This window comes from Zingiber officinale, chromosome 5A, assembly GCF_018446385.1.
Source record: "Zingiber officinale cultivar Zhangliang chromosome 5A, Zo_v1.1, whole genome shotgun sequence".
NCBI classification, from domain to species: domain Eukaryota; kingdom Viridiplantae; phylum Streptophyta; class Magnoliopsida; order Zingiberales; family Zingiberaceae; genus Zingiber; species Zingiber officinale.
In genome coordinates this window covers 91706532-91778620 of record NC_055994.1, presented here as the reverse complement: position 1 = coordinate 91778620, position 72089 = coordinate 91706532, and the positions used below count along the sequence as shown (strand labels likewise).

General features: G+C 38.8%; 2 protein-coding genes and 1 long non-coding RNA gene across 3 annotated transcripts; all 3 read left to right on the top strand.

Moving 5' to 3' along the window:
- Window positions 1-24288: 24288 nt before the first annotated feature.
- LOC121979794 (transcription factor JUNGBRUNNEN 1-like) lies at window positions 24289-25571 on the top strand. Its single transcript, XM_042531789.1, has 3 exons — window positions 24289-24614; window positions 24731-25005; window positions 25101-25571. Exons 1-3 carry the CDS (start codon window positions 24359-24361, stop codon window positions 25569-25571), a joined length of 1002 nt encoding a protein of 333 aa, XP_042387723.1. The 5' UTR covers window positions 24289-24358.
- A 7807-nt stretch (window positions 25572-33378) lies between these two features.
- LOC121979793 (protein disulfide-isomerase like 2-1-like) lies at window positions 33379-44091 on the top strand. The gene is made up of 4 exons (XM_042531788.1): window positions 33379-33549; window positions 41218-41348; window positions 43851-44007; window positions 44056-44091. Exons 1-4 carry the CDS (start codon window positions 33379-33381, stop codon window positions 44089-44091), a joined length of 495 nt encoding a protein of 164 aa, XP_042387722.1.
- Window positions 44092-53005: 8914 nt separating this feature from the next.
- On the top strand, window positions 53006-53970 carry LOC121983013. The gene is made up of 3 exons (XR_006112361.1): window positions 53006-53543; window positions 53734-53836; window positions 53943-53970. It is a non-coding gene; the product is annotated as an uncharacterized LOC121983013 (long non-coding RNA).
- Window positions 53971-72089: the final 18119 nt, after the last annotated feature.

Genomic DNA, 72089 nt, shown 5'->3' with positions numbered 1-72089 from the left:
CATAGGCGATCACCTTACCTTCTTGCATCAGTACTGCTCCTAGTTCCAATTTAAAGGCATCGCTGTAGATAACAAAGCTGTCTGTGTTTTCTGGCAGAGTCAGAATGGGAGCACTGGTCAATCTTCTTTTGAGCTCCATGAAACTGTTCTCACAATCCTTTGTCCACTGAAATTTTCTGTTCTTCCTGGTGGGAGCTGTCAATGGGGAGGCTATCCTGGAGAAATCCTCTACAAATTTTCTGTAATAGTCTGTTAGTCCAAGAAAACTTTTGATTTCACTGGCGTTCTTAGGTCTTTTCCAGTTACTCACAGCTTCTATCTTACTGGGGTCTACCATGATACCATCTTTAGAGATAATGTGACCCAGAAAGGATACCTAATCGAGCCAGAATTCACATTTCGTGAACTTGGCGTATAGCTGGTTCTGCTGAAGGGTCTGCAGTACTATCTTTAGGTGTTCTGCGTGTTCTTCCTGAGTTCTGGAATAGATAAGAATGTCATCGATGAACATGATGACAAACTTATCTAAGTATTCTCTGAATACTCTGTTCATGAGGTCTATGAAGGTAGCTGGAGCATTTGTTACACCAAAGGGCATGACTACGAACCCATAATGTCCGTACCTGGTCCTGAAAGCGGTCTTGGGTATATCACCTTCTTTAACTCTCACTTGGTGATATCCCGACCTGAGGTCTATTTTTGAGAACACTACTGCTCCCTTTAGCTGATCAAATAGGTCATCTATCCTAGGAAGAGGATACCTGTTCTTAATCGTGACTTGGTTTAGTGCTCGATAATCTATACACAGGTGCATGCTTCCGTCCTTCTTCTTCACGAACAATACAGGCGCTCCCCATGGTGAGTGACTAGAGCATATGAAGCCCTTGTCAAGCAACTCCTGTAGTTGCTCCTGAAGTTCCTTCAGTTCTACCGGAGCCATGCGGTAGGGTGCTTTGGAGATGGGATTCGTACTGGGGACGAGTTCTATCTCAAATTCAATCTCTTTGTCTGGTGCTAGACCTGGTAACTCCTCAGGGAAGACTGCTGGGTAGTCACATACAACTCGGACCTCTTCTAGCTTTTGGTCCTTGTCCTGACTGGTATTGACTACATGTGCTAAGAACCCCGTACATCCTGAACCCAATAGTTTATGTGCTTTCAAAGCTGAGAGAAACTTCTTGGGCTTTCTCTTTGGTTCTCCGATGTACCCAAACTGCACTCCTACTTCAGGTTGGAATACAACTCTCTGTTTATGGCATTCTATGGAGGCACCGTACTTGATCAGAAAGTTCATTCCCAAGATGACGTCGTAGTCAGTCATATCTAACACTATCAGATCACCAAAAAGCTCTCTATCTGCTATAATGACTGGCACTGCTCGGAGCCAGTGCGTGGATGCCATGATATCTCCTGAAGGTAGTGTTGTCAAAAATTGACCACTGAGTACCTCTGAAGACATTGCTAGCTTTTCTACGAATGCCCTGGATATATAAGTATGGGTTGCCCCAGTATCAAATAAGACAATTGTACTTTGCTGTAAGATACTAATTTGACATGTAACAACTGTCGAGGCATTCGCTACGTCCTTTCTGGTGACTGAGTAGATCCTCGCGTTTGTCGTGGCTGAGGGGGCTTCTAGTCTGCCCTGACTGATGTGTGGTCCATCTATAACAGCCTGCATATGATGTAATTGTGCTGGGTTACCTCCGTACTGAATCGGTTGTGGTGTAGGAACACTGGTCTTGTGTTAGAGTGTATACTAAAAGCCTAGCTTTTGGTATAAACATTTATCTAGAAATAAGAATCACATTGGTCAAATGTCTACATTTATGATAAATGTAGTTGCTCAATTAATTTATATTGTAGATAACATGGTGTGTGGTGTCACATACAGAAGATCATGTTATCAGTTCCTTATAAATTATAAACAGTAGCTCACGACCAAGATGGAAAGGAACAAACCATTGGAAGGTCATAGTGTAATTAGGTATTAGTTTATCTTAACTATATAATTACACTAGTACACTTAGAGTGTATTGAGTAGGACCATTTGAGGTCGTTCCTTTTATACTGACTTTATAAAGGAACAAAGACCTCAGTTATTATGGAAGTGTGTGCTCTTAATCCTAATATAATAACAAGCACATATATTTGATATTTATTTCTTTAATTTATCAATGGGTGAGATTTAGTTCGATAAATCAATAAGCCTGATAAGTTGGGAAATGATATCACTTATAGTGTGTGTTGTTGATTATAGAAGGAAACTGTGTCCTAGTGATCTAGGTTGAGAATGTCCCCAAGAGGAGCTCATAAGAATTGTCATGTTAAACCCCGGGTGGACTTAGTCCGACATGGCGATGAAGTTGAGTGATACTACTCTTGGAGCTAGATATTAATTAAGCGAGTTGTCGAACTTACTTAATTAGTGGACATTTGTTATCTTAAACAGGAGACTAACACACTCATAATAAGAAGGAGTCAAATGTAATTTGAGATTGGTGCGGTAGTTCAATAATAGTTTTTTAGTGGAATGAATTATTATTGATGAAATTAAGTTGTGTGTTCGGGGCGAACACGGGATGCTTAATTTCATCGAGAGACCAAAACCAATTCCTCCTCTCGGTCCCTATCGTAGCCTCTAGTATATAGAGATTTATACCCACAAAGATACCCACCTTCTTACCCATCCAATGGGGCGGCCAAGCTAACTTGGAACCCAAGCTAGGGGCCAAGACCAAGTGGATGAGCCATATAGGTGGCCGGCCAAAGCTTGGGTCCCAAGCTTAGGGTGACCACTAGAATATTAAAAAGAATTTTATTAAAATTATTTCTTATGTGGATATCATGATTTTAAAGAGAGTTTAAAATTAAAATTTCCTTTATAGTTTTCTACAAAAGATTAAGAGAAGAGATTAATCTCTTCCTTATTTGTAGTTTAAAATGATGGTTTTAATTTTTGGTAAAACTTTCCTTATTTGTAAATCATCTACATGTTTAAAGAGAGTTTAAAATTTGAAATCTTTCCTTATTTGTTGATTAAAGGAGGATTTTAAATTTTAAGAAAACTTTCCTTTTAACCATGTTCATGATTTAAAGAAAGTTTAAAATTAATAATTCTCTTTTATTAGTTTCTACAAAGATTGAGAAAAGATTTGATATCTTTCCTTATTTGTAGATTAAAAGAGATTTTAATTTTTAGAGATAACTTTCTTTTTATCCACATGTTTAAAAGAAAGATTTTAATTTATTAAATTTCCTTTTTATAAACCAATCATGAAGGGATTAAATTATTGGAGAAATTTTATAAATTTCTGGAGACAAATTAGGAAGTTTTAATTAATTAAAACTCTCCTTGTTTGTAGCTTTTATGTGGCCAGCCAAATAAAATTGAGAAAGAAAATTATTTTAATTAAATAATTTTTCCTTTTCAATGGAAAAAGAATTAAGGAAATTTTTATTAAATTTTCCTTATTTGCCAAGATCAAGGATTATAATAGAGGGGGTAGAGGAGACTTCAAGGCTAACGACTCTATTCTATTTTTCTCCCTCTTTTCCTTGGTGGTGTGGCCGGCCCTATTTCTCTCTTCTCCTCTTGTTGGCCAAAACTTATCTCTTGGTGGAGCTTTTGTTAGTGGCCGGATCAAGGAAGGAGAAGAAGGAGAGAAAGCAAGCCTCGTTTCTAGCATCCCTTGGAGCATGGTGGTGGTGGCCGAACCTCTTCATGCTAGAAGATGTTTTGATGGCCGAAACTTGCAAGGAAGAAGAAGGTGATTGGTGGTTTCTCATCTCGGAAGAACGTTGTCCACACAATGCCCGAGGTTAGAATAGGAATACGGTAGAAGATCAAGAGGTCTTTCTAGAAGGTATAACTAGTAATTTTTCCTTTCCGCATCATGCCAGTTATTTATGAAAATAATACCAAATACAAGAGACTTACGATTCTAGTATTTCGAATATGTTTTTCGATGATGTGTTCTTTTGTTTTATTTTTTCTTGTGATTTGATTGTTCTTTTCGGTTAACCTAAAGTTATTTTAGGAAATTAAATATTAGCTTTCCATAAAAGATTCTGTCTAATCGGTGGTGGTTGCTCCCATATCCAAGAAGGCCATGTGCCTCGCCATGTCAGTACTGGGAACCAATTATGGAAATTAATATTTAATGGAATTAATAACTTAAGGTGATTTGGGTCGAACGTGTTAAGTTCCGCAGGAGATCCAAGTCAAAACCTAAAAGAACAAATAGATTAAGTTTTGGATCAAACGTGTTAAGTTCCGCAGGCGATCCAAAATTTAATTTAAAAGAACACATGGTAGCTAGGAAAAGGTTCAGACCTTTGTACAAAATTTTTGTACAGTGGAACCTCTAAGTTTTCTGAGTAGCAACCAACATCTTGTTTGGGCATTGTTTAGCCATATGCCCCTCCTGGCCACATTCAAAGCATCCTCGTGTGCCCTTGCGACAAACCCCTGGGTGGAATTTCCCACAAGTGGAACACTTGGGATAACTAGGCTATTTACTAGCTGGTCCTTCTTTTGGGTAACTCCCTGGCTTTTGTTTGTTACTGGAGTTCCCTTTCCAGTTAGAGCTATGGCCCTGGTGTTTCTGAGTACCTGAGTCTCCTTGGCCCTTAGGCTCTGAAATGGCTTGCTTCTGCTGTTTGATGATGTTCTGGTAATGCTCGGTGGTCAGAGCACTACTTACCAGTTCTTCTGTGGTTTGCAGCCTATGAACGCCGCTGGCCACATTCATTGCTATTTCCGGCCTTAGCATTTTGAGCATCAACCAGACTCATTCTCTTTCAGTGCTGACTAGTTCAGGGCATAGACGAGCCAGTCTGTTGAATTTCTTCACGGCCTCCTCAACTGAAAGGTTGCCCTGACGAAATTCAATGAATTCGTCATAGTGGCGGTTCATGACCCGCATGTGAAAGAACTCCTCAAAGAATTCTTTCTCAAAGTCGGCCCATGTCATCTAGTTCACTGGGCGCTTCACTTTAATTCTCTCCCACCACATACGTGCGTCTCCTGTCAGGCAGAAGGAGGCGCATTTCACCTTTTCATACTCTGGCCAGTCCAGAAGCTCCATCGTACTCTCCAGTGTTTTGAACCAGGCTTGGGCATCCCATGGTTCGCTGGTGCCTGAGAAATTCTCTGGCTTGATTTTCTGCCACTGGATCAGGTAAGCTTCTCTCCTTGCCCCTGGTGTTGGGGCTACTGGTGCTGCAGGTTGGACTGGTGGAACCTCTATCACTACTGGGGTTGCTAAGTTAGGTTCTGGAGTAACAGTGGGAGTGTTCTGCTAATTAGCCCTTAGGGTGGCTATCTCCTGTTGATGTTTAGCTAGTTGCTTCTGTAACTGAGCCACTACCTCTGCAAGGTCTGGGGGAGGCACTAAGCTGCCTGCCTCATGCTGGGGCACAGTAGCTGGTGTCTTTTTAGCTGGGCGTCCTCGTACCATTTTCTTGAGAAGTAGAGGACATACATAACTAATACAATCATAGGTACATAACTACTATTATCATGTTAGATGCTATCATACATAAACATGCTTTAGTTATCTATAACATGAAAGCAAAAACATAATAAAGTGAGAGATGTTTTTACTTAGAAGTTGTAGGTTCAATGCTGATGTGTGTATGGAGGAAGTATGGAACTTGTTCTGATACCACTCTATAACGCCCCGCCTTCTACTGACTAGGCTGTGAGGCCGGGGGTTACATTATGCTAAACTAAACTCTTTTTGTGCAGAAAACTGAACTAATTTAAAACTTCATGCCATTTCCTATAAAATCTGAAATTTATAATCAGAATACACTTCTGAAGTTATACATAAGCTATGAAGCGAACCTAAACTCTCTATTCGGTAAAAGACTGAAAGCAGACACTTCTAGCTGAAATCAGACTCTCCAATCGATCGGCTGATCGATTGAAGTTGTTGATCGATCCACTGATCGATTCAACGTGCTACTGTGCACGGAGGTCCCATCTGGATCGATCGGCTGATCGATCCAATCTGGCCAATCGATCCAGAGATTGATTCAGAAGCTCTCTGTTCGCGGGAGCAAATTCCCCGATCGATCGGCTGATCGATCCATGGTCGATCGATCAGCTGATCGATTCATCAGCTTTCTGTACGCGGTAGATCACTTTCCAATCGATCGACTGATCAATTGAGGCTCCTCAATCGATCAGCTGATCGATTCTATAGTGTTCTGTACGCGGGGACTTCTTCCAATCGATCGGCTGATCGGTTGAGGACTGCTCAATCGATCGCCTGATCGATTGGGTTTCTGATTTCTGTAGAAATCAAACCCGACTTGTACAAAACCTCTAGAAATTCAACTACACACACACACCACTAATACTAGGCATGCCATTACTCATGGATAGCTATCTAATATCCAGACAACGAGTAATCTAAGCATAACTTTCATCATTCAAGACACCCAAATAACTAAAAGTGCGGAAAAGTAACACTATAAGAAATACTAAGTTCTTAAATTTGTTAGTTTCCCCAAAGAGCTTCATTCCAAGTTCCTTCTCACACACACATCTTCATCGCATTGCCTCCAGCCTCTGCTATTCCATCTTCCCTTTACCTTTATCTGCAGCATAAGGGAAAAAGGAAAACAATAAGCTTGGGAGCTTAGTAAGAAACCATCTACCTCACAAAACATGCATTCGAAGAAATCATGCTTTCAAAAGATGCTATTCGAAATGCATGCTAATGGTCATGCTGAAAATGCTAAAACATGGCATATAGACATACAAGTCATGGCAATCAAATACTGAACATAAAACTATTTATTGCGTCAATAAGGAAACTAACTGATACATAAGCTAAACTAAAATCTATGTTTGGTTCATGTTGAAGCTGCACTACATTCACATAACCAATTTGTGAAGTTTTGAAAACTATTTTCATAAGTAGATAAAAATACTAAACATGCTGCTGATGGGCCCGACAACTGTACTTGCTGTGCGTGTATCCCTATCTAGACCCGAGGTAGCAAGTCCCGAATCTAGTAGGGTTACTAGGTTATCTAAACCTAGGGACGACTATGGGAGCCCAACCCATGGACAACTGAAGTCCAGTACAGTGCCACTGATAAAGTAAAATACTGATTCATGGCTAATATATCTTATCTTGTTCTTACTAGGTTATCTGAACCTAGAGCTAGATTATCTGAACCTAGAGGCGACTATGAGAGCCCACCCATTGGACCGTAGTCCCATATAACTAAAGCAAGACCATGTATGTTATTAAAATACATCTATGGCATTTAACTGTACTAATAAAAATGCCTACTGTGGTATATGACTATACTAGTCATTCTATCGAGCACCTGGTGTGTTCTAATTCTGCATATGGCTACACTAAGATCATAAAAGTGAATTAGGACCATAAAAGCATGCGAATAGCTACTTATGCTACAGGTGAGGGGTTACTTACTTCCTGCGCTAACTTTCCTTACAATCCGATCGCTAGATTTTCGGAGAAGAAGATTGTTTCGACGATCTTCCTATGTCTATGCGTTCTTCTCGCGGAGAGGAGTGTCCTCGTATCGGAGTGGTCGCCGGAAGGTGCTCCTACGACCCTAGGGTGGAACCCTAGGTTTTCCTTGGGCTTGGCGTCGAGAGGGTGAGGAGAAAGAGGGGGCGGCGTGTGAGGGTGAGGGAAAAGAGTTTCTGATCCAAAATAATAACTCTCCACTAATTTCCCTATTTATATTAAGTGGTTAATGCGGACCAACTAAATCTTAAATATAATTTCTCTCCTCTTCTTTCAGCACACCCCTGTTGGGGCCCTTGGTTATTAGAGTCATCCCATAAGTCATAGAGTCCATAGGTCGCGGGTTCGATTCCCGCTTAGGTTGTTTTACGTCCTTATTTATTTTTGCTACTTCTGCTACTCCAAAAATTCCATAAAAATATCCTAAAATTTTAGAAAAATAATAAAATATTTCTAAAATTAATTTGAGGATTTTCAGGTCTTACAATTATGTAATTTATCTACTTGAGAGGAACTTACAGTGTTATTTGGACCTTTAGAAACAGATACAGATTGATGGCTTCTCTTAGACTCAGCTTTCGATTTGCTCTCGATTTCAGACTTGACTACTTGTTCTTGGGTCGGAAGTGTGAGGAAGCTTGCATGCTCATGATCTTCATCGGAGTCTTTTGATAAAGATCCCATGTTGCTTGTAGCGCCTTCTTCTTCCGTTACTTCTTTGCTTCCTTTGATTTGGATAGTTCACCTTGATATGTCCTTTATTATTATAATCATAGAAGGTGACTTCAAACTTGTCCTTTGTGTTTGAGTTCATATTCGACTGGTTTATCTTTGATTGAATCACCTTCTTAATCTCTCGTTTTATGAAACCCTTCTTCTTCTTGTATAGTTTCCATACTAGATTCATGAGCTCGACAGTGATTTTAATGTCGTCTTCTGAGCTGATTCATCTTCAGACTTAGCTTCAGTCCATCACTTGGTTTTTGGTTCCCATGTTCTGCTTGTTCCTGCAACTAAAGCAATACCTTTCTTGACCGACAGCGCATTAGTCTATTCGTGAAGTTCAAATCTGGAAAACAACTCATCTAATCTAATTAGCGAAAGATCCTTAGAAACTTTGAAAGTATCTACCATGGATGTACACAAAGTGTTCCTTGGAAAGGCATTTAGCGCGTCCTGATGACGTCGCGGTTCTCCACTTTTTGTCAAATCGCATTGAGGTCGTTGAGAAGGTCTTGGATGCGTGCGTGTAATTGGCTCACCGTCTCATCCTCCTGTATTTTTATATTATATAATTTGTTTAAAATTAGGTCTCTTTTACTTACCTTAGTATCGGAGGTTCCTTTGTGCAGTTCGATTAGCATCTCTCATAAGTCTTTGATGCTTGAGAATGGGTCGACTCAATTCAGTTCTTCTTTAGTTAGTCTGCATTGCAAAGTCTAAGTAGCTTTAGCATCGGCCTTGATTTTCTTCATTATGTGTTGGTCCCAATTTCGACTTGTAGCGAGAAGCCCGTTTGGATGATGATCCACATTTTGACTTGTGTCTTCAAGTGGTACTCCATCCAGCCTTTCCAGTAATCGAAGTCCTCGCCGGAGAAAAGAGGTGGATGTGAAGTACCTAGCCTTCTTGATGGGCCACTAAAAATTTTTGCACACAAAAGAAAAATGACAAAATATCCCAAGACTTGATCTTGGATTAGTAGTGCGCGATAAAAGAAAACTAAAGAACTTGAGTAGTGTTGCATCAACTTCGATAAATAATAAACTGGATCAAGAAAATTTATCAAAAGGAGTCATAGTACTGATTTTGATTAACTCCGAAAAACTAAAAAAAAAAAACCATGAAAAAGTGCTTGAACGGTGGTTCCACCGATTCAAAGCGACCCCGCTCTGATACCAATTAGGATCAAAAGTACTAGAGGAGAGGGTGAATAGCGCTCGTGGCTTTCACATTCATTTAAAACATGATCAAGTAAAAAGCAATAGAATAAAGATAGAATACAAAGAAAACACAACGCTAACACGGACAAGTTTTATTTGGTTCAGAGCCTGTGGCGACTCCTACTCCAAGACCCACATATGAGAGTGCTTTTGTTGGACAATCACTAATCAAAAAAAGAATACAAATACAAATTTCAATTGATTATAAGTAATTTGAACAATGAAATATGTTAGTGCAGCGGAGACCGACAAGAGGGGGGTGAATTGCTGAAAACAAAAATAAACTATACCCTCCTCGGATTTCAACTCAGAATTTAAATCAGCAACTAAATTAATGAAACAGAAAAAGAAACACGAATGGAAAAGACTCAGAGATTTAACCTGGTTACAACCAAGGAGGTTGTTAATCCAGGACAGTAGAAAAGCGTAGTAAGAAAAATCTCCTTCTCTGAAGGCGGAGAAGCCTTTTACACTTTTGAAGCTCACTAGTTGCTTAGGAATTGCTAACAGATTGATTGCTTGAGTTCTATTTCAATTCCTAGCTCCAGGGGCCTTTAAATAGCCTCTGAAAATTCTATCCCGAGGGTCCAAGGCGCCTCCAACAAGGTTCAAGGCGCCCCTCGTTAGTGGATAGAACTCTATCCGCTGCAAACGGTCATTTGACTGAGGCGCCTTCAACAGGGGTTGAAGGCGCCATGATGGAGGCGCCCAAGCTGCTGAGGCGCCCAAGTCGGGCACCTACTTTTCACCGGTTTCTTCGCCCGCTTTTTGGGTGATTCGCGCCAACCGAGCAGGGCTCACCCAACTCAATTCCCTTCTCCTCGGCGCCTTCCGTCACCGGCTTAACGCCCTCGAGCAGTGAACGCTCTTCACGCCCACCGAGTACTCTTCCAGCTCTCTCGCCTTGACGCACCGAGCCCGCGGCTCCCTTCCTGCCGTCCCTTCTCGCTAGCCGCTTCCGCCGACTTCAGTGCTCCTAAGCTCCTGCATACTCAAACACAGGGTTCAAACACAGCAGGACCTAACCAACTTGGTTGATCACATCAAAACTACCACGGGGTCCAACAATCTCCCCCTTTTTGATGTGCATCAACCCAAGTTCAAGTTAGGGTTAAAAATAGACATAAACAGTAATTTTAAAGAAAAAATTACTAAACTAACAACTTAAGAATAACTTTTGCAATTAGTAAAATTGCAATAAAAAATAGAAAAAGAATTATAAATTATAAATTTTTTTAACTCCCCCTAAACTTGTACTTTTCTCTCCCCCTTTGATCACAGCAAAAATGGGGTTAAGAAACAAATGACTTAAGTTAAGTGAAATGTATAGAAAAAAAAAATTCTAAGTTAAAAATGAATTAAAAAAAATTTCTAAGTCAAATTTTTGAATTTTCAGAAAAAAAATTTTCTAAGTTAATAAAAAATTTCTAAGTCAAATAAAAAAAAAATTTAAATTTTCACAATCTGACGTTTTAGAATTTTTAAAAAAGATTTAAAGACTTTTAAAGCATTATTTGATTCTTGTTTAATGCTTTTTCAAAAAAGTTAATTAAACATTTTCTTCCAATATTTTAGCTTCCAGGTCGTGGCGAGGCACTAGGCCTTCTTGGTTATTAGAGCAACAACCACTTCCTTAGACAAAGCTTCCATAAAGAATTTCAATGTTTAATTCTCTCACTTTAAGCTTTTAATTTTTGAAAAATTAATTAAGCACAGATTTTGGAACCCAATAGAGGTTCCTTCCTACAGGATTATTCAAAAATCTAGGGGGTACATAGTTTCTTGGTATTTTTCTAAGTTGACCTTGATGCTTCCTTATATACCAATTTAATTTACCATAAGTTCTAATTTTTGACTTTGGAAATTTCTTTAAGCATGCATCATTTTTCAATTTTTCAATTTCTAATTTTAAATTTTCATTTTCTGATTTTAGATGATCATACATTTCTAATGGGCATGCTCTTGCTAAGTTCAACTTTAGTTCAGCATTCTCTTTTTCTAATTGATCTAACTCTTTAGAAAGAGACTTGATAAATTTGAAAGATTGAGTTGGGGTTAGATTGCGTACCTTACTTACCTGGTCTGGTGACGCTCCCCCTCTTCTGATGTTCCTCCCCCTTCATCGATGCTCATCTCTGAGCTGGACGTTTCTTTTTTCTGATGGTTGGCCATCAGTGCTAGTCCCGAGAATTCTTCGACTTCCGATTCGGAGGATGACGAATCTGACCAAGTAGCCTTCAGATTCTTGTGCTTGGAGGGTTCTGATTTCTTGTATTTTGGCTTTTCCTTTTCTTTCTCCTTTCTCTTCAATTTTGGGCAGTCCTCCTTGATGTGACCTTCTTCGTTGCAGTTGTAGCAACGAACTGTCCTCTTCTTTCGGTGATCCCTCTGTGATTTAAATTTATTAGAATTGAAAAATTTATTGAAGCGTCTTACCAGTAGTGCCGCTTCGGATTCGTCGACTGAGGCTTCGGAGTCAGAACTGTTCATCTTTGCCTTTAAGGCAATGTTCTGACTTGTCTTCTTTGCTCCGTTGGGTTCTGAAACTCGAGACTCGTGAAGTTCGAAAGTGGAAAATAATTGTTCTAACGTACTTACCTCTAGGTCCTTAGAGATGTAATACGCATCTACTAAGGAAGCCCACTCTGGAGTTCTGGGGAAGGCGTTGAGCGCGTACCGGATTGAGTCCCGGTTGATTACCTCTTCTCCAAGGTTTGTTAGTTGCGTTATCAGCTCCTTGATTCTCGCTTGGAGTTGGCTACCTTCTCGCCTTGGTTCATCCGGAGGTTCGTTAACTGGTTCCGGAGGATGTCGCGCTTCGCTAGCTTCGCTTCGGAAGTACCTTCGTGAAGTTCCAGGAATTTCTCCCAGAGATCTTTCGCTGAGTCGTAGCTTCCGATCCGATTTACCTCCTGCGGTGGCAGCACGCTAAGCAGGTGGAACTCCGCCTTTCCGTTGGCGACGAAATTGGCTTGCTCCTTCTTGCTCCATGTGTTTTCTTCTTTATCTTTCGGCGCTGCAAAACCATATTTCATTGTAATAAGAATATCAAAATCCATTTTAAAAAATACTTCCATTTTGCGCTTCCAAGTGACGAAGTCTCCGTCGAACTTCGGGGGATCGATGTTCGCTCCGGCCATCGTCTTGATCGTAGTGCTTCAGTTGGCGGTTAGTCCTTCTGAGGCGATCAGGCTCTGATACCACTTGTTAGTGCAGCGGAGACCGGCAAGAGGGGGGTGAATTGCTGAAAACAAAAACAAACTATACCCTCCTCAGATTTCAACTCAGAATTTAAATCAGCAACTAAATTAATGAAACAGAAAAAGAAACACGAATGGAAAAGACTCAAAGATTTAACCTGGTTACAACCAAGGAGGTTGTTAATCCAGGACAGTAGAAAAGTGTAGTAAGAAAAATCTCCTTCTCTGAAGGCGGAGAAGCCTTTTACACTTTTGAAGCTCACTAGTTGCTTAGGAATTGCTAACAGATTGATTGCTTGAGTTCTATTTCAATTCCTAGCTCCAGGGGCCTTTAAATAGCCTCTGAAAATTTTATCCCGAGGGTCCAAGGCGCCTTCAACAAGGTTCAAGGCGCCTCCACAACTCGGTCAGCGGATAGAACTCTATCCGAAGCTAAACGGTCATTTTGACCTGTTGAAGGCGCCTTCAACAGGGTTGAAGGCGCCTTCATGATGGAGGCGCCTCCAAGCTGGCAGCCTACTTTTCACCTGGTTTCTTCAGCTTCCGACGCTTCGTTCTATTGGGCTCACCCGAACCCAATTCCCGGCCTTCTCCTCGAGCAGCCTTCCGTCCCGGCTTAACGTCCCTCGAACACCGTGCACGCTCTTCACGCCCACCGGAGTACTCTTCCGCAGCTCTCTCGTCCTTCGGATGCACCGAGCCCGTCTGCTCCCTTCCCGTGCCGTCCTTCTCGCTAGCTGCGTCTTCCGCTCGACTTCCTGTGCTCCTAAGCTCCTGCATACTCAGACACAGGGTTCAAACACAGCAGGACCTAATCAACTTGGTTGATCACATCAAAACTACCACGGGGTCCAACAAAATATACCGACGACTTCGGAGAAAGAGATCTTTAGCGTGGTTGTCATTGGAGCAGCTTTCAGGTGTCATAAAGGCCATTTTAGAGCATTGTGCAGGAGCAACAATTATTTAAAATGATGTGTTAAAGGTGATGCTGGTCTAACCCTCCTTTTATAGCCCACTTCGGGCACCTGGAACCTCCCCCGGGCACTCCCACAGGGCTGACATGGCGTACTCTTATCGAAACTCGATCCAAAAAAACTCATCCATCTCTGAGTGCCCAAACCACCCCTGGGCGCCTGGATTGTGATGTAGGGCGACCAACTAGAGTGTGCTAGCTCACTGCCTGAGGGTTCTTGGTCGATCCGATCCCAGGCTCTCAGACCACTCTTGGGCGCTCAGAATTCAGGCGCCCATACCACTTTTTTCTAGCCTTTGTTTTCCTACAAAAAAGAGTTAGTCTAGGCAAAAGTATAAAGTAGAATAATTTTGATAGCCTTGGGAATGTTTGATCCTGACTTTGCGTTTATTGAAACTCTAGGTAGGACCAACACCTACTGTTCCCTCTTCGGAGAATGTATCCTCACCTACTCCTCTCAGGACAGATTACCTTTTACCAGACCGATCCTCCAGACTGTCTGGATTTTTGCTCAGCATCTGAGACATCAGGACTTCCCACTGCACGTCGAAATCCCGACCCGTCCAGTCTTCTACCTGATGTCCGCGACCCACAGGATTTTCACCTAGTGTCCTCAACCTTAGGATTTCACCTTGTTAGTATTAGCCTTAGTACCAATTATAATATGATTGTAAAAGATTCCTTTTGTATCATATTTTATTATTAATAAAAAGGTAAAGTTGGTTATTATATTTATTTCAATTTCGTGTCGAATGAATAAGTATAATAATGTCGTAGAGTAGAAGGTTCTAATCTACAACATATCAATTGGTTAAATTGATAGTGAGATATTATAGATATATATATAATACTACTCTTAACTATTCCGAGTCAAGTATTAATATGCAAAGACAATATTAATATGTTGAGACTAACATATAGGTCAACAAATGGCTTAATCTCATAAGTTATGGATATGTGATATCAGATTGACACATGGGCATATATTATATAATATATACTGAATGACCCGCCATGAGAATGTTTCATGGATTGTTATATGAGTGTCATAAACATTCTCATGTGATTATTGGTATGAATAGTCCTTAGACTTGAAGTCACTACGGTTCCCTACATAAGGCGTTGTGTACTTTAGTATCGGCAAACGTCATCTGTAATAGGGTGAAATATAAAGTCGATCACTAGGTATGAAACAACTTATGCGTTCAGATATGAGTGATGTAGATAGGATCTATCCCTTCCATATGATGGAAGTGATATATGTGGGTCCCTTGATTAGTAAGACACAAGAATGCATGGTCATGCTCAAATGAGTCAATATGTGATATTGAGCCTATTTGTTTTAGTGTGTCTACTTAAAGATCAAAAAACACAAAGATTGATAAGAGAATGATACGATCTATGTCTCATTGATCAATCTAGATATCAAGGATAGAAAAATCAAGTCATACAAGATAATAGCCATGGAAAGGTTAAGTCGGATCTCGACATTCTGGTCACTTGGGTAGCAATGATGTTTTGCTAGATGTCACTCATTGTTTATGTATCTAAAATATTGATTTAGATATATTGTCAATGTTATGAGAACCTATTGGGTCACACACAAAGAATAAGTTGATTTGGAGATGGATTCATATGATGGATCATTGGTTAAATCTAATCCAAATTAGACTCATTGAGTTAGACTCAATTAGATCCAATTATTGGATTGAGTCTAATTAGAATTAGATTCATGGAGTCAATTTGGATTGGTGTTCATGGAGTTAATTTATATTGATGAGGTCCAATGAATTTGACTCATTGGGTGAACTCAAATTCACCAAGGAAGAGGAAAGATCAATTTTGAATTGATCATGTAAAAGAAGATGAAAATGCTTTTCATAGAAGATGAAAAGTCTCTTCATAAAAGATGACTAAAAGTCATTTATAAAGGAAGAGAAAAAAGCAAAAGGGACTTTTGGTATTCCATTAGGGGTACAAAAGGTAAATTTCGGCCAATGAAGAAGTGGTGTTCATTTGGTCTTCTTCTCATCTTCCTCTCTTCTTCTTTCCTCCACCAAACCACGTTGCTTGGTTGCTAGCAAAACCTTAGGTGGTTTTATTCTACAATCCTTGAGTTCATGAAACGGACGAGAAGCTTGCTCATATGGATACTGTTAGAGGTGTGAACGTGTAATCATGTTGAAATCCTAGCTATCGGGAGATCGAGTGTACACATCAAAGGTATAACTCCCTACATTGTGTATTAACTTAGTATATGGTTTCATTTCGCATGGATCTTCTAAAAGGAACTTATTTTTCTGCTGTGCTTTCTGTGTGTTTAGTGCAACAATTCCTTACACGCCTAACGTCCTCGACCGGCCAAGACTTTACCCAGTCCCTTGGACCAAGACTTCATTACCTAACCGCAGCTAGGATTTTTCTTTGCCTAATATTACTTAAGACTTTTCCTGCATGCTTAGTTCAACTTGTTAGAACAACAATAACCCTTAACTTAGAACCTATTGCCATTATCAAAATTCAAGTTAGATCATATGGTGCTTCTTGCACCAACATAACAATCCTTCAAGAATGTTTTATTGAGATCCTTCAGCTAACAAGAGCTTGCCCTTTTTTAAGGTTCTTTAAAAGTTAGCTCAGTTTGAGTGGGATGACAAATGTGAACAAGCCTTTATTGAGCTCAAGGTATACCTGACTAGTCTGCCGTTACTCTAGGCCTATAGTGGGAGAGACACACTGGTTCTACTTGGCCACGGCTGAAGGAGAAGTCAGCTCTATTTTACTTTGGTAGGAGGGTAGCAACCAACACCATATTTATTTACCCGTTCATCTACTAAAGGGTGCGAAGACTAGATATTCCACTTTGGAGAAGTTGGCATTGGCTCTGGTCATGATAGCACACAAACTATGACCATATTTCTTATCTCATCCCATCATTGTGTTTACCAATAGCACCTTGGCTCAGATACTGACTAACACCGAAACCTCAAGACAACTCATTAAATGAACAAAAGAACTCAGCAAGTACAATATTCAATACCGATCATGAATGACTATCAAGGCATAGTCACTAGTGGACTTCTTGACCAAGACTACAGGTCTATAGTTGAAGGAAACTTGGAGGATCTTCGTAGATGGGTCAACTACCAAGTAAGGTAGTGGGGTGGGAGTATTACTAATTCACCCCATGAAGAGGTGTTGTAGATAGTCATACAGTTGAACTTCCAAGCCTCCAATAATGAGGTTGAGTATGAGGCATTGTTGGCTTGTTTCTAAGTTTCCAAATAAGTCAGGGCCTTTCAAGTTATTATTCAGTTTGACTCCTAGCTAGCCACGCAATAGCTTGAAGGAATGTTCAAGACCAAATATGATTGACTCTGAGGTTATACTAAGGCTTTTGGAAAACTAAAAGATGGATTTCATGAAGTGGTCGTCCTAAAAATATCCCGAGCTAAAAATCAGAAGGCACATGACCTCGCTAAAATGGCGAGTCCCTGGGCCATAGGGACCTTGAATGTCCCAATTACCCAGCTAAATTACTAAAGGCATCCACCACGTCCTACCCCTTTAATGAATAGGAAATAGATATCGTAGGTCCTTTCCCAATGGGACCTAGCCCAAAAAGATTAATCTGAGTGGTGTTTGATTATTTCTCTAAGTTGGTGGAAGATGAACCCTTAGCGCGTATTGTGGAAGAAGTGGTACTTAAGTTTTTGTGGAAGACCATTATTTGTCAATACGATCTCCCTTGTAGGTTGGTATCCGATAATGGTCAACAGTTTCAGGGGCGCTAGCTCAGGAAATGGTGCGAAGACTTTGGCACTCAGCAGACTTTCACCTCGGGTACTTACCCTCAAAGTAATGAGCAGGCAGAGGTTGCTAATCGAGAAATCATTTGAGGTCTCAATATCAAGATCAACTATGTTGGCGGCAATTGGGTAGACAAACTACTAAACATTCAATGGGCTTACAAAACTACTCCTCATGAAAGTATGAGGATGACTCCTTTTCACTTGGTTTATTGAGGAGAAGCACTAGTTCTGATCGAAGTTAGTGTGGAATTAGCTCAGATCTGATAAACAACTATTGGAGCTTGATCTGATCACTAAAACTTGAGAAAGGATACCAGTTTGCCTAGTGCTTGCAGACAACGGATGTGCAAGACCTACAACAAGAGACTCATCCTACGCACTTTCCAAGTCTGTGACTTTGTTTGGAAAAAGGTCAAATCTGTACGTGATGTGGGGAAGCTAGAACCTCAGCGGGGAGGACCATATCAAGTCATGCACAAGCTAAGCTTGGGAGTTTACTACTTGGAAGATTAGATCAGTAAAGAGCTCGGTTGACCATGGTCGGCTGTGCATTTGCGACCTTACCGTACTTAGGGACCTCGGGTACCTTTTATTTTCTATTTTATTGCAAATATTTTCTATTTTGTATCTATCTTCACCCCTTCAATAGTAAATGACTTTTTCCTTTCTAAAACATCGAGTCCAAGCGTGCTCCCACGCGATCGAGTTCAAGTGTGTTCCCACGTGATCGAGTTCAAGTGTGCTCCCACATGATTGAGTCAAAACCTACTCCCACACGATTGAGACCAAGTGTGTTCCTTCGCGACCGAGTTCAAGTGTGCTTCGACATGACTGAGTCCAAGCACCCACGCGAATGAGTTCAAGTGTGCTCCCGCATGACTGAGTCCAAGCATGCTACCATGCAATCAAGTTTAATCTGTAAGTACCCTAGGTTGATTTTGATGTGATCAACCGAATAAAGCTAGACTCTACAGTTTTGATTTCTTATGTCTAAGTGTGCAGGAACTTAGGAACACAAGATGTTGAGCGGAAGATGCAGCGGAGAGGAGGATAAAATGAGAAGCGAGTCGATAGAATCGGTGCATCCGAAAGACAAGGAGCTACAGAAGAGTGCATCGGTAGATTAGAAGGGCGCACGGTGCTTCCGAGGGACGAGAAGTCAAGGAAGAAGATTGCTCGAGGAGAAGGCCGGAGTTGGATTCAGGTGAGATCAACTCTAGAAAGCCAAAGTATCACCCAAGCGACCCGACGAGAAAACTGTCAACTTTAGAGTTGACCGTGTCCAAGCACTCAGACTAGGTCCAGGCACCCAGACCAGGTCCAAGCGCCTTAACCAGGTCCAGGTGCCTAGACTGGTCCACCATGTCAGTGAGCCGTTGCAGCGAAGAGGATCAATACAGAGTTCACGTCATTTGACTCTAAGCACCCAGACCGGTCCAAGCGCCTGGGAAGTGAAGATCTGTTGAAAAGAAGTTGTTACAGAGTGAATCGAGGTGACCAAGCTCAAGCACCTAGACCGGGTCTAGGCTCTCAGGAGGTGCCACATTAGCCAACGACTAACTTCAACTAGTGAGCTAGAAATAGAGATCTGATGCTCGAAGTTTAGAACAACACTTGTACTTTTCATTTCATTATTTGATTTTAAAAGCTTGTGTATTCAACTATTGTAAGGGGTTACTCCGCCTCTAACCATTGTCAAAGAAGGAACTACTTAGTGTACATTTCACAATTGAAGTTGTAATCAAGTAAATAATCGTGTCCCTACTTTTATTTTATGCTATTCTTTTGTTTAATTATCCAGTGTTGTGTCCTTGCTAAGTTTAATAGCAAGAGAAGGTTCTAACTCTTATTGCAAGGCTATTCATTCCCCCCCCCTCTAGCCGGACTACCGGGACTTTCACAATTGAAGACGGTAGGGCCTTACACCAGGTTCAAGCGTGCTCCCATGCAATCGAGGACACTCGAGATATACCCTAAGTCGTCTAAAGATACTCGGGTCATAGATCGAGTCCATGCATGTCACCATGAAATTGAAGATAAGGGTATCAGACACCAAATACCCTCATAAGCTTGGAGCCCTCTGAATGACCACGCACACAATTTAAGAGAACATTCAAAATAAGGGTTTTCTCTTTCATTTCATTTCAAAACTTGGCCACATGCACCATTGAAGGATTACAATAAACAAAGCATAATCAAACTATGCTAGTCGGCTAGCTCCTTCTCGAGGATGTTGTTGTAGACCTTTCGCAGGCCTATAGTATTCTCAGATAAATTAGCAGGCAAGTCTCCGGCCTCACGAAGCTATTTGACTGCACCATCAATCCCATACCAAATCATCTTGAGGGTACAACTACCTAACAGATCAAAGAATTTCTTCGACTGCAGGAACTCTTCCTTCTTGGCAGCTCAACATTTTTCTTCTCCAACCAGATAGCCTTCGAACTCGACCTCCTTATTCTCCAGTTGACCTCTTTGGGTCTCCAACATGATCTTTAAGACTTTCGTCTTAGCTTTCTGGGCCTCGAATTCAGCCCTCTCGGCTTCCAGCTCGGCCCTCATCGTCTCCTGCAATGCCTTCCGAGTATCTGACTTGGCCTTTATCGCCTCTAAGATAGTCACGGCCTTCATCTGTCATTTCTTCTCTGATGAGGCCTGCGATTTTAGTTTTTCTAGACGGACTTCAACCTTGCCCGACTACCCTCGGAGGGATGTCACCTTAGCTTTAGCTAAGTCTAGCTCCTGCTACATCAGACGTTGTTGTGCTGCTTGGGTGGCGATTTCAGCTTTCAATCACTCAACCTCAACCCTCGCCGACTCCCAATCCTAGATGGGACGGGGCCGGTTGACTTTCCAATTTTGCCAACTGAGCTTAACAGTGGGATTGAAGGAGATAAGGAGTTGGGTGGATAGTTCCATCATCCCAGCCCATTACAGCAACTGAAAACAGCAATATGTTTATTTTCAAAGGGCAAAGAGTAATGCATCAATTAATGAGCATTCATACGAAGAAACACTTATGATATTGAAACTTATATATGTTTTATTGAGCCTGTTATTTAATTTTAAAATTGGTTTATTCAGTAATAATAAATGTCAGTCATAATAATTGGAAGGAAATTGATTTATTTATTAATGAAGCTAAAGTTAATAGAGTAGTTTTATATTAAAAAAATTAAGATCTCGAGCGGATAGTTTATGGTATAAAAAGTTCATAAAAACATATTCTAATTTTCTATTCGATAAAAAAATTTAGATTTATTATGTTATTTATAGTTAAATAATATATCAGTGAAAAAAAATATAATAGAAAAATATGGAATAAAAAATAAATCCACTCGGCCTATATACAGCTCAACGTCATCATCATTCCTCGATCATGTGCAGGATGTCTACGTATAAAGAAGAAAAGTCATGAAAAAACTTTTGATTTTTTTTTTTTATTTCTGCATGCTTCTTAATTGTCCATATTAAATTATGGAATGAGGACAGGTTTTGGTTTATGGTGCCCATCAAGTTCCAATGAATCAATTAATCTAGAAAATGAGAGCCGAAGTTAGTTAAAGGAATTAAGGACCAGGGATCATCTAGTCTACATCTCTCTAGATCAATCTTGAATCTCTATTTATTTATTGATGGGTGAACTGTATCCTTAGATAGAGTTTATCTCACCTATCAATAAATTTACAGAGCCTCCTCTGCTTAGAAGATTCTAATTCAGAGGATTTGACCATAGAATTAGGACTTCTTCAATACAAAATTTATACTAGATTTATAAAATTAAAAAATTTAATAAAAAGATCTAAATCATTATTGAGGTGAGGTTTAAAGTCTATACTTTAAAAGCAATAGTAAAAATTCAAATATACTTTTTTTCTCAAAATTGATATAATATGTACCAAATTGTGCAACTCTTACTATAAATTAGATCACAAAAAAGTTGTACAACTTTTCGATTTACCTAGTCACATATGGCCATGGGGCATGGGGTGGTAGATTCCATTTTTACTTTAATAGATTAAAAAAAATCTCATTTAAAACTTTCATTATTGAAGGTATTTTAATAAATTTTTATATTATTGATGTGGTATATTGGAATCATAAATAACAAATCTAAGATTGAAGATGTGATGGAACAGGTGGCTAGGGTTTTCTAGCCTCAATTTGTGCATGTGGATTCAGTAATAAAGAATAGTTAAGGTTCGAATGGATGGAAATATTTAAAGCATGATGTAAATTATCTCTTCATGTTAACCAAATTCCATACTTGCCTCAGTAATAGATCGAAATTTATTTCTTTCTCTTAGAAAAATGCATCCCTAAAAGGGTAAATTAAACCTCTCTTGATTAAATATGATTAGTTTAATCGAGTTTTTTAATATTGTGAGTAGAGTTGTAAATGAATCGAACGCTCGTAAATAAATTTAATATTCGACTTTATAAAAACTTATTTATATCTGTTCAATACACATAAGATTAATTAAATGAATATGTTTGAACAATTCGTTAAACTAAATGAACAAACTTAAATATATATATATATATTTAGCTTGTTCATATTCATGAATAATATTCAGGAACCATGTTCATAAATAAAACTCTTATTAATATATTAAATAAAAAAATAAAATGAACAAATAAATTTATATTATCAAGTTTAATAATCAATCAAACAAGTTTAAAATATAAAAATTTTAAACAATAAAAAAACTTAGATTGAGAGATCGATAACATCTAAATAAATCAAACTCAAGTCAAGTTTGAATCAAACTCATGCTAAGTTTGAACCAAACTTCAGCCAAGTTTGAACCAAACTCAAGTTCATAGAAAAGAAATCAAACCAAACTTAAATAATTATTTCAACGATTTATTTATTTTAGACTCAGTTTGATTTGACTCGATTACCTTGTCAAATAAATTTAACATCATAGAGCTTAACTTGACTCATTTACAATCCTAGCATTGAAATTAAGCTACCAATTCTTTTAATCTTTTCCTTCCCCTATGGTGATTGAGAAAATGCACTTTTCTTCCATCACTTCTTTTGTTAACCCTAAAGCTCTATAAAGTTGTACCATTTTTTATTGTTGAACTTAATGCTGTTAGGTCAAAGGCAAAGGCTAATAAAAATTTTACGTGTCTTTTTATATATATATATATATATATATATATATATATATATATATATATATATATATATATATATATATATATATATATATATATATATGAGTTTTGATCTCCTGCGCGCACAGTCGCACAGTGTACGACTGTGCGCGCGCGCAGGAGATCGGTCAGTTTTTTTTTTTTTTAATTTTTTTAATATTTTAAATTTTAAAAATCAATTAACAAATTTAACATTTCCTTATATAAATTTTTAATACCTTAATATATCCCCTTAACATATTACAATACTCAATAAATGCTTAAATTAATTTTATTTTAATTTTTTTTTAAAACCAAACACTATAACCTAATTGGAAAACCTAAACCCCAGAGGTAAAATTTAAAAAAAAAAATAATTTTAACATTATAACCAAAGCCTGAACTCTAGAAATAAATTTTTAAAAAAATATTTTTTTTATATTTTTTTTAATTTATAAATTAAAAAAAAATTAAAAAAAAAATAAAGATCAGTTGTTATCTGCGCGGCGCGCACAGTCGCGTACTGTGGCGTCGCGCAGGATAACAAATCCTTTTTTATATATATATATATATATATATATATATATATATATATATATATATATATATATATATATATATATATATATATATATATATATATATATATATATATATATATATATATATATATATATATAGAAATGCCATCTGTTATCGATTTACTTTTAACTATTGATGGTGTTACCTTTTAAAAGCTTTATTATTATTATTATTCAGCCAATGAAAATGGCCATTCGAAAATATTAGAGTTTAGCATCATCCCTAGCTAGAGGAGGTGAAGAATGATATCGTAGCAAAACCTTTGTTTATTCTAAAGGATGAAAAGTACTAGAATTTTATCTTCTCATTCATTGAGTATCGTGGCGAGCCAAAACCCCCTTCGTATAAATAATTATGTATCTTGAAAATTTATTTTTATCTCAATTTAATAATGCAATAAAAAAGGAGATAAATAATTCATCTTTTTTTCCCACCAAATTAAAATTACTTAGGACCACAAAAGTCATTAATGTGAAACAATTTATCCTTGTAAAGAAAGACAGACGGATCATCTCGTGGGGACTCAGTATCATTACTTATTATTTCTTTACATAATAATTTTGCCATTTTATTTTCACAAATAATTCATAATAATTCTACACTTTTTAATTCTTTATATATTCTTTAATTTAATTAAGGAAGCAACAAACTTTTTAATTCGTATTTTATTATTCAGCATTTGATGTCAATCTATCATTTAAATATCAATTCAAATGGCAAAGTGAAGATAAATTATACGGGTGTAGAAATTTACGATTCATAGATTCAATTCCTCAACCTCAAATGTTAAACCTCTATTTATTTACCATCTTAGCTACGCAAATATCAAACTATGTCCGTAGAAGCTTTTGATATGCCTCTTGATAATATACTTAAACTAGCTATCAAAGCCTTTCGACGCTCGTTTTCTCTATTGATATTCAATCAACTTTATTTATTTCCCATCAAATCCCATCCCAAAATTTTGAAGAAATTAATTAAATTTGCAAGTACTTTCACCCACCCACATCTCCATATTCTGATCCGCTTCTGTTCATTCAATGCGCCATATTCCCTTCTCTCTTCTCTATAAATACCTCCTCCGTGCCTGCCGGAGCTCATCCACTCGCCGGACTCTCTCTTCTCTGCCCAACAAGGAGGAGAAGAAGAAGCAGGAGCAGTGGTTTGATATTCGTATATTTCGATGAAGAATTCCAAGTTGGTGAGAGCAGAGGATGAGGTGGCGGCGGCGCCAGAGCCAGGACCAGAGGTAGAGGTAGAGGTAGAGTTAGAGGTGGAGGTGGAGGAGGACGACGTGATGCTTCCTGGGTTCCGATTCCACCCCACCGACGAGGAGCTTGTCGGCTTCTACCTCCGCCGGAAGGTGGAGAAGAAGCCGCTCAGCATCGAGATCATCAAGGAGATGGACGTTTACAAGCACGAGCCTTGGGATTTGCCAAGTAATTTAATGATCTCGCAGAAGAAATTGAATGTGGTTTTGATGAGATTAATGGTATGGTTGTGGCAAAATGCTGAGGTTTTGATGAGATTTGTTGTGGTTAATTAATTGTTTCAGAGTTTATGATCACGGCGAGGGAGAAGGAGTGGTACTTCTTCTGCCGGCGAGGGAGGAAGTACAGGAACAGCGTCCGGCCGAACAGGGTCACTGGCTGTGGCTTCTGGAAGGCCACCGGAGTCGACCGCCCCATCCACTCCTCCTCCCACCACTGCATTGGCCTCAAGAAGTCCCTCGTCTACTACAGCGGCCACGCCGGAAAAGGCACCAAGACCGACTGGATGATGCACGAGTTCCGCCTCCCCGTCCCTACCGCTGCCTCCATGCAAGAAGCGGTAGTCCAATTATTTAAGCTAGCTCCGATGGATTATGGATCGATCGGGTACTTAATTGGTTCGGATTTGTGATCGAAATTGAAATTTGCATGCAGGAAGTTTGGACGATCTGCAGAATCATCAAGCGGAGCTCCTCCTACAAGAATCAGCCCAACAGCTACAAGACCACGATCGCTGCTCCGAAGAAGTTGCCGCCGGAATCCAGCAGCGTCACCAACCCCTTCTGCTGCACCTCTTCTGCCGAGGAGCTGCAACTCGTTCATCAACAAGACCACACTAACAACGCCCCCGGAGCCGTATTTTGGAGCTCTGTCAGCACAAATTCCAACGGCCAACCCCTGTTCCGGGCGAACTCGTCGGCCGTGATGACCAACGAACAGATCATCAGCCCGAGCTTGAACAATTTCATGAGAGACAACATTTGGGACGAGCTCCAAAGGATCTCGGAGTTCTTGGCTGATGATATTGGATTCCCTTCCAATGATTCTGGATACGCTTCTAATGATCTCGAGATCGTGATCAAATCCGGCGCCGGCGGCCGCGCCGGCGCCGGGAAACATGCATAGAGTTAATTACTCTGTTTTTTTAATTAATTAAGAATATATATACGTATTCAATTTAATAAAAGGGAAATTAATTTTTCTCTTGTAGCTTATAAATCTACTATTTTACTTATAATAATCATCATATAAATAAAAGAGAAATGATACTGGCCGCGACATCTCTCCGCGACAATTATCCGTGACCCTGTTGGCAGCCCACGTGGCAACCTCCACCTTAGCCCTCTCTCTCCGCGACATGAATGAAATCCACTCGGGCCACAATCTATTCGTCGAATGCCCTAACTCTCTTCTCCCCCTTGCAACTTTTTCTCCCCCCTCGCGTTGCGACAACTTCTCCCTCCCCTGCCCTAACTTCTTTGAAAGGGCCGCAGTCGCTTCTCCCCCCTCGCTGAAGCAGCAGCAACTCCCTCCCCTGCCGTTTTCTCTTCTCCCTCCCCTTCCCTAATTTTTGTTAAAGCGCCGCAGCCGCTTCTCCCCCCTCGCTGAAGCAACAGCAACTGTAACGACCCACCTTCTGGGTACTGGCTGTAAGGCCAGTCGCTACAATTATGTGTTGGAGTGTATACTGAAAGCCTAAGCTTTGTAAACATTCATTATGAATAAAGAATCACATTTGGTCTAATTATCTACATTTGTTTGTAGTTGTTCATTTAATTTATATTGTAGATAACATAGTATGTGGTGTCACATACAGAAGATGATGTTATCAGTACCTTATAAATTATAAACAGTAGCTCACGACCAGAATGGAAAGGAACAAACCATTAGAAGGTCGTAGTGTAATTAGGTATTAGTTTATCTTGACTATATAATTACACTAGTACACTCAGAGTGTATTGAGTAGGACCATTTGAGGCCGTTCCTTTTATACTGACTTTATAAAGGAACAAAGACCTCAGTTATTATGGAAGTGTGTGCTCTTAATCCTAATATAATAACAAGCACATATGTTTGATATTTATTTCTTTAATTTATCAATGGGTGAGATTTAGTTCGATGAATCAATAAACCCGATAAATTGGGAAATGGTATCACTCATAGTGTGTGTTGTTGATTATAGAAGGAAACTGTGTCCTAGTGATACTAGGTTGATAATGTCCTCAAGAGGAGCTCATTAAGATTGTCATGTTAAACCCTGCAGGTGGACTTAGTCCGACATGATAATAAGGTTGAGTGGTACTACTCTTGGACTTAGATATTAATTAAATGAGTTGTCAGTAACTCACTTAATTAGTGGACATTCGATATCTTAAACACAGGGAGACTAACACACTCATAATAAGAAGGAGCCCAAAAATGTAATTTGGGATTGGTGCGGTAGTTCAATGATAGTTCTCTAGTGGAATGAATTATCATTGATAAAATTAAGTTGTGTGTTCGGGGCGAACATGGGATGCTTAATTTTATCGGGAGACCAAAACCAAATTCCTCCTCTCGGTCCCTATCGTAGCCTCTTATTTATAGAGTACTATACCCACATATACTCACCTTCTATACCCACCTAAAGGGCGCCAAGCTAGCTTGGGAACCAAGCTAGGGCCTAAGCTTGAGTTTAAGGTGGCGGGCCTAGCTTGAACCCAAGCTAGTAGGGCCGCCATATTAATTAAAAAAAATTTAATTTTAATGTTTATTATTATGTGGAAGATTTAATTTAAAGAGAATTAAAATTAAAATATCTCTCTTGTAAAGATTTACAAAGATTAAAGAAAGAGATTAGATCTCTTTCCTTATTTATAGATTGGAAAGAGGTGTTATTTTCTCTTTAAAATTATTCACATGTTAATAAAATTAAAATTATATATATTTCCTTTTATTAACCATTAATGGTTTTTAAGGAGATTTGGTATTTTTTAAAATTTCCGGTAACAAATAAGGAAAGTTTTAATTGTTGATTGAAACTTGTCCAATTTGCTTCCTATTGATTTGGCCGGCCATCATTGTTTAATTAGGGAAATATTATTTTATTTTTCTCAATTAAATCATGTCAAGGAGATTAAGGAAAATTTATTGTAATTAAATTTCCTAATTTACCTAGGCCAAGGAATATAAAAGAAGGGGTGAGGGTGCCTTCACAAGATACAACATCTATTATTCCTCTCCCTCTTTTGTTCCTTGGTGTGGCCGGCCATCATCTCCTTCTCTTCCTCTTGTGGTGGCCGAACCTCTCCCTCTCCCTTGGAGTTCTTGTGGTGGCCGGATACTACTCGGAGAAGAAGAAGAAGAAGGAGAGAAGGCTAGCATCTCTTGGAGCTTGGTTAGTATTTTGGTTTTTCTCCTTGGTAAAGCTTTTCTTTTGTGGCCGAACCTTGCTTGGAGGAGAAGAAGGTGGTTGGTGGTTTCTCATCTTGGAAGATCGTTGCCCACACAACGCCCGAGGTTAGAAGAGGAATACGGTAGAAGATCAAGAGGTTTTTTCTACAAGGTATAACTAGTAATTTTCTATTTCCGCATCATGCTAGTTATTTATGGAAATAATACCAAATATAAGAGGCTTACGTTCTAGTATTTCGAATATGTTTTTTCGAAGTTGTGTTCTTTTGTTTCTTTCTTTTCCTTGTGATTTGATTGTTCTCTTTGGTTAACCTAAAGTTATTTTAGGAAATTAAATATTAGATTTCTATTAAAGGTTTTGTCTAGTCGGTGGTGGTTGCTCCCATATCCAAGAAGGCCATGTGCCTCGCCACGTCAGTACTGGGAATCTTTTATGGAAATTAATATTTAATGGAATTAATAACTTAAGGAGACTTGGGTCGAACGTGTTAAGTTCCGCAGGAGATCCAAGTCAAAACCTAAAAGAACAAATAGATTAAGTTTTGGATCAAACGTGTTAAGTTCCGCAGGCGATCCAAAATTTAATTTAAAAGAACACATGGTAGCTAGGAAAAGGTTCAGACCTTTGTACAAAATTTTTGTACAGTGGAACCTATAGGTTTTTCCGAGTAGCAACCAACATTATGCTAAACTATACTATGCGAAAAACTGGCTAATTTAAAATTTTGCTAAACTATTATCTTTAAAATCTGATCTTAATATTCTAGGTGTACCTAGGAGTTGTACACATGCTAGGGGAGGTGTTTACAACTGATAATAAACTTCGGATCGATCCACAGACCGATCTCCTGATACTGGTACGGTAGGAAACTCCGGATCGTTCAACCGACCGATCCATAACTAGGCTGCAATTCTGACCAGCTCTGATCGGTCCGCCGACCGATCCGGTGATCTGATCGGTCGGTCGAGACCGATCGGTGGCTTCTTGATCGATGCACGGCCGATCGGTGAGTCGCGATCGACTCGATCGATCCACGGATCGATCGAGGAACCAACAGAAAGTTACATGCGAAACTAGATCACGATCGGTCTCCGACCGATCGAGACTCTGATCGGTCGCTAACCGATCGGGTTTATTCGGTGAGACTCTGATTTCAGCAGATTTCGTGCCAAAATCAGTGAAACAGCTCTACAAATGCTAATAACTATTCTATCATGCATTGGGCAACATTCAAGACATAATATAATGCATGTTCACTAGTTCATACCATTAACCATACTAGAATACGAAGCATAAGGAAAAGAGAACAAGGCTTTAATAACTAGACTTGTTTCAAGTTCTAATGCGTAGAAAAATAAAACTAGATCCCTAGGATCTTTATTCCAGTTCCTGCCACACACATCCTCAACTGCACTGACCTCCAGCCTCCACTGCTAGTCCATTTTCCTTTTACCTGTATCTGCAGCATAAGGAAAATAGTATCTGTAAGCTAAAAAAGCTTAGTAAGAAACCATCTACCTCACTAAATCATGCATACGATGCAAATATGCTTTTAAATCATGTTGTTTGAAAAACATACTGAATATGCAAGCATGACATGGCATGGTATCATACAAAGCATGGCATAATATAAGCTGAACATAAAATAAAACTGATCATAACATGTCTAGAACTGTATATGAAGCTATCATATTTAACAACTGAAATAAGCTGAGCTGATACAAAAGTGAGCTAAGCTGAAGCTGAGCTAATACTGAATTCCATTATGTTTTAAAACTGATTTGGAAAAACTATTATATATAATAGATAAAAATACTAAACATGCTGCTGTAGGGCCCTGACAATTGTACTTGCTGTGCGCGCATCCCTAACTAGACCCGGGATTGCAAGTTCCGAATCTAGTAGGGTTTACTAGGTTAGCTGAACCTAGGGACGACTATGGGAGTCCAACCCAGTGGATATCTAATCCAGTACAGTGCCGCTGCTGAAAGTAAAATACTGAAATGCTAAATAGCTGAATCTAGGTTATCTGAACCTAGAACTAGGTTGTCTGAACCTAGAGGCGACTGTGGGAGCCCACCCATTGGACATCTAGTCCCATAAAGCTGAAATAAAACTGATATGATGGTTTAAATGCTTCTATGCATTTAACTATGCTGTTAAAACTGTCTAATGTTGCGCTAAACATTTTATCGAATACCTAGTGTGCTCCAACTCTCCTCTCTAATAGGGGGACCACCTCTAGGCACCCGACGACGTCTAGAACCTCTATCTGAAGAGGAAAAACGCGTCCGGCCCATCCAGAGATACTCAACTAACCCCTAAGTCTGCGAAGAGAATTAAACACACTCTAGATATCGATAAAAATCTACATATAACTAAATTATAAGCATGCAATCAAACGAGAGCTACTTATACTGCAGGTGAGGGGTTTCTTACCTTGTGTGCTAGATTTCTTACAAATCTAATCGCTAGAAATTCCGGTGGAGACGACTTCTCGACGATTCGCTCGCGTCCACGCGTTCTTCTCGCGGAGGGGAACGTCCTCGTATCGAAGATCTCGCCGGAAAGTGCTCCTAGAGCCCTTGGGGCTTGGTGTGCCGAGAGAGGAAGAAGAGGGAAGAGGCGGCGGTGAGGTTTCGGTGGTGAGAGTTGAGAAGTTGCCGAACCCAAAATGAACCCAAAACCTACTTAAGTTTTTCCTATTTATATTAAGTGGTATTTTGGCCCAACTCAATTATAAATATATTTGATTCTCCTTTCTCTCAGCATGGCCCTGCTGGGTTCACCGGTTACTAAGGCTAACTAAAGGTTTAACGGACCCGAGAGGTTCCGGGTTCGATTCCCGCTTAAGCCTTTTTTATTCTTCTAATTATTTTTGCTACTTCCGCTACTCGAAAACTTCTGGAAAAATATCTAAAAATTCCAGAAAAATCATAAAATATTTATGAAAGTGTTTTGAGAATTTTCGGGCGTTACAGCAACTCCCTCCCCTGCCGTTTTCTATTCTCCCTCCCCTGCCCTAACTTCTTCGAAAGCACTGCAACCGCTTCTCCCCCCTCGCTGAAGCAGCAACTATTCTCCCTCAGCGAGGCTCATCTCCTTCAGCGTATTCAAAGAATTCGAAGAAGCACATCAAGTTATAGCAGCAAGGAGCAGTGATTTTGAGTACTCTTTGAGGTAATCAACTTCTTCTTCTACATCTTTTCTTTCTTCAATTCATGGACGAGACAAATCCTAACTCATCCAAGCATCTACCAAGCAAATGAATCTTAGTTAATCGGTGGCACTCTACCATGTACAGTTTATAACTAAAATTTGTTACAAATATTCAACACAGATATTGATCTAGCTGTCCATCTCTATATCTAAGTTTTTAGTTTACATATGATCTTAGTGGTTCAGCGTCCTACCCGTGTTAATGTTAGAGTACCAGATACTCAACATAGGCACTAGAAATGGATAGTTCAAGTATGATATATGCAGTGCTATTTCTTAGATCTCTGCTAAGTTGTATGTGCAATGCTATTAAGATGATCCCTATTATGCTGTATGTTCAGTTTCTAAGTTGCATACTACTTTTCTCTTAATAAATGTAGGTGAAGAAACAATCATGGAAGAAGGAAAATTTAATTCAAATGAGATGAAGGATAACATCGACCATGCAGATCAAGACCCATCTCCATCTACCATCGAAGAAGTCAAGCTACCTGAGATTGGAATGATATTTTCCTCTGAAGAAGAAGTTCATACTTTTTATAATTCCTATGCTACCAATGCTAGTTTTGGTATTTCAAAATTAGGTGGTAGGAATGGAGATGACGGAAAACAAAAATATTTTTCTATTGGATGTGCCAAAAATCGTAAGAAAGTATCTCAAGCTAAAAATGTTTTACACCCTCGACCTTCTAGTAAGACAAATTGCAAAGCTAAGATTAATGTAGCTGTTCGAAATGATGGGCACTTTGTGATAACTAGTGTAGATCTTGAACATAATCATCTCTTGAGCCCTGGAAAGTCACGACATTTTAGATGTAATAAAGTATTGGATTCAGCTACGAAGAGAAAATTGAAATTAAATGATCAAGATGGAATTACTTTAAGCAAAAGTTTTCACTCTTATGTAGTTGAGGCTGGGGGTTATGAGAATTTATCATTTGATGAGAGAAAATGTAGAAATTATATTTCAGAAGCTAGAAAGGTTGAGGTTAAGAGAAGGAGATGCTGAAGGTTTGAGTAATTATTTTTGCCGCATGCAAAGTAGGAACCCAAACTTTTTTTATGTGCTAGATTTAGATGCTAAATCTCAAATAAAATATATTTTTTGGGCAGATGCAAGATGTAGGGCTGCGTATGATTACTTTTATGATGTCGTGACGTTTGATACAACTTATTTGACTAATAGTTATGACATGTCTTTTTCTCCATTTGTTGGGGTGAATCATCATGGACAATCTATTTTGTTGGGATGTGGATTAATATCAAGTGAAGACTCAACAACATTCACATGGTTGTTCAACTCGTGGTTGACATGTATGCATGGATGTGCTCCAAAGGCTATAATCACGGATCAATGACGTGCAATGGCAATCACAATTGAAGAGGTATTTCCGAATTCTCATCATCGTCTATGTCTTTGGCATATTATGAAAAAATTGCCAGGGAAGTTAGGTGGTCATGTTCAATACAAAATGATAAAGAAACAGTTGAAGACCATTGTTTATAACTCACTTACAGTTGAAGAGTGTGATGAGAATTGGTTAAAAATGATTGAGAAGTTTAAGTTAGAGAACAATGATTGGTTGAAATCCTTGTATGAGGAACGGAATAGATGGATACCTAACTCAAAGAAGTGAAAGTATGAATGCATTTTTTGATGACTATGTTAATTCTAAAACATCTTTGAAGAAATTTGTTGAGCAGTATGATAGTGCATTGAAGAAGAATATTGAGAATGAAAAAAAAATTAGATTTTTTTTCTTTTAATTCTATCATGCCAGTTATTTTTAGTCATTCTATTGAAAGACAATTCTAAAATGCCTACACTAGCAATATATTTAAGTTGTTCCAAGATGAAATAAGAGGGTTGATGTTTTGTGATGCCTCTTTATTGAGGGAAGAAGGGACAACTTTAATATTTGAAGTAGTAGAAAATATGTTGGGGAAGAATGGACAACCTGGAAGAGAAGTTTCCTTTAAGGTACATTATATGGAGTTAGATTGTCAATTGAAGTGTATGTGTCGTCTGTTTGAGTTCCGAGGAATTTTATGTAGGTATGTGATCAAAGTGTTTATGAGAATGAAGGTTATTGAAGTTCCTATGAGTTATATAAGGACCAATGGCGCAAAGATATTAAGCGTGGGTATCAAAGCATCAGTAACATATATAATGATTATGGTTGTGATGGAAAAAGACTTCGGTATAATACTCTCACCCCATTGATGCAAGAGGTTCAACAACTTGGAGCCGAAAATGACGACATTTGTTCTGTTTTGGTGGAAATCATGAAAGACACTAAGGAAAAACTTATTATTACTATGGAGAATGGACAATCAATGGTTGAACAACTTGAAGAAGCATCTACATCTGGGGCAAAAGTGATACACTCTCCATTGAAAGTAAGAACCAAAGGTCGTCCACCCATAAAGAGGAAACAATCCAAGGTTGAACAAATAGTGAAGAAATCAATTGCAAAGGCCCGAAAGAAGGTATGTGATGCATATAATATATACCTAAAATAATTGTGTGTTATTGTTTTGTACAAGTATATTCATGTGGTTTTAGATAGTTTAAAGTTTGTTTATAATCTATCTTGCAGCTATGAGTAGTTTCTTACTGGTTGGACAAGATGATTCATTTTTGCTGTTACTCACAGGTAATTATAACTTCCATTCTAACGATATTTTGTATTCTTCTAATTTATTGTTAAACACACCTATGACAGTAGTTTCTTACTTGCCTTCAGCATGTATTTAGTGTCGTAAAAATTTATTCTGAGTTTGGTATAACTAGCATCAAATGTATTTGGTGTTGATATTGCTCTCTGTAAATAGCATTATAATTGCATTTTCAGTACAATTAATGCCATCAGCTTTGTGAGAAAAGCTATACTGATCTATTGGTCATTGTGAATTGCATTGTATCATGTGGTTATCTTGCCTTATTTTTGGATCTAGTAAAAAAATCATTAGATCAAAATATCTATAGCATGAATGTGATGTGCACGAATGTGATTTGTTTAAAATAGACAAAACTGAAGCTATAGCATGAATGTGATGTGCAATCAAAATATCTGAGAGATATGGGTCACAATTCACAATTGATTAAATAAATCAACAGAATCTCTATGAATATTCATCTTTCTGATCAATTATTCTTACAATATCAAAGAATGAATTTGCCTCCCCGTAGGAATTTGGGTTGTGTTTCAATCCTAGTGTGGGTTCATTTTCTTTAATCGGCTACTGATATCACCTTGGTAAGCTATTGCTTCACTAGGGTGCCCACCATCATTTTCAGTTCCCCTCACACATTTACCCATCATCAATCAGCTATGGAAATTTGATCAGTAGTGTTTCGTAGCATCCTCCCCAATAGAACAAACCATTTGTTTCTTTGTGGTTTCAGAAGATATGCTGTTTGAAATTGGATTTCCATCCATATTCATATAAAATTTGATAATTGGTTCATTGAATTTTCTAAATCTTTCTTGTGTTTGTGTTCATGAGCAGGAGCCATTCAAAAGGAGAGAGCCGCAAAACTACTAAATGCACACCCTTGTGGTTTCAAGCCTTAGCACAAGCCTCAACTCTCTGTTTTGCAGTTTCCTGCTTTCTATACCTTTGAATATAGATTTTTGATGTATGCCAGTTTGTGAATCAAGAACCAATTGTTGATGTACTGTTGAATTTATATTCAGGCAATATATTGTTTAATTTCTGTTGTTCCTCTATAATATTTTCAACTCAGTTTTAGCCTATTGGTGTTATGTTAATGATTTTGTAGTTTGGTTTCATATTGTTGTTGTTCATATATCGTGTTCTTGTGTGATTTTATATTGTTAGTGTCATCTTATTGGCTATGAAATTATCAATGTCACTGAGATCGATTGTTATAACTATTCAGATTGCATCAGCAAATAAAGATTATGAAATTAAAACTTCACCATGGCATAGTTCACTGAGACATTCATATCTCGAAGCTACACCTAAAAGCTCCCAGGCAATAGTCCCCTAAAAGCTCCTAGGCAACAGCTCCCAGACATTCACTGAGACATTGTTATTTTATGATTTCTTAATTGAGAGAAAGAATATGAGAAGAAGCTCTTCAGTTGTAGTGGAGTCTAGAAGAAAGAACATTTAGTGTTTAGACTAATGTGATGGACTATATGTATGATAGAGATGTTGATAGTAGTGGCAAAGATGCGTCAAATTTTGTATCAGAACAGTTGCATAGAAAAACTTTTTGAGTCCTTAGATGAATCAACACAGTAGCAATAGACATTCAGTCCTGCGATAGCAAAATCTCATAATCTTATCAGTTTACTTGGGAAGAAAGACTGATTACTACATTCACGTCAATTTATGATATGATTGTGCATTTCCTTCTCATAGTTATTAGTTTTCTTTGTCAAGTATTGCAATTAACTAAGTTGGGAACTTTTACAGTAGTTGGGATTTGAAGTTATCACTGGTTGCTATGAAATTTGTCTTCCCAATAAAAGACCTCTGAGAGAATTGTGAATGTTGGCAACTTCAAATATTATAAATGAAGAGTTGTTTTTTCTTCAATCTTCGAGATTGCTCCTTATATTGCTTTTACATATCATTGCACGAAGCTCGTAGTAAATTTGATGTATAAACTAATCCTACAAATCAATTAAACATTCCAATTAAACATTTCAATTAAACACTCAGAAATTTCTATTTGAACGGTGTTTAATAATATAAACTAACAAACCAAGTTTGCGTTCAGAATACAAACATTTAGCCATTTATATTACAACATCAACATGACATAACACTAACCAACCAGATGAAATAACAACACAATTAGGATCACGACTAAGAGAATCAAGTACACCAACACTGATATCCAAATGAATTTTGGTACATTGATTATTATCGGATTATGTCCATAAGAAGCATTCTCTTCACTTTTAATTTTACCAGATGAACTAGTATCGGTAGTCACCCACTTTTGTCATCCATGTTGGCCACATCTATAATAGTGTCTTCCAGGATTCTTGGTTGATTTAGAAACGCACACCAATGTTATTTGTCCGCGGTCTTTGCATCTTACAGGTTGATATCTCGTATTGTCAATGCTGCTATAACTTGATGATGCCATGAAATAGCAACCTAATAATTAAATTTTCATTACTTAGATTAAAAAAATAGTGTCATTCTTCACAAAAATAAAGCTATAACAGGGCAAATCAATAATGTCTTTCATGTTCTTGTGCTAAGGAATTAAACATGAAACAAAATGAAGCCTATATGAAAGTTTTTGCAGTTTGCAATGTGATTTTTTGCTATTGTAGCAGCAGAAATGATACTTGAAGAAAGAAAATAACATGCAGGAAATAACTGAAACAAAGATAATATGCAAGAAATAACTGAAACAAAGATTTGTGTCTCTTCCAATAAATAACATGGAGATTGTAGAGATAATGTTTCTTTTGTTTTTCTTTTGAAAGTATCTGTCATATTAGAACTAAGCCAAGCAAATGTTCATTTGGATTTGCTGCATCAGCTGTTGGTGAAAGAACTCTACTTGAATCTAAAATAACAAAAGCTTTCCATGTACAGTTTATAACTAAAACATTTCAAAAGTCTTTCAAACGTAAATATGGCGAGTTCTTGATATGTGCTAATTTTTGTTTGTATGTACAGTCTGGGATTGATCTCACTATTTTCCTACTGCATTATTATGTGATACAAGCAAATAACAGAAGTTGATGTACATCCAAGATCATCAACTTCTTTCTACTAATAAAGCAATTTCTTTTGGTTTAGATTGTGCTAAAGGATCGTGGTGTGTTTCCCACTCATAAAGAATAGGAATTCAGGCTTACCAAGTTGCATTAGAATAGCATTTAGAATAGCATTGATAGAGAGAGATCGATGGCTAGTATCAATAGTCAGGCTACATAATGTAAACTTGATTGAACCAACTATGACATCTTCAAATTCCTGATAGGGGATATATTATATTACAAGAATCTGAAGAATGTAATCACCATGGAAGATGTGCAAGAGTTATGATGGTCAATATGAAACGAATACAAAAAGCATGTGGAACATTGTTAGGATTTGTCTCGTCCACGAATTGAAGAAAGAAAAGATGTAGAAGAAGAAGTTGATTATCTTAAAGAGTACTCAAAATCACTACTCCTTGCTGCTATAACTTGATGTGCTTCTTTGAATCCTTTGAATATGCTGAAGGAGACGAGCCTCGCTGAGGGAGAACAGTTGCTGCTTCAGCGAGGGGGGAGAAGCGGCTGCGGTGCTTTCGAAGAAGTTAGGGCAGGGGGGGAGGGAGAATAGAAAACGACAGGGGAGGGAGTTGCTGCTGCTTCAGCGAGGGGAGAGAAGCGGCTACGACGCTTTAACAAAAATTAGGGCAGGGGAGGGAGTTGTTGCTGCTTCAGCGAGGGGGGAGAAGCGGCTGCGGTGCTTTCAAAGAAGTTAGGGCAGGGGAGGGAGAAGAGAAGTTGGCAGGGGAGGGAGAAGTTGTCGCGACGTGAGGGGGGAGAAGAAGTCGCAAGGGGGAGAAGAGAGTTAGGGCATTTAACGAACAGATTGTGGCCCGAGTGGATTTCATTCGCGTCGCGGAGAGAGAGGGCTGAGGTGGAGGTCGCCACGTGGACTGCCAACAGGTCGCGGATAGTTGTCACGGAGAGATGTCGCGGCCAATATAGAAAAATGTTTATGGTATAAGAGTGGAAAAATAAGTGATTGATTAATAACAAAAAAAAATACCAACTTAGTTGGTGTAAAGTTGTGTAAATGTGACATTTATTTTAATATTCATATTTTGATTGCCAATGATATTATATTCTCATGTGGCAGATACATGCTATTATATTGCCCGAATAAATTTAGTGTTTAGTTTGATAAAAATTTATTTATGTTCGTTTAATATATATAATATTAATTAAATAAATAAGATTGAATAGTTCTTTAAACTAAATAAATAAGTTTGAATACATATGTGTTCAGTTTATTAATGTTCGTGAACAATGTTCATAAACAACATTTATAAACAATGTTGATGAGTAACGTTTGTGAATAATGTTCACGAATCATATTTATTATTTAAAACTCTTTTCAATATACTAAATAATCAATAAATAAACAAATAAGTTTGAATTATCAAGCTTACTCATCAATCAAACAACTAAAAGTTTCAAACAATCAAACAAGCTTGAATTGAGAGCTCGATAACATCTAAACAAATCAACTTCAAGCCAAGCTTGAATTGAGAGCTTGATAGCATCTAAACGAACCAAGCTCAAGTCAAGCTTCGAATAAGTTCAAGCTCATAAAAAATAAACCAAACCAAACTTGAAAAATTATTTTAAAAGCTTGGTTCATTTTAAGCTCGGCTCAGCTTGACTCAGTTATCTTATTAAACAAGCTTGAGCATCCCAAAACTCGGCTCGGCTCAGCTCGTTTATAGCCCTAAGCCTATACATGATAAAATCAGGTTAATAGTCAAGTTGTTGGGTTAAAAGTAAAGCCAAGTATAAGATGGATATATCGAATCAGGTCATAAACATAGTCGACACCCGACCCCAAGAGTCTAGTCACTCGACTCCAACAACTTGGTCACTCAATTTTGCCAACTTAGGAGCTCGACTTGAACAAGTTTATCACCCAACTCCAACAACCCGATCACCCAACTTCGCCTGCTAAAGAGCTTGAATCCTCCAACTCAAGAGTCTGACTCTACCAGCTTAGGAGCCCGATTCCAATAGCTCGGTCACCCGACTCCAACAATCCAGTCACATGACTTCGCCTACTCAGGAGCCTAACTCCTCCAGCTCGGTTGCTCGACTCCCCTTCATCTCAATCTCTCAACTCTCTCAGGCAGGACTTGCATCTTACATAATATGTCGAGCTGCTACCCAGCAGACGTTGGCAATGTAACCGTTACTGATGGTCCCTTGTGGTCGGTAAGAAGGGGTGAATTGCTCTGCACAATAAAAACAAACAAAACACCTTCCTTGAAACTTATAGCTTTATTAAAACAAATACTTGTAAGAAAAAGAAATAAGAAGTAAATTAACTAAAGACAAAGACACAAAAGGAATTACTTAATTTATAATCAGAGGATTTCTAATCCAAGACAATTAAAGCTCACTATCAAAATCTCCTACAGCGTTGACAGCTCACACAGTAGTAGAACAAACAAAGAAATTATTTACAAGTGTTATTGTTCAACTGCTGAAATCATGGCTGTATTTATAGCGTTGATTCAAGCACCTGGAAGGGTTCTGAGCACCTAGGAGTGGATAAAATTTTACCCACGATGCAACAAATCATGACAGCTCGATAAAAGATAAATTTTCTGGTCCGGGCACCTGAACCAGATTCGAGCGCCCGAACTGGCTAAACCAGCCTTCGACTAGGGCACGGCCTGGGTCCCCTGGCTACCCCAAGTGATCCAGGCTCCTGGAATAGCTCTGGGTGCTCAGAGTCCAAGCGCTCGGAATAGCTCCGAGCGCCCATAATAGCTCCAAGCGCCCGGAGCAGAGTCAACTTCTAGTTGACTTTTTGTCTGAGTATTCCGCTCCGGTTCTGCTCGCTTGGATGATTTCGACCATCCAGAATAGGACTCACCCAAACCTATTTTCCGGCCTTCTTGATCAACCTTCTGCTCTGGCTTTTTGTCCCTCGGAAATGTCGCGTGCCTCCTTTTCGTCCACTAGCGTACTCTTCTACAACACCTCGTCCCTCAGACACACTGAGCCTGTCGACTCTCTCCCGTGCCGTCCTTCTAGCTAGCTACATCTTTTGCTCAATTTCTTGTGCTCCTAAGTTCCTACACACTTAGCTACAAGGCATCAAAAGACAACAGAACCTAACTTGATTTGATTGATCATATCAAAACTACCACGGGGTACTTACAATTTCCTTCCAAAGGACATGGGCAACATAGTCATTTAATCCCAAAATATATGGGCAACATAGTCGTTTAATCCCAAAAAATGTGGATAATGTAAGCATTCATCTCAGAATACATGGAGAATGGGATAGCTACAACTCTATAAAAGGGTGTCCGCTCCTGCGGCCACAAGTATGTGCACACAAACATATAGACTCCTTTACATCTCCCTCACTTTCATTTTCTTCGAGCCCGCTAACATGAGTGTTGGAGTAGTCACGCTGAGTCCATCCTCGGTGTCCATCCACTACAACAAAAACCCTCATAGACATCAGTGGAACAACAACGGTTTTAAGCAAAAACCGATGTCTTTGAGTATTTTACACCGGTTTTTCTAAAAACCGATGTCTATGAGCGCAGATTTTAGCTCATAGACATCGGTTTTTTAGGCGATGTCTATGAGCGCCCTTTTTTTCGTTAATAGACACCGATTTTAACTGTGGTTTTTAAAATCCGGTGTTAAAAAACCAAAATAAAATATTTTAATATTCCCACAGCTAAAATTTGCAACATTGTGAAGTTCCCCCCAAACCTAAATCTATATCGCGCCCCTTCCTCCGCGCGACCATCTCTCTCGCCTAAGCCTAAACCTAAATCTCCGACCATCTCTCTCAACCTCATCTCCCTCTTCTCCTTCCTAGATCGACGCCCCTTCCTCTCCCGATCAAGATCAAGACACGATGCCCTTACTTCTCCGTCCAACCACACCGCATCTCCTCCAACTCCACCCTTAGGTTGAGAAGAGGAGCCCTTCATTTTATAGAAATGCTCACAGTTAAAAGGGCTCACAGTTAAAAGGGCAAGTTGGCGACAACAGCGGAGCTTTTACTCACTTAAGCTGTTTTCCCTGTCTCAACCCTTGCCGGAAAGAAGCGAGGTGTAGAATCGAAGACAGCGGTCGTTCCCGCCCTCGTTCGCATTTCACCGCCGATCCTCCTGGTGGCCGCCATCTCTAAACCCTAAAATCTCTTCTTTTGGCCGTGGTGATCACGAACCCCGGCGACCCCGAGGTTCTTCAGGTGCAGGAGGTGGACGATCCGACGGTTGGTGACAACGAGGTCCTCATCCAGGTGGATTGCTTTAGATAATGAATTTGGGTGCTTTCGGTGTCTATCGTCATTACATTGTCTTATTCTTAGTTTTGGGATCAAAATTTTGATAGTGAATTGTGAATAACATATGACCTAGTTCGCTCCATCCTGCAGGTATGTGCCCTCCTAAGTGGAGGAGGATATGCGGAGAAGGTAGCAGTTCCTGCTGGGCAGCTACTTCCCATCCCAGAAGGAGTGTCCGTGAGAGATGCAGCTAGTTTTCCTGAAGTTGCATGCACTGTTTGGTCAACTGTATTCATGATGAGCCGATTGCCATCAGGGGAGACCTTATTAGTAAATCTCTCTCAATTCTTTGTTGTATTGTTTTATATATGTAGCCTTTGGTGTGTCCTTGAAGGTTCAATACGAAATATGAAATCTTAGTTGTTTGTTGTTTCTTTAAGCTGATTGGTAGAAATGCATTTGATTGACGGATAGTTAGATCATTATTTAGGAAATAGCTAATATGTTGCTATGTAGGATTCTCAATATTTGGTGTAGTTTAGATGTTATCTCTTATGGTGCTATCCTCAGTTGTTGATTAGATTAGTGAGATATATGTTGAGAAGAGAAGAATACTGACTTCCTACTAACAAGAATGTCTTGAGAATTAAACAATTGAAAATTTAAGGGCACTAATGCACTAGGTATTGTCTTTAACTTTGGCCAAATCAGCTAATACTAGTTTGTACTAGGTGGATTTTCTCTAATGCATCCTTCTGGGACCAGACTTAAGTATGCTCCTTTTTGGCATCCAATCAAATTTCTTGTTTCTCCTACTTAAATTTGGGGTCTTAAGGTTCAACTCAGGTTTAATTCTATTTACCCAAAATAAAATCACCTTGTTTTGACCCAAAATCAAATTCAGCTGAGATTTTTTTTCCCAAATGTAATGAGTTAGATAATATAAAAAAAAATTTAGTTTGTAAAAGATTAGTAGATTTGCATGGCCTTTGTTTGGAACTACATTCAATGACTTAATGGTAGTTGATACCTATGAACTATGAAAACCTACTAAATTTGTGTTCTTGTCGGGTTGTTATTCATTTTTCTCCTCATATTGCAGACGAATTAATTAAATATTTCAAATATTTGAAATTTCAAAATCAAATCACTTTGTTTGCTTGTGTAGCAACTGCATGGAGAAATTTTAAAAAAATAAGTGACATTATAGTTGTCAAACATGCATAGAGGCAGGTGATCAGTTTATTTTGTTATCTTTAAAGCACACTTGTAAGCGAAAACCAAATCCAAAATATCAAAGGAATCATTGTCTCGATGAACTTGCTTTATAAGTTGTATACAAACTTATCCATCAACATTTGATTATAAGACCACATGAACTATCTGTTAGAAGGTGGAATTGTTATACCTTTATTTTTTAAGCAATGAGAACAAATTTTATCCATAGGCTTTCCCTCTAATATTGTAATCATTTCAATCTCTTGTGGCCATGACAGAATTTTTGTTAGCTTCATTTGACTCATTTGGGCACTACAAGAAGCTTGCCCCTGAATATGAAAAGATTGGATCGAGCTTTAAAAAGGCTAAATCTGTTTTGATTGGGAAGGTTAACATCGTTCTAAATCAGGCCAAGAAGCATCATCTCTTTTACTGAATAGGACATGCTCATATTCCTTTTTTGGTTTTATCTTTTCTGATCATTTTGAGTCTAAATGTAGTACACTACTAGTGTGCTATACTGCCATGTAGTGATTGAGTCTAAATGTAGCACACTACTAGCAACTATCCCTTCTAATGTAGTAGTATTGACTCCAGACATTTGATCAGATTGTTCTTGATGTAAATAAAGATGTTTTTGTTGAATTCTATGATCCATGGTTAGTGTATTTGCTGAGGTTCTTTTTTCTCTCTCCATTTGTAGCATTAGATACTTTTCCTTATCCACTGTAGACGACTAAGTTTCTTATCTTCAAACAGGTGTGGCCACTGCAAGCATCTTGCTCCTGTGAGTATTTTTGTTGAGACAGGGCTTAAGACCTAGATTAGCCTAAGGTCATATTTGCCATGTTTTTAATTATGAGATTACTAGATCTAACCTGATTCATTGATGTGAATTTAGTCAATTGTGTACCTTGAATGCTTCATTAGTTCTGCTACCTATTTAGATTTTGGAGAAATATTATATGATGTTAATTTAGAGTAAGTTGAAAGTAGGTATCATTTATTGAATTATATGTATTTTGAAACTTACATATTGCTAAATAGTTGTTAAACTGAGAGTTCTGTATTTCTAATCACCCATGTACTAGATTTAGATTTGGGGAATTGTGGTACTGTGATGTCAGTTGATACCTTAAATGCAGAATCAACATCTAATTGAGAGGAGGATCAGATTCACTCACAATTCTTGTTTTCTACAAATTTAATATTTGAATTCATTGATGTTTGAGAAGAAGTGTAATGCTAAAATGCTTCCAACCTTATCCAACATTCATCTGACATGAAAATTGTGTGAAAAATGTGCATTATGACCTACTATATTTTGTGCTTAATCATTATTATTCCTCAAATTATCATGATGAAGTCCTCTTCAGTTATTTTTTTTGGTATATCATCCTTACTATGATAGGGTGTTAGCAATAATTTGGTTTGATATCAATGATTCCATCTAAAAATTCACTATACTAAAGACTATTTAGTCATTTCCTATGTGGGAGGATTAGAATTTTCAACTTTGTCATTCTGAAATTAGTTTGTTAAGCGGGATGCCTTCTGCATTTCAGGTCTGGAGTTAGTGGTTATCCTACCTTGAAGTTTTTTCCCAAGGAAAACAAAGCTGGTGAAGATTATGAGGCTGAACGGGAGTTGGATGATTTTGTTAAATTTATTAATGTGAAATGTGGCACTAGCCGTGATGCGAATGGTCAACTTACTTTCCAGGTGAGTGATAGATTGTGAAGGATCATATTGACAAACTTTGTTCTTCAGTCCGTAGTTGTATATGATAGTTACTATCTTGTCTAACATTGCATACATATCTTCATCAAGATATGTAAGTGTTAGGATCCTTCGTACGGAGGCTAGAGAGGGGGGTGTGAATAGCCGACCCTAAATCGTCGCGTTTCTACAAACTAGGGTTAGCGCAGCGGAAAATGACACATAGAAACGAAGGAAAAGAAGACAAACCTCAAACAAACCGATGTAACGAGGTTCGGAGATTAGGGCTCCTACTCCTCGGCGTGTCCGTAAGGTGGACGAGTCCAGTCAATCCGTCGGTGGATGAGTCCCCGGAAAACCGGCTAATATGAACTCCTTATGGGTGGAGAAACCTCGCCACAACTACTTCTTGCACCAGCAAGATAAGGAGTACAAATACAAGGAAAAAAACAGCAAGAAATACAACAGTAAGAAAACTCTTGCTTGCCTTCTCTTCGACTGGAAGAAGCAGCAGCTCCAAGCGCCTACAACAGCAAGTGACCCAGCCAAAGGGAAGCTCACGCGAAGCTTCAACGCTTCAAGAACTCAGCAGAGCTCAGCAGCAGAAAGAAGAAGAAGGTTCGGAGGAGAGGAAGAAGTTTTGTAGAGTCACTCGAACCCTTATATAACCTGCGAACCTGCAAGCCAAAAAGCCAGAAACACATAAGCCAAAAATAGCCTAGCCGTTGTCTCTCAACGGCTAGGGCCAGATCGATCAGGCATCGCCCTGATCGGTCTGGAGCTATCCTGATCGGTCCGAGAGACCGATCAGGCCCCAGTCTGATCGGTCCCCGAACCGATCCCACCAGAGAGGTGGCTGCGTCTCTGATCGGTCGTGGAGACCGATCAGGCTCCATGCTGATCGGTCTCCAAACCGATCCAGCTGCTCTACAGAAAAGCGCCCAACTTTCTGTGCGTACCCTGATCGGTCCCGGGGACCGATCAGGCTTCATGCTGATCGGTCCCCAGACCGATCAGTAAGCTCACAGAGGCACTGATCGCTTTCTGATCGGTCTCCAGACCGATCAAGAAATCACAGTATCACTGGATCGGTCACCAGACCGATCCAGGTCTTGGTTTTTGCCCAAACCAAGTCCAAACCAATATCCGGTCAACCTTGACCTATTGGTACATCATGCTTAGCATCCGGTCACTCCCTTGACCTGCTAAGACTCCCCACCAAGTGTCCGGTCAATCCCTTTGACCCACTTGGACTTTTCTTTTCGTGTCAAGTATCCGGTCACTCCCTTGACTTACTTGACCTTCTCAACACCAGATGTCCGATCACCCTTGATCCATCTGGATTTTCCCCTGCCCGGCTTCACTCACCAGGACTTTCACCTAGCTTCACTCACTAGGATTTTCACCTGGCTTCACTCACCAGGACTTTCCAACTGCCTGGCTTCACTCACCAGGACTTTCCCACAGCCTGGCTTCACTCACCAGGACTTTTACCGTGCCAAGTCTCCATACTTGGACTTTCCGCGTGCCAAGCTACCTGCTTGGACTTTTCCCGTGCCAAGTCTCCATACTTGGACTTTTCGCGTGCCAAGCTACCTGCCTGGACTTTTCCCCGTGCCAAGTCTCCGTACTTGGACTTTTCCAGTGCCAAGTCTCCATACTTGGACTTTTCACCGAATCAGGTCAACCAGGTCAACCTTGACCTACGGTTGCACCAACAATCTCCCAAACATCTATTCTTGTCAAACATCAAGAATAGAACTTCTCTTCTCGTCAAAACATCGTCAAACATCAAAATACAACTCGAGTCGGGTCAACCAGGTCAACCTTGACCTAAGGTTGCACCAACAATCTCCCCTTTTTTGATGTTTGACAAAATTCATAATCAAGTTAGGTTAAACCGATAACCTAACTTAGGTTTTCCAATTCCAATGTTCTCTCTGAACATTCTCCGGGCATTCTCCCATTCTCCCCCTTGGGACATCTCTCCCCCTTTTTGACATACATCAAAAAGAGGGAATCAAGGTCAAGAGTTTCTTCCCAATGAAAGTCCCATACCTTTCATTGAAACCCTTAATTTCCCCCTTGATACTAAACACAACAATCAACTTAGTGACAATCCCATATCACTAATCCTCAAAAAGTCTTAAGGAGTAAAAACTCCCCCTAAAAGTCAACTCCCCTTGACAACTAAGTCAACTCCCCGACCATTGCACCAACAATGTCTTGGAGAGTTTCAAACCTTTAGAAACCCGAAACTCAACTCCCACAATGAAATTTCAGACCACACGAAATTTAGCAAATTCAAGACGCTTTGATCGGGTCCCGGACCGATCAGAACCCTGGATGGTCCCGGACCGATCCATCCTTCCTGGATCGGTCCGGTGACCGATCCACCCTTTGAAACTCGAGTTCTGATTTCCTTCTCCCGAAATTCAGAAACTCACAACAAATTCCAGAAAATTCCAAAAATTATAAAATTTTGAGAATATATTCCTCATAACATATACTATCAAGGAAAAATAGTTTTCTATGAAAATAACTTCCATTTTCAAATCTTGATACAAAGTTTGAAAAGTTTTGAAATAGCTCAAAGTTTCAAAAACTTTGTATCACTTTGTTCAATGATGAATGCTATCACTAGAAAAGCTTCACCAAGGTTTTTCTAATCAATTTTTAAATGATTTTAAACCCTTTAATTTGGGACCACAATCTTAGGGCTATATGCACATGACTTGTACACAAGCTTTCCCTATGATCCCCAATCTCTTGAATTAGGCTCATCTAGGTACAAGAACTATGTACCTTGATCCTAACTCATGATCCTAATATCTCACACACATCTAAAGTGTATCAAACACATCCAAGTTAATTTTGATGTGAGATATAGGTTTAGGTCATCTTAGGCTAAGTTCTCATGCATTTGCTAAACTACACTTTGATCTCAATATCAAAATGTGTTTTTATCCTTAAATCAATTTCATTGATCATTAATGCACAAGATGATGACATGACATATAATGATTTCATAAGTAAAAATATGTGCCAATGTCATGATGTCATGGCATAAAGTGTGAAACTTAAATAAAGCATGACATTTAAACTAACCTAAGCATTATCATGACATTTTAAATGATCATAAAATAAATATGATGTCATGACATGGTATATGGCAAACAATATATGGCAAATAGCACATAAAGGTATAGAAAATACCTAAAACTAGCCTTAGTTGCCATTTTTGATAATTTTGATCATCTTGCCATAGGTTCTATATTCCTAAGTGTAATAGATCTAAGATCATATATCAAGGATGTTTAGATCACTATGTGCCAATTAAATTGACTCTAGACAACTCCTCAAATATGATTGGCACATCCTAATCACCTTAGGAATATTTTTCAATTTCATTTTCAAGGCTTGATTGCACCTTGAAACTTCCTAAAGTGCCACCTTTTGCCATGATTAGGTTAACTACCTATTCAAGTAAGGTTGGCACACCCTAACTCATCTAGCATGATGAAATCACGCTCCTAGGAACCCAATACCTATTTGAGCTCATTGGGTTCACTAAATATTCACTAGGGATGACTTCCCTAGCAACCCTCCTAATGACCCTCTTAGGCTTTAAAGCCTTGATCATTTGGGACTCATCAAGATCAACTCTAGGGGTGACTCCCCTTGTGACCTTGGTGTTGTTCTTCCTAGCCCTAGGTTTTGTTCCATAATCGAATGGAACATTATGATAGGTGGGCTTGACCATTTGGGACTTAGGTTTGTGACCCAAACCTTTCTTGTCCTTGGGCTTTGAAATTTGATCCTTAGACCCTAGAGTTGACTTCTCTAAATTTTTAAGGGTCTTTTCTAAAGTGTCAAGTCTTGACCTCAAGACTTGATTCTCCTTTTCTAATACCTCAAGTTTTAATTTGTCATTGTTCTTTGAGGTACTCCTAGGCATATGTCTAGTAGTTTTGGGATTCTTATCTAGGTTTCCCTTAACCTTAGATGAGTTGATCCTAGGGTTGACATTTCTAGAGTTGTCCTTATTCAAGCTAACATGTTTAGCACCTAAGCACATATATTGATTCCTAGTGTTAACATGCTTATCATTATTGACAATGGCAATAAGACTACTAGCATGCATCCTACTAGAATTGCAAGAATGAGCTTTAAATGTTACCTTAGGGTTTGCCTTAGCTCCCCCTTTACATGTGTTTGGCCTCTTGTCCTTGTGAGGTTGCCTCCCCCTTGGACATTGACTCCTATAGTGTCCCCGTTGCTTGCATTGGAAGCACATCACGTGCTTCTTGCTCTTGCATGTCGGGACTCCGACTTCCTTGACCTTTGGTGCCGGTGGAGTCTTTCTAACCCTCTTTGGACACTTACTCTTGTAGTGCCCAAACTTCCTACACTCAAAACACATTATGTGTAATTTGCTTGAAATCACAGTGTTTGAGTTACCTAGGGTTGTGGATGTAGATGAGCTTTCTTCTTCATCCCTTCCGGAGGTAGATGCCTCTTCTTGCTCCGATCTTGAACAAGAGCTCTCCTCCTCTTCTTCCTTGGATGTTGAGTAGCCCTCAACTCCCAATTCGCTTCCTCCATGATGTGAGCTACTAGGCTCACTAGGCTCCTCTTCATGGAATTTTGCCAAATTATTCCACAATTCCTTGGCGTTGTTGTACCTATCTATCTTGCACAACACATTATTAGGTAAAGCAAATTCAATAATTCTTGTTACCTCATCATTGATTTCGGATTGTCGGATTTGCTCTTTCGTCCACTCCTTCTTCTTGATAGGTTTTCCTTCCTCATCCATCGGAGGGGAAAACCCTTCTTGTACACAAAACCAATTTAACATATTAGTCCTAAGAAAATACATCATCCTTACCTTCCAATATGTGAAGTTGTCGTGAGACTCATAGAAGGGTTGAATCGTGACATCTTCTCCATAGAGATCCATCTCTAGCCCGTGCTCCCCCGGGTGTTGATCCGTCGAAGAGCGGCCTCGCTCTGATACCACTTGTTAGGATCCTTCGTACGGAGGCTAGAGAGGGGGGTGTGAATAGCCGACCCCAAATCGTCGCGTTTCTACAAACTAGGGTTAGCGTAGCGGAAAATGACACATAGAAATGAAGGAAAAGAAGACAAACCTCAAACAAACCGATGTAACGAGGTTCGGAGATTAGGGCTCCTACTCCTCGGCGTGTCCGTAAGGTGGACGAGTCCAGTCAATCCGTCGGTGGATGAGTCCCCGGAAAATCGGCTAATATGAACTCCTTATGGGTGGAGAAACCTCGCCACAACTACTTCTTGCACCAGCAAGATAAGGAGTACAAATACAAGGAAAAAAACAGCAAGAAATACAACAGTAAGAAAACTCTTGCTTGCCTTCTCTTCGACTGGAAGAAGCAGCAGCTCCAAGCGCCTACAACAGCAGGTGACCCAGCTAAAGGGAAGCTCACGCGAAGCTTCAATGCTTCAAGAACTCAGCAGAGCTCAGCAGCAGAAAGAAGAAGAAGGTTCGGAGGAGAGGAAGAAGTTTTGTAGAGTCACTCGAACCCTTATATAACCTGCGAACCTGCAAGCCAAAAAGCCAGAAACACATAAGCCAAAAATAGCCTAGCTGTTGTCTCTCAGCGGCTAGGGCCAGATCGATCAGGCATCGCCCTGATCGGTCTGGAGCTATCCTGATCGGTCCGAGAGACCGATCAGGCCCCAGTCTGATCGGTCCCTGGACCGATCCCACCTCTCTTACAGAGAGGTGGCTGCGTCTCTGATCGGTCGTGGAGACCGATCAGGCTCCATGCTGATCGGTCTCCAGACCAATCCACCTGTTCTACAGAAAAGCGCCCAACTTTCTGTGCGTACCCTGATCGGTCCCGGGGACCGATCAGGCTTCATGCTGATCGATCAGTAAGCTCACAGAGGCACTGATCGGTCTCCAGACCGATCAAGAAATCACAGTATCACTGGATCGGTCACCAGACCGATCCAGGTCTTGGTTTTTGCCCAAACCAAGTCCAAACCAATATCCGGTCAACCTTGACCTATTGGTACATCATGCTTAGCATCCGGTCACTCCCTTGACCTGCTAAGACTCCCCACCAAGTGTCCGGTCAATCCCTTTGACCCACTTGGACTTTTCTTTTCGTGTCAAGTATCCGGTCACTCCCTTGACTTACTTGACCTTCTCAACACCAGATGTCCGATCACCCTTGATCCATCTGGATTTTCCCCTGCCCGGCTTCACTCACTAGGATTTTCACCTGGCTTCACTCACCAGGACTTTCCAACTGCCTGGCTTCGCTCACCAGGACTTTCCCACTGCCTGGCTTCACTCACCAGGACTTTCCCACTGCCTGGCTTCACTCACCAGGACTTTCACCGTGCCAAGTCTCCATACTTGGACTTTCCGCGTGCCAAGCTACCTGCTTGGACTTTTCCTGTGCCAAGTCTCCATACTTGGACTTTTCGCGTGCCAAGCTACCTGCCTGGACTTTTCCCCGTGCCAAGTCTCCGTACTTGGACTTTTCCAGTGCCAAGTCTCCATACTTGGACTTTTCACCGAATCAGGTCAACCAGGTCAACCTTGACCTACGGTTGCACCAACAATCTCCCAAACATCTATTCTTGCCAAACATCAAGAATAGAACTTCTCTTCTCGTCAAAACATCGTCAAACATCAAAATACAACTCGAGTGAGGTCAACTCGAGTCGGGTCAACCAGGTCAACCTTGACCTAAGGTTGCACCAACACTTGTTGGGATCTTAGATGGCTAGAGGGGGGTGAATAGCCCTTTAAAAACTTAAACAAAACTTCTACACAGATAATTGTTAGCACAGCAGAATTAGACAACTAAAGGAAAGAAAAACACAAGCACACTAACACTAGGATTTACGAGGTTCGGGGATAACTTGCCCCTACTCCTCGGCGTGTCCGTAAGGTGGACGACTCCTTGATCTTCGGTAGATCGCACCCCGGATAATTTCCGGCTATAAATCCTCCTTCTCGGTGGAGTAACCTCCCCACAACGTCTCAAGAAATATCTAAGTTAAAGCACGAGACTTACAGAAGCTCGGTGGCAAAGGAGAATAAAAATGCTTACAACCACGCGAGGATCAGTAGCAGAACAGAGATCGCAGTTCACCCGAGAGCGCTAGAACTTCGCACACCAGCACAGACACTTCTTTCAAGCTTTCTTGTTGTTGTTCTATTCTCTCCTCTCGCTGTTTTTACTGCTTCTCAAACCTGATCTCTGCTGTCACCGCTCAGCGCTGCAGCCAATCCCTCTTCCTCCTTACCTGGTTCTCTGAACTCACACCAATGATATCACAGTCATCACTGGCGTCTTCTGAGCTCGAACCAATCCCCAGGAGTCAAGCAGATCGCAGCCAGATCACAGCAGTATCCGTTGATGCCTGAAATGCACCATGCACCGCTGAAGCCAGCAGAAAGACCATTTGTCGCATTCCTCTTATGACCTTAATTTGAAATTAGGCTTGGAATGATACCTGTTAACCTGCAAACTCAAAATCTAACAGCACAGAGGATTATATCACATAAATGAATGAGGTATATCAAAAGCAGTGAAGGAATCACGATACGAATAACAAATCGAGTTTGTGGATCGGTCACGGACCGATCTCAGCTGGACCGATCAGCAACGCGGCTGATCGGTGAAGTCATTCGACGATCGTGAGGGACGATCAGTTAGTGTGATCGGTCCACGCACCGATCCACCCTTCTTTCTTCTCGCAGGCTCTTCTCCGATCGGTCTCACCGGCCGATTAGATTGCCTCGCATGTGCTCGAAGTCGATCGATGCGGCGATCCGATCGATTCACTCGTGTCTGGTGTCATCCGATCGGTCATCGGACCGATCCATGGAACTCGGTTTCATTGGATCGGTCTGCCGATCCATCGATCCATGATTTGGATCGGTCTACCGACCGATCCAATGTGCCATGGAATGTCCATAGGTCCCTCTCGGACCTAATCCGGAGAACAAGCTACCGTGCCCTCTCCGACTCCATCGTCCGAGCCACGAGCCCTCTCTGACTTCGCATGCCAAGTTTCCTTCTTGGACTTTTCAACACCAGATGTCCGATCACCCTTGATCCATCTGGATTTTCCCTTGCCTGGCTTCACTCACCAGGACTTGCATCTAGCTTCACTCACTAGGGTTTTCACCTGGCTTCACTCACCAGGATTTCCAATCTGCCTGGCTTCACTCACCAGGACTTTCCAACTGCCTAACATCCCAATTAGGACTTTTTTAATCAGGTCAACCAAGTCAACCTAGATTAGTAATCAATCTGAGTTAAATATCTGATACAAACTTAAATCAGTGTTAACAGCAAAACAACATCCAGGTCAGACTGTATCAACAGTAAGCAAATCATAAATGCACATCTTAATTTAGGTCTTATGCTAGGCTAATTTGCTGTGTCATAGATTTCTCTATCCAATATATATCCACTTATCGGCATCGCAACAACGGCTTTCATTGATAGTTTCCTAGATCTTTTACTGTGTCACATATTTATCTATCCAATATATCCACCCATTTGCATTGTAGCAACTGCTATTATTGATAGTTTCTCGGATCTTTTTCGCAAGAAGTATGCAGTGGAAGACTCATTGATTGTGATGGTATGTTCTCCCTTTCTTAATATGGTTCATTGTTTAAGAAAGTAACTATACTATGTTTGATTTCTTTTTGTCTATCTACACAGATTGCTAAGGGACTAAGACCCATTTTTCTTGGCCTTATATTGTGTGCATCCCATAGTCGTACGTTCTCTATACTTAATGAGTGATTCATGCCTTTGGAAATATATAAACACTTGGGCCATCACGATGTTATTTGAAATGGTAAATTTTTTTTATTTTGAACTAGAATATCCTGTTTGTAGTAAATTCAATATCAAGTTTTAAGATGCAACATCTCTACCTACTCTTTTCGAAGGATCATCATTACTTTTTCAGAGTTCTTATGTACCTTTAATAGTGTTTAGAATAAAAGGAAACAAAACTGAAAAATAATTCTACATAATTGATGCTCAAGGTGATCAAATTTTTTCTTTATTCACAATTTTTGTTTTGAAAGTCTGGTTGATTACGCATATTGTTTGATTAGATTATAGTTTTAAATTTGATGGAATGCTTGCCTTTATGCACAGAGACTATGCTTTGCATCGGAAGTGAATGACATCGTTATCCTTCTTCATTTTTTATGCCTTCGTACATTAAGGAAGTTCAATGGATAAATGAAGGATTTAGGGGTCTTCTCCCATATCCTTTTAATTCAAGTTTGGGAGGCATGACAACTACCCCACCTTATTTCAATGACAAGAACAAGGGTTCTCATGGCCAATATGTGTCTATTAATGGGATTTTCAATGTCTTGCTTACTACGCTAATCCTACTTCTGATTGGATTTGCACCTTCAAGATATCAAACTCTACACCTTCTATATGGAGCTAGATTTGCAAAAGCCATATCCAACTCGAGGAAGTGACTTATTGACATGGGAGGTAGGTGTACCTCTTTAGTTCCGCTTTTGACCAAATATCCCTATAAAGATTCATTTATGTGCTCTTAACAGATTTATTCCTACAACGTTGTTATATAGGATTAGCATTTATTCTGTTAAATGTGATTTATGCACCTATAATTATTCTGGTGAAGTTAGCATTATATTAAACTAGATTATAACCTTTGCAGAGAACTTATTGGTAACCAAGGACTTTGTGAAGATAGCAAATTTTGGCCTTGCTCGTTAAGTTCATTCGAAGCCACCATTCACAGAATAGGTTTCAACACGCTGGTAAGCATGTTTATGACAAGCACTTGTGATCTTATATTTTTTATTTGATACATGTACACATTTGTTTTAGTTATTTGACATATGGTGGATTTATGTGTTTTTACAGTTTACAAATCTCAAGTACTCCAGAGTTGAAATTGATGAAGTGCGGTTCGAGTGGGCTGAATGCATGCTAGATTACATTTGAAGTGTGGTTCTACCTTGATGTGTTAAAAGAATGTTCTACCTTAATTTTGATATCTATTAGCTAGTTTTTGATGTAAAAAGAATGTTTGGGTATTTTATGGATATTGTTGTAAGAAGATTATTTATATAATTTGTGAATATTTGTGTATTTTATGGATATTATTGACCGAAGAATATTTGTATAATTTATGAATATTTGTGTATTTTTTTTTGTTATTGTCGGTTTTTCATTATTTCGAAAATCAAATTTGTGCTGTTAAAAAATATACATATTACATCGGTCTTCCACCGCTGTAAAACCGGTGTTATTAACTAATATTACATCGGTCATTTACCGCTGCCAAAACTGGTGTTATTAACATACAATATTACATCGGTTTTACACCGTTGATGAAACGATGTCGTTAAGTGATACTACACCGGTTAATAACCGATTCGAAGATCGGTGTCGTTAAGTGATACTACACCAGTTTTAACCCGATGTCTAAAATGGCAGACTTTTAACATCGGCTTCATAGACATCGGTCGAAAATGAAATAGACACCGGTGGAAAACCGATGTCTATGAAGGTTTTTGTTGTAGTGATCATAATCCCTTTTGTTAAGTATCTATAGAATCTCCATGCAACCCCCTCATCATTGTATCACCTGAAATCTTCTTCACACCAGTTTCTCTTCATTGACTCACTTGATCATGGTCTAAGACAAAAATAAATTGTCATCATCTATGAAAAATGCCTGAATTGAGATGTTGAGATAGTGGAACCCGGGAGAACTGTAGAGGATCTCAACTTTGTAGGTGATGTGGCTCAAGGCGAAACTCTCACCATAACCCAAGGAGACTTCCAAATACTGATTGACCAAGCATAGTAACGGGCTCTGCAAAGACTTCCTCCAACAAATCTGACTCTTGAAGAGGCACCCACTGTCTCCACCGAGGTGCTGCCTATTCCCAGTCGAATATTGGTGGATCCAATGGGCTCTCTTCCTGCTTCCTTCACCAAGAAACGAAGCAAGATCGTGATCTCAACCGAAGAACACTCGAATGGATCAATGGAAAGAGAAACACCTCATCGGAAGTAGAATAAAGGCAAAGAGCCCTTGCCTGTTGAGGAGGGGAGCCCATAGATCACCCCTTTCTCAAGAAATGTTACGGATGAGGAATTACCTCATAATTTTTGAACTCCTTAACCCGAGGAATATTCAAGGTTATCCAACTCTAAAGATCACCTAGGTTGGTTAGAGAATGATTCCCTACTATACCAATATATTAATGACGTCAAGTATAGAATTTTTCTAACGACCCTTTCCAGCTCTACTCAATGGTGGTTTAACCGACTACCATCCTCCTCCATCCAAACCTTCACCGACTTTAAGGCTATGTTCTTACACCACTTCACCAGCTGTAAGAGGTATTATAAGACGTCCCTCAACCTGTTTACCTTAAAGCAAACAACCAAGGAAATCCTGTAAAAATATGAAAAATGGTTTAATGAGATTGCTCTAGACATGTCGACAGCTACCTTTGAGGTACTCATGAGCACTTTCTCTCAAGGCTTGTAGGAAGAAGACTTCTTTTGATCTTAGATGAAGAAACTCCCAATAAATTTTGATCACCTCTTAGGTCAATTCGTGAAGTACATTAATGAAGAGGAACCTCAGTCAACAAGGAAGAAGGAGACCAGTATGCCGACACCTGTGCAACCCGACTCAAGCACAAAGTTCCCTTGCCATCTCCGTGGTACAAAGAACAATTCACTAATCACCATTTTCTCCATTCCAGACTAATGAGAGAATGGTGCAAATTGTGGAGGCAGTCCTGACTTTTGATGGGTCCAACTAGTCGAATGGTGAAGAGTTGGAATGATATTGCACTTTCCACCGCTCTCATGGGAACTTTACCCATGAGTGATGGCGGTATGCTAAAGAACTCCATCTTGCAACTGAGGAATGTCTGCCTGCTCGACAATCACCTCCAGGGTCAAATCAGTGGTCACCCACTTGGTCCACTCGTGGGCAAAGCTCAAAGCACCAAAGCAATCGTTGAAGGGACACACCCCTGAGAAGGAGATCTTAGTCTTAGGAAACGGTTCGACATCAGTTGAAAAATCACCCCAAGGGCGCTAGGGAGAATCCCCTACCCTAGTGCAAATCAACATGATCTGCAAGGTATCCACTAATGGAGATTTGAACTAAGTCCAAAAGAATCATGATTGAAGACTCGAGAACTATGGATTGGCACCGAGCCTTGTCGGGAGGTAGGCCCCCCGATTAGCTTTTATACCCAAGAACTAGAATGGGTAGCTATGCCTAACGAAGATGCATTGGGCTATCATAGCTAACTACAACGTGACGCGAGTCTTCGTTGACATGGGGAGCTCAGTGAATATACTATTCAAGAAGGCCTTTGATCAGATGCAGGTAAATCGGCACAAGCTATTGCCTATCTCAAGGGTCTTGTTCGGGTTTACTAGGAACGAGATCAAACCACTGGGGCAGATTAATTTTCCACTATCCTTGGGAGAAGAGCCTCGAAAGCAAACATGGATTGTTGTCTTCATAGTAGTCGATGCCTGATAACCAATATTTTGGAGCATTATCTTGATTCATTTCATAATATTTTAATCCACTCGTATAATTTTATTCACATTACTTATCATGTTTTACTAGCATCGGATTATCTAGATCTTTAATGTTAATATCTTCTAATTGATAGTCCTAATGCTTAATTTGATACATAATGTAATTTTTAGGGTTAAGGAGAAGCTCGGTTCATCTTGGTCTGGTTCATCATCCAAAAGTCAATTAACATTCTTAAGCAACATGGTTAATTATGGTTCGGATCAAATTATTGAAGTTGGTTCAATTGGAGTTCATCCAACTCAACCAAGTGGCATGGTTCAATGTTTAAAAAGGGTTCACTTCATATTGAACCCAAAAGCTCACTCCTCAACCCCAATTATAGAAGCACAATTCCCTCTCTCCTTAATGGATTCTTTTCTTAATGGATTCGAATCATATTCAGATCTTAGCCTCTTATGAACCCAAAAATTGCATCCATTGGAGAAGCTACAATAACTCCATTTTGATGATCTCTTAGCATCTTCTTCTTTGTTCTTTGTTGCTTCCTTTTTCCAACCTTCACCGGCAACTTCTCCAACCATCTCCACTATTGGGAAGAGGTTAAGGGGTTTCCCATCCATCAAGGTAAGGGGATTCCCTACCTAGTCTATTCATTTCCGAGTCGGCAACACTATCTTTCCTTCCTCCACATCCAACGCCAACCACTGAAGAGGTTAAGGAGGTTCCCTTCCTTCGACGATCTCTCCACCATCCACTCAGTAAGCTAATGTCGATGAGTTAAGGGGTTACAGTTCTTAGTCGGCTAGCTATTTTCATTCCCTATCTTCATTTCCCTACTTCATCCACATGCCTCCTCTTCATCTATTATAGATTTGACCTTCATGCATCCTTCACAGAGGTAGAGGGGTTTCCCTCCCTCATTGGACATTCCTCCACCGAAACAGCTCCTACCATCGGCCATCACTTCAACAACCATTATCTACTTTAGTATTTGGACAACACCTTCAAGCTTTAACATCTGAACTCTGATTAGTCCTTCTTCATTCAGATTTGGTTCATCTGAATGTTGGATTGAGAAGCGCTAGAGGAGGAGGAGGAGGGGAATAGTGCTCGTAGCTTTTACAATTCGTATTCGAAAATTCGACGAGTTAAGTAGTGGAAATTAAAACAAAACACGCACAAAAAGACCCAAGTATTTTTACTTGGTTCAGAGCCTTAGGCAACTCCTACACCAAGGTCCACTCTCGTTGAGCGTTTACTTTGAGCAATCACTTCCTTCACCTAGGGTTACCACCTCCTAGGATTTTCCAACCGCCTAATCGCAGTTGGGACTTTTGCCTAAGAACACTTAGGACTTTCCTGCAAAGCTCATTCAAGCACATTAAATAACAAAACGACTTAACTTGAACCCTTTGACATAATCAAAACATAAGTTCAATCGTCGGATGCTTCCTGCACCAACACTGAAGCTTCATCACAATTGCCAATTGCCTTGGGTTTATCTCTTCATTATTTTGGTTTGTTGGTTGCTAATTTCTTGTATGAGTTGTTGATGGATTGTAATTGATTTGAATTCCCCTTATTTCATATTTCATGTCATAGGTTATGATTCAATGTTGCTTGCAATATGTTAGATGAATTGTTTCTTATATTGGTTCACTTTAAGTATTGTAATTTTTGTATGTTAATGACTTGTTATGTCTTATTTAGTTAAGTGTGAGTGATGATGGCTATTTGGTTGGAATGCATGAAGTTTAGATTAAGTTAGAATGCTTACTTTGTGGTTTCATGAATTCATTCTCGGTTATAGCTTAGTTCACATTTCTTTTAGTGCATTACATCATGTGTTGGAACCCCAAGGTTATTTTTGGTGTGATCAACCAGGTTAGGTTAGGTCCTATTATGTTCTGAACCATGTGTCTAAGTGTGCAGGAGCTTAGGAGCACAGGAAGTTGAGCGGAAGACGCAGCTAGTGAGAAGGACGACACGGGAGAGAGCCGACGGGCTCGGTGAGTATGAGGGACGAGGTGCTGCAAAAGACTACACCAGCGGACGAGAAGGATGTGCACGGCGGTCTGAGGGACGAGAAGCCGGGGAGGAAAGCTGCTCGAGGAGAAGGCCGGAAATTGGATTTGGGTGCGTCCTATTTCGTTGGCCGAAATCAACCAGGAGATCGCAACAACAAATGAGCGAAATGAAGCTGCAAGTGCTATTGGAGGCGCCTTCAAAGGCTGTTGAAGGCACCTCCGTGCCTTCTGTGGAAGGTTCCTTTCATGGCTAGAAGGTGCCTTCGATGAATAGTGCGAAGGCGCCTTCCAAGGTTATGAAAGGCGCCTTCGACCAAGCTGAAATGAGTCGTTGGTCGTGGATAAATTTTTATCCACGAGCGCCTCGCTGGAGGTGCCTTCCAGCCCTATGGAAGGCGCCTTCAGCCTGTGGATAAGATTTTCCAAGGACTATAAAAAGACCCCTGGACCTAGGAAAGAAGTAACAACTTGTGTATTTATTTCCTAGCAATAGTCTGAGCTATTAACGAGTGTAAGAGGCTTCTCCGCTTTCACCGAAGGAGACTTTTTAAGAGCTTTCATTTGGCTTGGGTTAACAACTACCTAGGTTGTAAACAAATCAAGAAGGTGTTTAGTTTTTGTGTTTCAGGCAATTCAACCCTCTCTAACTGGCCGACCTGGTCCAACAAGTGGTATCAGAGTGAGATTCACTTCAGGAGGACTAACCGCTGAACGAAGCAAACAAGATGGTCGGACCAAGCATCTGCCCACCAAAATTTGAGGGGGAATTCGTGAGCTGGAAAAAGAAAATGGAGATATTCTTTAAAACTGACTTTAAATTATTTTTAATAATGAAATTTGGTTTTGAAGCACTTGAGAGCAAGGAAACGTATCAATGGACGAAGAAGGAACAAGTCGTCTTCGTGGAAAACGGCAAAGCAGAGTTTCATCTAGTAAGCGTTCTACCATCACAAGAAGTCAACCGGATCGGTGCTTACGAGTCTGCCAAGGAGCTCTGGGAAAAATTCCTAGAACTACATAAAGGAACCTCGGAGGCAAAATTTACGAGATGGGACATACTTCACAACCAAATCACCAACCTTCAATTAGAAGAAGATGAAATTGTTGCACACCTTCACTCGCGGATTAAGGAGCTCATCACTGAGCTTTCAAATCTCAAAGAAAAGGTAAGCAACCGAGATTCACTAAGGTACTCACTTAACACATTTCCCAGAAATAAGAAATGGGCATCATTAGTATATGCTTATTATATCTCTAAGGATCTAGAGTCTGTTACTATAGAAGAGTTATTTTCAACATTTAAAGTCCATAAATCGAGATGTGCAGATACAAAGAAGAAGCCAAAGCACAACATTGCCCTTAAGGCAAAGATAAATGAACAAGATTCAGAGTCCTCTCTCGATGACAAGAAATGGTAATGATGGTAAGATAGTTTAAGAAATTATTTAAATCTAGAAAATCTAACCATCTGTAGGGTAGAAAGAAAAGGACAATCAGATGCTACCATTACAATGAAGAAGGGCACATAAAATACAACTGCCCTAAATTGAAGAAAAAGGACAAAAGCAAAGACAAGAAGCCCGTCCAAATGAACAAACACAAGACCCTTAAAGTGACTTAGGACGAAACATCGTCCAAATCGGAGGTCGAAGCCTTTTCCGGACTTGCGTTGATGGCAAGTCATCAAGAAGACAAACACGAAGAAAGCTCGTCTGAAATGAGCATCAAGAGCATCGATGAAGGGGGATCTACATCAAAAGAAAGTAGCAATTTAGGGGGTGCTACAGATGACGGGATCGACAAGGTAAGTCAGGTACGATCTCTCCCACCTGACAAGTTGTTTAAATTTATGAAATTATTAACTAAAGAATGTTACAAACTTGAAAAAGAAAATAAAGAATTAAAAATAATTTTAGCCAAATATTGTTTGTTAGAAGATTTTGAAAAAATAAAAATTGAAAATGATAAATTAAGGGCACAAGTTGAAAACTAAAAGACTAAGTTGGTACCTGAGATTTCACAAAGGTCAAATCAAAAAATATCCAAAAGTTACGTACTTCCAAAATTCTTGATTAATTCTGTAGGAAGGAACCTATATTAGATTCCAAAAACTTGTGTAAATTAAAAGTAAAGTTAGACTTAGGGCTTTTAGATAGAAGATTAAATATTTGAATTATTTAAGAGGCTTTGTCTAGAAGTGGTTGATGATCCAATAACCAAGAAAGCCTAGTGCCTCGCCACAGTTTGGAAGCCAATTACTTAATTAAATATTTAATTGACAAAGTGTAAGTATGAAATAGTTAATTAAATTAATGCTTTCAATCTTTGTCAATTTCATAACTTAGAATTTTTTTAAAAAAAAAAACTTAGAGTTTCTAAAAATATTGACGTTGAATTTTTTTAACAAAATTATTTCCAAAATTTTTGTCAAAAACTTGATATGTTTTTTTGGAAAATCTGATTTTCTTTTTCTTCTGAAAAAGTTACCCTTATATTTTTTTTGGTACCCAAATTTTTTATGTGATCAAAGGGGGAGGAGAGAAGATTAAGTCTAGGGGGAGGTAGCAGTTAAATTTCAAAGTCAAATTAAATTTAAAAATCTTTTTGTACTTTATTGCATAATTGTAATTTTATTATCTTGGTATTGTAATTTTATTATTTTTATTTTATGGTTGATTTACCCTAACTTAACTTGGGTTGCTCACATCAAAAAAGGGGGAGATTGTTAGAACCCCAAGGTTGTTTTTAGTGTGATCAACCAAGTTAGGTTAAGTCTTTTATGTTCTGATCCCTGTGTCTAAGTGTGCAGGAGCTTAGGAGCACAGGAAGTCGAGTGGAAGACGCAGCTAGAGAGAAGGATGACACGGGAGAGAGCCGACGGGCTCGGTGTGTTTGAGGGACGAGGTGTTGCGGAAGAATACACTGACGGATGAGAAGAACGTGTGCGGCAGTCCGAGGGATGAGAAGCCGAGGAGGAACGCTGCTCGAGGAGAATGCTGACAATTATGTTCGGATGAGCCCTATTCCGTTGGCCGAAATCAACCAGGAGATCGTAGCAGTAAAGGAGCGAAATGGAATTGCAAGTGCTGCTGGAGGCGCCTTCAAAGGTTGTTGAAGGCGTCTCCGCGCCTTCTGTGGAAGGCGCCTTCAGCCTACGGATAAAATTTTCCAAGGGCTATAAAAAGACCCCTGGACCTACGAAAGAAGTAACAACTTGTGTATTCATTTCCTAGCAATAGTCTGAGCTATTAACGAGTGTAAGAGGCTTCTCCGCCTTCACCGAAGGAGACTTTTTAAGAACTTTCATTTGGCTTAGAGTAACAATCACCTAGGTTATAACCAAATCGAGAAGGTATTTAGTTTTTGTGCTTCAGGCAACTCAACCTCTCCAGCCGGCCGACCCGGTCCAACATCATGTTACTATCATTTGTAGTTTAGTGTTTTCTTGTTTTTATTGATTTTCATTCCTTATTTTTAGCGTTACAAATTTAAAACCTAAACCTTATTTCCAAATAAAATTGATCATAAGATTTCATCATCGGCGACATTTCTTATAAGAGACGACCGGAGTTACTCTATCTGCATTAGTGTAGAGGGGTTCGGTATTCATGTGAATTGTAACTGTATAGTACAACATACACAGTCTATCAATGCCCCATTTGTTGGTTGCTACTCGGAAAGCCTAGAGGTTCCACTGTACAAAAATTTTGTACAAAGGTCTGAACCTTTTCCTAGCTACCATGTGTTCTTTTAAATTAAATTTTGGATCACCTGCGGAACTTAACACGTTTGATCCAAAACTTAATCTATTTGTTCTTTTAGGTTTTGACTTGGATCTCCTGCGAAACTTAACACGTTCGACCCAAGTCACCTTAAGTTATTAATTCCATTAAATATTAATTTCCATAATCGGTTCCCAGTACTGACGTGGCGAGGCACATGGCCTTCTTGGATATGCGAGCAACCACCACCGACTAGACAAAACCTTTTATAGAAAACTAATATTTAATTTCCTAAAATAACTTTAGGTTAACCGAAAAGAACAATCAAATCACAAGGAAAAGAAAAACAAAAGAACACTATATCGAAAACAAATTCGAAACTCTAGAATCATATGCCTCTTGTATTTAGTATTATTTCCAAAAATAACTAGTATGATGCGGAAAGAAAAATTACTAGTTATACCTTTAAGAAAAACCTCTTGATCTTCTACCGTATTCCTCTTCTTACCTCGGACGTTGTGTGGGCAACGATCTTCCGAGATGAGAACCACCTAGCACCTTCTTCTTCCTTACAAGTTTCGGCCATCAAAACTTCTCCTAGGATGAAGAGGTTCGGCCACCACCACCATGCTCCAAGGGATGCTAGAAACAAAGCTTTCTTTCTCTCCTTCTTCTTCTTCTTCTCTAAACTTGATCCGGCCACCATATGAGTCTCCACAAGAAGGATGAGGTTCGGCTATCAAAGAGAAGAAAGGAGGAGAGGATGGCCGGCCACACCAAGGAAGAAAAAGAGAGAGGAAAAATAATAGAGTTGTACCCCATGAAGGCACCTCTACCCTCTCTTTTATAATCCTTGGCCTTGGCAAATAAGGAAATTTAAATAAAAATTTTCTTAATTCTTTTGCCATTGATAAGGAAAATTTATTTAATTAAAAATAATAATTTTTTTTCTCATCAACAATGTGGCCGGCCACTTTAAACCAAGCAAGGGAAATTTAATTCAATCAAGAATTAAAACTTTCCTAATTTGTTTCCGGAAATTTTATAAAAAATTTCTCAAATAGTTTTCCCTTCATGATGGTCAATAAAAAGGAAATTTTATAAATTAAAATATTTCTTTTAAACATGTGGATAAAAAGAAAGTTATCTTTAAAAATTAAAATCTCTTCCAATCTACAAATAAGGAAAGATATCTAATCTTTTCTTAATCCTTGTAGAAGCTTTATAAAAGAGATATTTAATTTTTAAACTCTCTTTTAAATCATGAACATGATTAAAAGGAAAGTTTTTACCAAAATTAAAATCAACCTTTTAATCTACAAATAAGGAAAGAGATTTAACTCTTCTCTTAATCTTTTGTAGAATCTTATAAAAAGAAAGATTTAAATTTTTAAACTCTCTTTTAAATCATGTTATCCACATGAGAAAATTTTAAAAAATAAAATTCCTTTTTATTTTAATAGGGCCGGCCACCTAAGCTTGAGTTCAAGCTAGGGCCGGCCACATGAATTCACCCATGAACCAAAACATGGCCGGCCCTAGCTTGGTCTCCAAGCTAGCTTGGCCGGCCCCCTATAGGATGGGTAAGAAGGTGGGTATAGTACTCTATAATTAAGAGGCTACGATAGGGACCGAGAGGAGGAATTGGTTTTGGTCTCCCGATAAAATTAAGCATCCCGTGTTCGCCCCGAACACACAACTTAATTTTATCAATAATAATTCATTCCACTAGAGAATTATTATTGAACTACCGCACCAATCCCAAATTACATTTTGGGCTCCTTCTTATTATGAGTGTGTTAGTCTCCCTGTGTTTAAGATAACAAATGTCCACTAATTAAGTAAGTTACTGACAACTCACTTAATTAATATCTAGCTCCAAGAGTAGTACCACTCAACTTCATCGTCATGTCGGACTAAGTCCACCTGCAGGGTTTAACATGACAATCCTTTTGAGCTCCTCTTGGGGACATTCTCAACCTAGTATCTCTAGGACACAGTTTCCTTTTATAATCAACAACACACACTATAAGTGATATCATTTCCCAACTTATCGGGCTTATTGATTCATCGAACTAAATCTCACCCATTGATAAATTAAAGAAATAAATATCAAATATATGTGCTTGTTATTATATTAGGATTAAGAGCACACACTTCCATAATAACTGAGGTCTTTGTTCCTTTATAAAGTCAGTATAAAAGAAACGACCTCTAATGGTCCTACTCAATACACTCTAAGTGTACTAGTGTAATTATATAGTTAAGATAAACTAATACCTAATTACACTACGACCTTCCAATGGTTTGTTCCTTTCCATCTTGGTCGTGAGCTACTGTTTATAATTTATAAGGTACTGATAACATGATCCTCTGTGTGTGACACCACACACCATGTTATCTACAATATAAATTAATTGAACAACTACATTTATCACAAATGTAGACATTTGACCAATGTGATTCTTATTTCTAGATAAATGTTTATACCAAAAGCTAGGCTTTTAGTATACACTCTAACAATCTCCCACTTATACTAAAAGACTAAGCTGCCATATCTGCTGCCATACATCTGATTCCTATCCCTTCAACATGCCCATCAAAAGCTCTTGTCTTAAGGACCTTAGTGAAAGTATCTATAGGTCATCACCTGATGCAATCTAGGCGGTAACAACTTCTCCTCGTTTATACGATTCCTCGTATTGGGTGGTACTTGCGCTCTATTGTGTTTACTTGCCTTATAGACTTATGGTTTCTTCGAGTTTGCTACTGCACCAACATTATTACAATAAATTGTAATAATTTTTGGACAAACCAGAAATCATATCTAAATCTATCTTGAGGTTATTGAGTCATTCAGCTTTTATGGCTACCTCAGAGGCTTGGCATATACTAAGCTTCTATGGTGGAGTTCAGAAAAACACCTATGCTTATCACTCTTCCATAGTTATGACTTTACCTCCTAAAGTAAACACAAAACCCCGAGGTTGACTTATTATTGTCCCTATCCGATTGGAAGTCAAAATCCATGCAACCCACAATTGCAAGCTAGCATATAATCTCTAGTGCCTCTAAGGTACTACAATATATGCTTTCATGCAGTCCAGTCGTCCTTGTCTAGGTTACTTTGATATCTGCTGCCCTTGGCAAAACAGATTGATCTCGTCATAGCATACATTAGGCTTCCAACAAGTAGCATAAAGAACTTCCTTTATTTCCTTTATCTCCTTTGATGTCTACAGACATATCTTTAGATAAAGTTACTCCATCCGAAAAGGTAAGAAACCTTTCTTGAGTTTTGTATGCTTAAAACGAGCAAGGATTTTTCCGATGTATGAAGCTTGGGATAAGTAAAATATTCTTTTCTCGATCCCTTATTACTTTGATCTCAAGAATATATACATTCTCCCAAGTCCTTTATATCGAATTATTTGGACAACCATACCCTTACTTCTGACAACATTTTGATATTGTTTCCAACTACCAAAAATGTTATCTAAGTATAGTACAAGAAATACCACCACGTTTCCATCACATCTTTTGTATACACAAGACTTATCCGATTACTAAATCCATAGATCTGGATTACTTTGATAAACCGGATGTTCCAAGACCTTGAAGCTTTGCCTCAGTCCATAGACTGATTGAGCTTACACAAGATGCTCTTAGCTCTTTGCAATGAACCCTTCTGGTTGCTTTATATGGATGTTTTCTTCAAGACTTCCATTAAGGAATGCTGTCTTGACATCCACTTGCCAAATAGATAAAAGAATCCGGATAGACTTAAGCATGGCTACCAGTGGAAAAGTTTCCTTTTTCATCTAGCCTTGCTTTGAAAGTTTCTACCTTCCTGTCTATCCTTCTTTTCCTAATATAGACATTTTTACACCCAAAGGCTTTTATACCATTTGGTGGTTCTATAAGCTTCCAGATTTTATTAGAATACATATATTCTAATTCTATTATTCATTACTCCTTGCCAAGATATTACATCTTTATCTTGGAGTGCTTCATCATATGTCCGGAGATCAGGTTCATGTCCTCCAGGGATTGAGTCCAAAAACTCTCCCAAAACATAAATCTTTTTAGGTTGCCTAACAACCCTCCCACTACGATGAGGCACTTTCTGCAATTGTGTATCATTTGTGATAATTTGATTCAGTATCTCATCTTATACAATTGGTACTAGATTAGACATGTCTTTTATTATTTCCTTAAGAACAAATTTTCTTATGGGCATAAGGTTTATTACATAATCCTTTTCTAAAAATTGGTCATTGATGCTAACAATAACCTTCTGATTTTTAAGACTATAAACCTACTTTCATTTCTCTAGGATATCCCACAAACAAGTGAATTCCTGTCCAACTTATCATTGTCTCTCTTGAGATATGTGCTAGACAGAATCTGAATATGCTTCAAAATAGGCTTACACCTATTTAGCAATTCTATATGAGTAGAGAGTCCTGACTTTGGAAGGTACTATGTTCACTTCCGTTTCCAGAGTATATCCTTAAAATGAATTTGGTAATTTTCTAAATAACTCATCATCAATCTACTTATTTCCATAAGAGTCCTATACCTTCCTTTTTCTACACCATTCTGTTGGGATATACCTAGGTGTAGTTAGTTGGGATTGAATCCCTTCTTCTGATAAGTGACTCCTAAATTCTCCCAAGAGGTACTTGCCACTACGATCTCACCGTAGTGTCTTGATACTTTTACCTTGACATTTCTCCACATCAGCCTCATACTCTTTGAACTAATCAAAGCACTTAGACTTGCGGCACATTAAGTAAATTTATTTGTATCTTGAATAGTTGTCTATAAAATAGACGAAATATTTGAAACAACCTCTTGCTTGGATAGTCATAGGATCACACAAATCAGAATGAACCAATTTCAACATATCTTTGACTCCATACCCCTTAGACTTGAAAGCTTCTTGGTTATTTTTCCTTCCAAGTAAGACTCGCAGGTTGGAAAGATTTCCACTACTAATGAACCCAAAAGTTCATCAGCTACCAATGAATCATACTCAAGTTAATATAACCTAGCCTTAGATGTCAAAGATATAATTGGTTCATTTCCGAAGGTTACTTTCTCTTAAAGTTAGAAGATGTGTTACTAATTTCCATTTGTTGCATCGTGAGAGTTATTGGATTTATAAATTGCCAACCAACGTACCAGAATTCCCTCTTTTCCTTAATAACAACTTTGTTATTAAAAGAGGCAGAATATCATGTTCTTTGAATAGTTTAGAAACTGAAAACTAGTTCTTTCTAAACTTGGTGCGTAAAGACAATTACTCAAAAATCCATGTTTTATTTTTATCAAAAGATAAACATCTCCCACTGCAACAGCTGCCACTTTTACAGCAGTGCCCATGTGGACGGTGTTTTTATTTTCATTTAGTTGTCGGGTTTCCTAGAACCCTGCAATGAATTGCGGACATGATTAATGACATCTGTATCTACACTCCAGGTTCTGGTAGATAACACCACTAAACATGTTTCAACTAATGAATAAAATACACCTATATTGTTCTTAGTTCTAAGAAGACAGTCTACCTTAATGTCCAAATCCTATTTCCAATCAATTATAATTGGGACCACTAAGTCTATCCTAAAGTATATCAACTAGGGATTGACCATCATCCTAAGAATCACAAAAATATTTGGTTAAGACCAACTCCTTAAAAATCCCCATGAATTTTGTATGTCACGTTAGTGTGGACGTATACAAATTCAAAGAGGAAATTTTATCATTTAATTTTATTATCTCGTCAACCTTACTTTATGACGAATAAAATTAATAGTTGGTCTATATTTAATCAAATATTTGGTCAAGACTTCTAAATTTAAAATAATATTGATTCCTCTAACAATACTATTTAAATTTACCAACACCTCAAAACACCGTGAATTTTGCATGCCACGTTAGTGTGGACGTATACAAAATCAACATTTGTAAGAGGAGGGTTTTACCCATTAACTATCTTGTCAACGTAACTTTATGACAAATAAAATTATCTCAAACACCGTTAATTTTGTATGCCACGTTAGTGTGGACGTATACAAAATCAATCATTTGTAAGAGGGGTTTTAACCCTTTAATTTTATTATCTTGTCAACCTAGTTTTATGACAAATTAATAGTTGGTTTCATTTGGTCACACAAATAATAAAGTGACTCGATGGGGAGGATACTATTAGATGTCTAAGTGTATACCATTACTTGACACCGAGTCCATTAATAAGATTGTGCCCCTTCCGATGGGGAAGATCACACGCTCTTAATTAACTTCCTATAGTCATCCAAAATGGAAGTTCATTCTAGTGATCCACAAACAAGCTCATCCAATATAGAGGAAGGCACTCAGAGCTAACGCGTAAGCTTGTTTGCATCACTTACAAACCAGTAATGGAGACCATGGGATTTACTTAAAAATCTCTCTCCCACTTAGTTATTTATTAATAAGGAATTTTAACTATGCTAGCCTATTAAACTTGTAAACTAACATGCACACACAGCACAATATAAAAACAATAAATAGAAAATCTAATTTTCAACTATTATGGCTTTTATCTCTAGTTGTCCTCCGTGTGTTGTCATCCCAAGCTGCTGCCATATTTGGCCACCGCCACCGGGTCTAGCTGTTGCATCCATCTTGCTCCTTGTTCCGCTGCGCCTCTGGTCCTCAGAAGGTTCCACGCTTTGCAAGATTCGATCTGCGACATAAATAGAATTTTACAATTTTGATCCTATATTCCATAAAAGGAATGTACATGTATCTAGATCAAAAATAAAATCCTAATAAAACTAAATACAGCTCCTGCTGTATTTTATAATATAATCATGCACACACATATAAATGCCCTTGACATGTCCAAGGGTCCAATCACACACATAAAACTATAAGCCATAATAGTTGGATCCTGCATCCATAAAGTTAGCACATCCTACTATTATCCTTCCTAAATTATGTATGACATGTGCATAATTAAACTAATACCAAATACACAGAGGCAAAACCCTAGCTCTGATACCAATTGTTGGTTGCTACTCGGAAAGCCTAGAGGTTCCACTGTATAAAAATTTTGTACAAAGGTCTGAACCTTTTCCTAGCTACCATGTGTTCTTTTAAATTAAATTTTGGATCGCCTGCGGAACTTAACACGTTTGATCCAAAACTTAATCTATTTGTTCTTTTAGGTTTTGACTTGGATCTCCTGTGAAACTTAACACGTTCGACCCAAGTCACCTTAAGTTATTAATTCCATTAAATATTAATTTCCATAATCGGTTCCCAGTACTGACGTGGCGAGGCACATGACCTTCTTGGATATGGGAGCAACCACCACCGACTAGACAAAACCTTTTATAGAAAGCTAATATTTAATTTCCTAAAATAACTTTAGGTTAACCGAAAAGAACAATCAAATCACAAGGAAAAGAAAAACAAAAGAACACTATATCGAAAACAAATTCGAAACTCTAGAATCATATCCCTCTTGTATTTAGTATTATTTCCAAAAATAACTAGTATGATGCGGAAAGAAAAATTACTAGTTATACCTTTAAGAAAAACCTCTTGATCTTCTACCGTATTCCTCTTCTAACCTCGGACGTTGTGTGGGCAACGATCTTCTGAGATGAGAACCACCTAGCACCTTCTTCTTCCTTACAAGTTTCGGCCATCAAAACTTCTCATAGGATGAAGAGGTTCGGCCACCACCATGCTCGAAACAAAGCTTTCTTTCTCTCCTTCTTCTTCTTCTTCTCTAAACTTGATCCGGCCACCATATGAGTCTCCACAAGAAGGATGAGGTTCGGCCATCAAAGAGAAGAAAGGAGGAGAGGATGGTCGGCCACACCAAGGAAGAAAAGAGAGAGGAAAAATAATAGAGTTGTACCCATGAAGGCACCTCTACCCTCTCTTTTATAATCCTTGGCCTTGGCAAATAAGGAAATTTAAATAAAAATTTCCTTAATTCTTTTGCCATTGATAAGGAAAATTTATTTAATTAAAAATAATTTTTTCTCATCAACAATGTGGCTGACCACTTTAAACCAAGGGAAATTTAATTCAATCAAAATTAAAACTTTCCTATTTGTTTCCGAAATTTTATAAAATTTCTCAAATAGTTTTCCTTCATGATGGTCAATAAAAGGAAATTTTATAAATTAAAATATTTCTTTTAAACATGTGGATAAAAGAAAGTTGTCTTTAAAAATTCTCTCTTCCAATCTACAAATAAGGAAAGATATCTAATCTTTTCTTAATCCTTGTAGAAGCTTTATAAAAGAGATATTTAATTTTTAAACTCTCTTAAATCATGAACATGATTAAAGGAAAGTTTTACCAAAATTAAAATCAACCTTTTAATCTACAAATAAGGAAAGAGATTTAACTCTTCTTAATCTTTTGTAGAATCTTATAAAGGAAAGATTTAAATTTTAAACTCTCTTTAAATCATGTTATCCACATGAGAAAATTTTAAAAATAAAATTCCTTTTATTTTAATAGGGCGCCACCTAAGCTTGAGTTCAAGCTAGGGGCAGCCACATGAATAAACAAAACATGGCCGCCCTAGCTTGGTCTCCAAGCTAGCTTAGCGGCCCCTATAGGATGGGTAAAAGGTGGGTATAGTACTCTATAATTAAGAGGCTACGATAGGGACCGAGGGAATTGGTTTTGGTCTCGATAAAATTAAGCATCCGTGTTCGCCCCGAACACACAACTTAATTTTATCAATAATAATTCATTCCACTAGAGAATTATTATTGAACTACCGCACCAATCCCAAATTACATTTTGGGCTCCTTCTTATTATGAGTGTGTTAGTCTCCTGTGTTTAAGATAACAATGTCCACTAATTAAGTAAGTTACTGACAACTCACTTAATTAATATCTAGCTCCAAGAGTAGTACCACTCAACTTCATCGTCATGTCGGACTAAGTCCACCTGCAGGGTTTAACATGACAATCCTTTTGAGCTCCTCTTGGGGACATTCTCAACCTAGTATCTCTAGGACACAGTTTCCTTCTATAATCAACAACACACACTATAAGTGATATCATTTCCCAACTTATCGGGCTTATTGATTCATTGAACTAAATCTCACCCATTGACAAATTAAAGAAATAAATATCAAATATATGTGCTTGTTATTATATTAGGATTAAGAGCACACACTTCCATAATAACTGAGGTCTTTGTTCCTTTATAAAGTCAGTATAAAAGAAACGACCTCTAATGGTCCTACTCAATACACTCTAAGTGTACTAGTGTAATTATATAGTTAAGATAAACTAATACCTAATTACACTACGACCTTCAAATGGTTTGTTCCTTTCCATCTTGGTCGTGAGCTACTGTTTATAATTTATAAGGTACTGATAACATGATCCTCTGTGTGTGACACCACACACCATGTTATCTACAATATAAATTAATTGAACAACTACATTTATCACAAATGTAGACATTTGACCAATGTGATTTTTATTTCTAGATAAATGTTTATACCAAAAGCTAGGCTTTTAGTATACACTCTAACACCATTCACTTACAATATCATCTTACAATGACTCGCACTGAGCTTGTTCCAAGCCTTTGTATCCACATATCACCATAAGATGAAGTTTCCTATGGACGACTAGATGCGTAAAGTTAGAGGTGATTAGATTGTTGCAAGAAAATGCTATATCGAGGTAGTATGGGTCAACTCAT

What these genes read in the sequence shown, in the direction of transcription:
- LOC121979794 (XM_042531789.1), top strand. Translation starts at nt 24,359, where the DNA reads ATGAAGAATTCCAAGTTGGTGAGAGCAGAGGATGAGGTGGCGGCGGCG. An exon ending in CGAGCCTTGGGATTTGCCAA is followed by an intron (nt 24,615 to 24,730) that starts GTAATTTAATGA and finishes TAATTGTTTCAG; the next exon opens with AGTTTATGATCACGGCGAGG. An exon ending in CTGCCTCCATGCAAGAAGCG is followed by an intron (nt 25,006 to 25,100) that starts GTAGTCCAATTA and finishes ATTTGCATGCAG; the next exon opens with GAAGTTTGGACGATCTGCAG.
- LOC121979793 (XM_042531788.1), top strand. Translation starts at nt 33,379, where the DNA reads ATGGAGAATGGACAATCAATGGTTGAACAACTTGAAGAAGCATCTACA. An exon ending in TTGCAAAGGCCCGAAAGAAG is followed by an intron (nt 33,550 to 41,217) that starts GTATGTGATGCA and finishes TCCATCCTGCAG; the next exon opens with GTATGTGCCCTCCTAAGTGG. An exon ending in GAAGTTGCATGCACTGTTTG is followed by an intron (nt 41,349 to 43,850) that starts GTCAACTGTATT and finishes TCTGCATTTCAG; the next exon opens with GTCTGGAGTTAGTGGTTATC.